General features: G+C 44.5%; 5 protein-coding genes across 6 annotated transcripts; 2 read left to right on the plus strand and 3 right to left on the minus strand.

The window, feature by feature from the left end:
- Positions 1-20,588: 20,588 nt before the first annotated feature.
- LOC136511923 (uncharacterized) lies at positions 20,589-25,982 on the minus strand. Its single transcript, XM_066505947.1, has 15 exons — positions 25,586-25,982; positions 24,468-24,610; positions 24,263-24,371; positions 24,037-24,180; positions 23,750-23,854; positions 23,304-23,387; positions 23,049-23,164; positions 22,850-22,951; positions 22,654-22,767; positions 22,509-22,565; positions 22,325-22,391; positions 22,193-22,246; positions 22,030-22,104; positions 21,074-21,109; positions 20,589-20,945 (listed from the first exon to the last, which is right to left on the minus strand). Exons 2-15 carry the CDS (start codon positions 24,494-24,496, stop codon positions 20,832-20,834), a joined length of 1,206 nt encoding a protein of 401 aa, XP_066362044.1. The 5' UTR covers positions 24,497-24,610; positions 25,586-25,982; the 3' UTR covers positions 20,589-20,831.
- Positions 25,983-29,365: 3,383 nt separating this feature from the next.
- Positions 29,366-40,146, plus strand: LOC136512383 (uncharacterized). 2 transcript variants are annotated; one of them, XM_066506348.1, is made up of 7 exons: positions 29,366-29,976; positions 37,582-37,670; positions 37,767-37,827; positions 37,920-38,022; positions 38,135-38,178; positions 38,262-38,363; positions 38,485-40,146. In XM_066506348.1, the coding sequence occupies exons 1-7, from the start codon at positions 29,379-29,381 to the stop codon at positions 38,748-38,750; spliced, it is 1,263 nt and encodes a 420-aa protein (XP_066362445.1). In that variant the 5' UTR covers positions 29,366-29,378; the 3' UTR covers positions 38,751-40,146. The 2 variants fall into 2 exon arrangements, with proteins under 2 accessions (XP_066362445.1, XP_066362446.1); XM_066506349.1 differs by having other exon boundaries at positions 38,262-38,342.
- On the minus strand, positions 33,139-35,873 carry LOC136512385 (uncharacterized). The gene is made up of 2 exons (XM_066506350.1): positions 33,285-35,873; positions 33,139-33,163 (listed from the first exon to the last, which is right to left on the minus strand). Exon 1 carries the CDS (start codon positions 35,840-35,842, stop codon positions 34,814-34,816), a length of 1,029 nt encoding a protein of 342 aa, XP_066362447.1. The 5' UTR covers positions 35,843-35,873; the 3' UTR covers positions 33,139-33,163; positions 33,285-34,813.
- A 948-nt stretch (positions 40,147-41,094) lies between the features above and the next one.
- LOC136512668 (uncharacterized) lies at positions 41,095-45,987 on the minus strand. The gene is made up of 10 exons (XM_066506649.1): positions 45,064-45,987; positions 44,631-44,686; positions 44,461-44,543; positions 44,145-44,223; positions 43,418-43,528; positions 42,861-42,970; positions 42,653-42,736; positions 41,974-42,011; positions 41,806-41,866; positions 41,095-41,239 (listed from the first exon to the last, which is right to left on the minus strand). Exons 1-10 carry the CDS (start codon positions 45,932-45,934, stop codon positions 41,182-41,184), a joined length of 1,551 nt encoding a protein of 516 aa, XP_066362746.1. The 5' UTR covers positions 45,935-45,987; the 3' UTR covers positions 41,095-41,181.
- Positions 45,988-61,569: 15,582 nt separating this feature from the next.
- On the plus strand, positions 61,570-62,933 carry LOC136510217 (uncharacterized). The gene is made up of 2 exons (XM_066504753.1): positions 61,570-61,889; positions 61,991-62,933. Exons 1-2 carry the CDS (start codon positions 61,570-61,572, stop codon positions 62,931-62,933), a joined length of 1,263 nt encoding a protein of 420 aa, XP_066360850.1.
- Positions 62,934-71,159: the final 8,226 nt, after the last annotated feature.

Below are 71,159 nucleotides of genomic sequence, written 5' to 3' on the forward strand. Positions count from 1 at the left end.
TCAAAATTGTGGTAGAAAAGTTCATACCACATTTCGAGGGGGAGAAATGTAAGATTAATTAAGAAAGACAAATAAGAAAGATACTTCCCCATACTTTAGATAATGCAATGCTTACTATGTATTGAAGGTAAAAGTGATCTATAAAAGATGACTGTGGTCGTTGAGGGAGTAAGACGGTCATAATAATGATACCCCTAAAGTAAAGAAATAGCTAAATTCCTAGACCTTTTACAGTTCTAATAGGAAGATAGCATAGTCGGCTAGTATTCGTACTGGACGAGTTCAGAGTTATCAAGGTAGTGTTAAACGCGTCATATGAGTTTTTAGCAGATTAAACCCAAAATAAGAAATTTGAAGATACACCATCTTTACAGAAGATAGAGTAATCTGGGGGAGCATGGTATGTAGATACCTAAGGCTTGAATAGAAGTGGGATTACATATCCACTACAGTGTTTTAGAGCAACAAATTGCTTAATACATGTTGATGTTGTATGACATATACAACATCTGATGTTACCTCTTAAAGAAGATGAATAAGTAAATAAGGATCTTGCGATACAGGAGGCTATAGAACAATTGCCTTTTGGCAATGAAGAGTAACAATAGCCCCATATGAAAGAAGTGTCACGAGGCCCCAGAAGGTCTCAAAGAATAAGAAAATTAGATATTTCTGGTGACTACGAAGTCAATGTTAAGAAAGAAATTCAAATAGAGAGTGATTCCACCTCATTTGAAGAAGCCATGAGAGGCGTTCACTCGTCTAAATGGCAAGAAGCAAAGGAAGATGAAATGAAATCGATAAATACCAATGATGTTTGGGACTTAGAAGAAATTCTCAATAGAGCCAAAACAGTAGGCTGTAATGGGTCTGCAAGACAAATATGACTCCAAAGGGAATATGGAAAGCTATAAAGCGCCACTTGTGGCGAAATGATTTACACAAAGAGAAGGAATAGATTATAATGAGAATGCAACGATTCTTTAAGAATCATAATGGTGTTAATAGCACACTACAATTTACAGTTACATCAGAAAGATGTAAAGACACATTCCTCAACGGGGAGTTGTATGGAAAAGTTTACATGGCATAACTTAAAAGGTTTTGTCGTGGAAGGAAAAGAACGTAAGGGATGTTGCCTGAAGAAATCCATTTATGGATTAAAGTAAGCTTTAAGACATTGGTACTTGAAGTTTGACAGTACAATAAGAAAGTTTGGGTTTAAAGAGAATGTAGAGGACAATTGTATTTATGCAAAGTTTAAACATGGGAAATTTATTTTCCTAATCCTGCATGTGGGTAGCACCTTACTCGCTAGTAGTGATGTTAATCTACTGTTGGAGAAGAAACAGTTCTTGTCCTCAAGTTTTAATGAGAATGATCTTGGTAAAGTGTCATTCGTTCCAGAAATTGGAACTTACCAAGACAAAAGAAAAATGGGTATTAGAACTATCTCAAGTGTATACTTAGAGAAGATTCCAAAGAAATAAAGTATATATGTGAGTAAACCTGCGCCTGTTTCTATAGTAAAGGGTAATAGTTTTGGGAACTTCCAGTGTTCCAAGAACCAATGTAAGATCGATAAAAAGGACGTCCTATATGCTTCAGCTGTTGGAAGCTTAATGAATGCTTATAAGTAAGAACTTACCCTGACATAGTTTATGTATCCGGGATGTTTTGGCAGAAGTCCAGTCCAGATATAGATCACTGGAATAGAGTTAAGAATGTTTTGCAATTGTGCAAAGATTTATAGGCCTCATGGTGAGTAAGAAAGAATAAGTACTCTCAAATAGTTGTGGGTACAAATGTTAAATTTTGGCGAGATGTTTAGTGAAACCCACATAGTAGCTAACACTCACAGTTGGAGTTTTATTGTGGAAAAGCTCCAAAGAAATAGTTGTGGTGTCATCAAAGATGCATACCCACAGTATAGCTTGTTATGAGGCTTAAGGACTGGCGAAATGGTTAAAAGAAATTACACCCGGAATTGATAATGGTATTCAACAGCAATAACCATTTAAGTAGTTCGCTCCTATAACAACGGGTCAAGTGTGCTGCCAAACACATTGACGTTAAAGTTATACGTTGTGAAGGAGAAAGTCCGGAATCATACTAAAAGTATTGAACATATAAGTAACAAGCAAGTGCTTGCGGATCTGCGTATAAAAGGCTTATCACTCAGTGTGTTCAGAGAACACACAATCGACATGGGTTTAAGATAAAACCTATGATTTTCGGACAATAAAGGGCCCAAAGTTTAAGAATCTGTTTCAGAACAGAGACGTGTATTGTAGCTGTTAAATCTATCGGCGATTGACCGTGACGATGAAGCATGCTCTACGCACTAATCTGTGATGGAACAAATAAAAGTGAAAGGGATTAAAATTAAAGTTTAAAGTTAAAGTATGAGTTGAGATCAAAAGGGAGAATGTTGGTTTGATCTCCCAACCACGGTCGCCCAACGACCACTTGGACCTTGACCTCGCGCCCTGATCGGGGGCGCCCAGTCCATCTATGGCTGGCGGGGCCCCGTCACACTGCGCATTAAATATATGTGGGGGCCGGCGGCTCTAAGTACGAGGTTGGCCTGAGCCGTACGCCCCACCGAAAAACCCTACTCCGATCTAACAGAGGGGCGCAGCCAGTGACGGGAAGCACCGCCGCCGCCACGGCACTACGCGACCACGGTCTTCACCCCGGTCTCCACTGCGGTGCCCTTCTTCTCCGACCGCCGCTGCCTAGCGCAGATCTTCACCGGCGAACCTGTGATGGCCGGATCCGCCTCCTCAATGCCTACCGATGGTCAGTGCCTAACCCTAACTCTCCCTCTCCCTCTCTGTCCTTCTCCGTACACACCATTTCTATGAGAAACCCAATGAAACACCACTGATCTACACCACGGATGGTCCTAAAGAAAATTAACACCCAGACCTCCAAGTTCAATTGGTCTCGCAACAAGTGGCCACGCCACCTTGCACTTGCCGCCAGATATCTCGCCGTCGCCCGCCCAAAGGAAACGGCGACGTGCTTTATCAATGTCTTCATTGAGCTGCTTTGGAACCTTGAGAGCAGACAGGAGATAGACTGGGATGGCGCTAAGCACCGAACGTACCAGTTCGCGCCGTCCAGCTACATTCAGAAGTCGACCTTACCATCCTGCTAGCTTCCCCCTTGTTTTGTCTAGAATATGTTGGACGTGCACTAGCTTCAGCCGGCCCAAAGTGAGGGGCAGTAAAAGATACTTGATTGGGAAGGGTACCCGTTGGCCTGCGAACGATCCCATAATTTGGTCCAAGTCCAACCCCGAGCATCTGATCGGGGCGACCAAACATTTTGCAAGGTTGAGCTTTAGTCCACTTGCATTTCCGAATTGTTCCAGAATACCAAATAGTGCGCTGACCTCTCCTTGCACCGGGTTCAGGAAAATGACAGCATCATCAGCATAGGAGAGAGCCGGAGTTTCGCAAATCTCCCGCGCAGTGGACTGAGCACACTATCTCCTGTAGCAATGTCCAAAATTCTTTGCAAGGTGTCTATGGCAAGAATAAACAGGTACGGTGACAATGGGTCGCCCTGTCGAAGGCCCCTTGCATGATCGATCCTTTCCCCCGGGACACCGTTTAGTAATACTGAGGAGAGGGAGCTCCTGAAGAGAAGGCTTAGCCAATCTCTCCACCTGTGGCTGAAACCTCTGCGCTCTAGGAGCTCCAAAATGTATTCCCAGGATACCGTATCAACGGCCTTGGAGATATCCAATTTGAATAGAAGAGCCGGCGTCTTGGTTCTGTTGTAAGCGCGGGCTAGATTCCGCACATACTCGTACATAAAATTCTCTTGGATGCAGCGACGACCCTTAATGAATGCACTTTGCGAGTTGGAAATGAGACGGTCGATGTGCTCTGACAGCCGGATGGCCAAAGTCTTGGTGATGAGCTTCCCAAAAGAGCCGATTAGTAGGCCGGCTGATCGGCCTGTAGTCACTAGCATGCTCAGCCACCTCACTCTTAGGGATGAGGACGATATGCGCCCCATTCAGATGTCCCAGCGGACCAGCGCGCAGCTGGCCGGTGAAAGCTTTGGATGTGAGCTATATATATTGATGGTCTCCTATAACTCCAGAGCTAGCTAGCTAGCTAAATAGATGATCGAGGGAATCAATAAATGGTCGTATGATTATGTAAATGACAATTCACCAAATGTGTTTCAAATAAAGTTAAAGTAACCACTTCTTAGTCAAAATTATAGACTTTAACAATAAATGAACCTTTCCTAGAAGGTCTAAACTTTAGTTAGTTCACTGGTAGAGAACAGAGCTTTACTCCTGGTGGGGAACCCTCTCTAGTCTCGGTTTCCCACCCGGGAGTAAGCATCCGGGACTAAAGGGGGGTCCTTTAGCCCCGGGTCAGGAACCGGGACTAAAGGAGGACCTTTAGTCCCGGTGGGTAACACCAACCGGGACTAAAGGTGCCTCCTGACATGCCACGATGGCCGGCACCTTTAGTCCCGGTTGGTAATACGAACCGGGACTAAAGGTTTTTTTCTTTTTTCTTTTCTTTTCATTTTTTTGTTTTCTTTTCAAAATAGGTTTTCGAAGTCGTATTGTACGCTGCTAATTATACATTTATACGCGCATATAGTATGTTTTGGTTCAAGCACAATGAACGTATTAAATCACACAATACAAGCATAGAAATATATATATTTACATGCATGCATGCATATATGTATTTTACATTATATTATTTCATGTGCATATATTACAAAAAGATTGCATTACAGTTGTTGTGATATAACAAGTTTTCTCTCATTCTCTAGCTTGGCTTCCATGGCAGTATTGGGTCGAAATAGAACTCGCCCTTGGAATCGATGACCCGCTCATTAAAAAATCTGGCTATAGACTCTTAGAATTGCTTTGATTTGGTCTTGCCGTATGATCTTTTCCTCCAACCATCGAGTCTACAGGTTTGAATTAAAGGAAAATAAATTAATATATGTACATATATATATATATATATATATAAAGACATAGTAACACAATTAATAATAATAATTAAATGAATATATAGTATATTTTTAACGTACTTTTAGTCTCTCTGTAGGAGTTCTTTGGGAGACCACCTTGATGAACTTATAAACATAGTAACCACAGTAGTTGTTCCCCTGTTCCTGCCTCAGACACCACTTTACGAGAAAAAGATTTGTCATCCAATCTGATGATCTGGTGAAAGCTATATGTTTAATTAATAAAGATAATGCGATTTAGGGGACTTATTTTCAAAGGGATTACATTCAGTGGCGCTTTACATTTTCCCATGTGTTGCTTCTCAATAAAGATTTTCCAAACACTACCCAATAAAAAAATTTGCCACGTCATCAGATATAGTTAATCATCATGTTTGTGTGTATATATAGTTGCTAGAGATACCAAAATTACCTCTGAATAATATCTATCATATCTTGGTAGTCTTGTTGTGATTTTCTCATCGAGTCATAGATTATCAAGTGACTTTTCACCAGATCGATGTCCATCAATATCCAGTGATTGCTGCATGTGTTTATAGGATATAACACATAACACTTATTAATTAACTAGAATCAACATATGAGCCATTAAGAATGATCGACATTATTAACACTCACTTGAAGTTGTAGGGAAAGAGTATATCCTTCTTGTGGCGTTGGTTCACTAAGAAGTTCATGAGGTTACTCTCTGACTCAGATTTCCAATTAGTCTTTGGAGTAACTGGGTCTTTGAATACTATATGGGGATCAACAAAACCAATTTCATTGCAGCCTTCCTTTCTGAGTTCTGTCATTGTAAATATGCATATATATAGTACTTGTTAGGATAATTTATATGCATATACACACATATGATGAGTTTAATAATAGATTGAAAGAATTATTACTTACAGGCAATAGCAGCTAATGATAACTTTGTCCAGAAAGGTCAGGTGGCATAGTTGATGAAATTCTGCAAAGTCAACATACATAACATCATCGCCACGGAACCAATGTTCGTCTCTAATTCTGACACCAATGCAGAAGTCTCCACCGGTAGACGCCTGCATGTACCACTTGTTTAGCAGGTACATTTGCGTCCCCAGATCAGATAAGGCTTGAGGGTTGTATAGACTCTGGCCTAATACAATTTTTTTCTTCCAAATATCAACCTCCGTCGCACTCTCAATGTTTCCATCACCAAACATCTGGTAAAGGTCGAGACCAGTCTCATCAATAAATTCACCAAGGTGATCCAAATCGACATCCGGAGGTATGTTTGCCTGATGCATTAATCCTAAATTCGTACCATATTTATTACCAACAACTAGCGGGGGGACTGATTGGTGCGCTTGTTGTCCGAGTTGGGTAACTCCTTTCCCTGCCCGCTTCTTTTTCTATGCCACCTCAATTGACTTGGTGAGAGTGCGGCCATAGTCTGATAACGTTGATTTGGACGGCTTACGAGATTCCCGCTGTTGTTGCTGGTAAGAAGCCACCCTTTTTCTTAGAATATCTGGAGCTATGAAGAAGTACGGTTTCTCCGGGTTTCTCCTTGCTTCTTGATTCTTTTTAAGTTTGTCATAGAATCTAGACATATCTTTTTTATATGCATCAGTTCCTTCTTCCTTCTCTTTAGATATTATTTTGGGAATAGCCCTTGGTTTCACGGTGGCTTTCTTTGCCGGCGGGGACTGGTTCTTCGTTTGCGGGGGCTGGCCTCTTGCTAGGCTTCTTGGTAGGTGGGGGTGGGGGAGGCGTTGGAGACCTCCTTGGAGGTGGCGGCTGCGGCGTTGGAGACCTCCTTGGAGATGGTGTGGATGCAGCCTCGCCTTCCAACACAATGTCATCGTACAAAGCACTATGATGATCTGGCGATTGAACAATTGGATTTAGGTTGGGGGAGGATCTGCTACAAAAAAAGGAATGACATATTATTATGAGCAGATTGTTAATTATTTAAGCCAATACAAATTAATGATGTAGTGTTTTCATCCGCACGTACCTATGGTGAGGTAGTTCAGGAGGAGGTGGAGCCGACATCCTAGGAATGATGATGTAGCGCTTGCGCCATAGAATGAATGTCTTCTCCGCTTCTCCTAGAGTCTTCTCGCCATCACCTCCAGGAATGTCAAGAGGCAAATCACTAAAACCTTTTTCAGCTTTATCTACCGAGATGGTAGCATATCATTCTTGGATTATATTCCCATGAATCCTTGGTGTCTTAGTTCGGTCGATAGGATTAACAAGACCGATAGCCACCTTGATTGTGGAATTCCCCTTCAGAATGTGTAGCTCACACGATGTACAAGGTTCAGTGACGTCATCCACAGGGAAGCGCAGTCCTATGTCCCCTTGATTTAGTATCTCCGTAGAAGCGCAGCTGCTTTTCAACTGAACAGATTGGCTAATGTTGATTCCTGGCTCTGATGCCTGCTTGCTTGTACTCACTGCTATTTGCACTTGTCTTCTGATTTCCTCCTGCATTCTCGCTTCAAGGTTTTTTTTCCGCTCCTGTGCTTCACGCACCGCTTCCTCCAACCTCTGGAGCCGCTGTGCCTCTTCTTCCTTCTTTCTCTGGTAGCTTCTGTAGGAAGGTCTGTCCTGAGGGAATCCATGCTCCCACGAGATACTTCCTTTGCCTCTAGTTCGGCCACCATGTTCAATAGTCCTAATGGCGTATGTCAGCTCATCCTTCTCTCTGTTGGGCCTGAACGCACCACTAGCAGTAGCTCTCTAAGCATAAAACAATCTTTCTGCTGCTTCTTGCAGTCTTGCGCCATAAACGCACTTCCCTGTCTCCTGGTCCAGTGTTGCCCCATGAGCGAAAAACCAATTCTTTGCATGTTCTCCCCACTCGAGTGATTCTGGTGTGATACCCTTAGCAAGAAGGTCTGCTTCCATTTTGTTTCACTTCTTAATGGCAGTCGGGTAGCCACCTAATCCCAAGTTATGGTGGTATGTCTTCTGTTGGGCATTATGTTGGTTCTTTATCATCCGACTCACACCCTCTTCCGAAGTCTTGTACTATACAAACTCATCCCAATAGGGCCTCTGCTTTGAGATCGGGCCTGGGACAGTAAAATCTGGTGCTATGTTCTTCTTGACATACGTCGTGTATAGGTGTTTCTTCCAAGTCTGAAATTGGGTGGCCATCTTCTTCATTGCCCAATCCCAAACTCGCTCCTTCAATTCATCACCATCTATTATATCATCATAACCATCTGTTTGGAGCATGAAATGTACCAAGACATCTTTCCAAATTAACGTCTTATCACGATCGGAGACAAAACTGATATGAGGAGCATTGGTCTTCTTCTTCCATTCGCGGGTACTGATCGGGAGCTGGTCCCGTACAAGGTAACCACAGTGGTGCACGAATTTCATTTTATTCACCCCCCCCGGTTCTCCTGTATCCACATTGAACTCCGAGATGATGAAGCGGCCCTCCAATGGCTTTTTGGGACCTCGAACATTTTTACTCTTCGTTGTAGTTGTTGATGTCGATCCAGAGGGCTACAAAACATAAACATTATTTTTAATGTCATGAGCACACATAAGACATGATAATATATATAGCTAATAATAAAAAAATATATACTTGACCAATATGTTGTTGCTCATTTTGTTCAAGAGCTAAGTACTGACTCCCGTCATCTACATCCTCTTGCACGTTATTTTTAGCACCATCATCGCCGGCAACTTGAGTGCCAGTGTTGATCAAATTCATCATCAACTCCTCCTCATCCATGTTTCTCGGGTCGGCCATCTAGCTTCAAAACACAAAACCAATATATAGTACGTCAAATCTTTGCTTACATGCGTAAAATCTTCCACCGTATAAACCCTAAACCCTAAACGAGTAGGTTTTGACGGGTGAAGGTTGGTTTGTATGATAAGAAGAATCAGGAAGCGAGTAGGTTTTGGTGGCGATCCCGCCTGAAACAAAAGGGGGCGTCGCTACGCATTAGGTTTTATTAAACAGAAAATAGCGAGCCTTGCCTGAAAGAAAGGGGGCATCGTTGCGCGTCAAGTTTCTAAGAACAATAAACGATGAGCCTCGCCTAAAAGAAAAGGGGGGCGTTGCTGCAAACCAAAATGATAACAAAATCGCCTAAATGATTGGAACCCTCGAAGAGGTTCACAACAACATGCCAAATTTACAACAAATACAACAACACACGTTACATCGAACAAGGCGAACGAGGGCGGCGGTGCTCCGCCGTATAAACCCTAAACCCTAGGGTGAACGAGGGCGGCGGTGCTCCACCGTATAAACCCTAAACCCTAGGGCGAACGAGGGCGGCGGTGCTCCGCCGTATAAACCCTAGGGCGAACGAGGGTGGCGGTGCTCCGCCGTATACATAGAAACGCATGGCGCTTATACATAGAAACGCATGGCACTTATAGATGGCACGTATACACTGGAATTTTTTTTGATCTGTTCCTTTGGCACATTCTTTCTTATAATAGTTAGCGCGACAGAGAATAATGCCCGTCTGAACACCGTGTGCGACGTGCCATGAAAATTAGCTAAGTATACGTTTGGGTTTGTGATCGATACACACATTTGTTGACGTACGTACGTATGCAAGTGACAACCAACAAAGTTTTGCTACTGTATCAAAGCATGCACGTAGGAATAAAAGAAAACATGAACAACATGTACGTACGGTTACCATGATCGTTGCCTAAAACATATGTATGTAGTGTTTCATGCCCTTGGTGATGCTTCCTTCTGGGCGAGCACGGTTGTGAACATATTTCTTCAGGACTCCCATGAATCTCTCTAAGGGGAACATGTTGTGTAGGAACACAGGACCAAGAATGAAAATCTCCTTGACTAGGTGAACTAGGAGGTGTGTCATGATATCAAAGAAGGAAGGAGGGAACACCAACTCAAAGCTGACGAGACATTGAACAACATTATTCTGTAGTTTAGCTAGATCAGTTGGATCAATTGCCTTCTGAGAAATTGCATTGAGGAATGCACATAGCTTCACGGTGGCTAGACGTACATTTGGAGGTAGAATTCCTCTTAATGCAACTGGAAGTAATTACGTCATGAGAACGTGATAGTCATGGGACTTTAAGTTACAGAATTTCTTCTCTAGCACATTTATAATACCCTTTATATTCGAGGAAAATCCAGATGGTACCTTGATGTTGTTTAAGCATTCAAACATGATTTCCTTCTCCTCTTTGCTTAGAGTGTAGCTGGCAGGACATAAGTAATGACGTCCATCATCTGTCTTCTCTGGATGCAGGTTGTCTCTTTCTCTCAAACAATGCAGGTCCTGTTGTGCTTCAAATGTGTCCTTAGGCTTTCCATACACACCCATGAAGCCTAGCAGGTTCACACAAAGATTCTTCGTCAGGTGCATCACGTTGATCGAGCTACGGACCTCTAGGACTTGCCAATAGGGTAGGTCCCAAAATATGGATTTTTTCTTCCACATGGGTGCGTGACCATTAGCGTCGTTCGGAATAGGTTGGCTGCCATGTCCTTTTCCAAAGACGACTTTCACATCATTAACCATATCGAGTACATCCTCACCGGTTCGGTTGCGAGGCTTGGTCAGGTGGTCTGCCTTTCCTTTAAAATGCTTGCCTTTCTTTCTTACGGGGTGATTTGCAGGAAGAAATCAACGATGGCCAAGGTACACGACCTTTCGACATTTTTTCAAGAATACACCTCTAATATCACCAAAGCAGTGTGTGCATGCATTATATCCCTTGTTTGACTGTCCTGAAAGATTACTTAGAGCAGGCCAATCATTGATTGTTACGAACAACAATGCTCATAGATCAAAGTGTTCCTGTTTGTACTCATCCCACACACGTACACCTTCTTTATTCCACAAAATGAGAAGTTCATCAATAAGTGGTCTTAGGTACACATCGATGTCATTGCCAGGTTGCTTCGGGCCTTAGATGAGCACAGGCATCATAATGAACTTCCGCTTCATGCATAACCAAGGAGGAATGTTGTAGATACTTAGAGTAACAGGCCAAGTGCTATGACTACTGTTCTGCTCTCCAAAAGGATTGATACCATCTGTACTTAAAGCAAACCTTAAGTTTCTTGCGTCATTTGCGAACTCCGGGAATTTTCTATCGATTGCTCTCCACTGGGACCCATCAGCAGGGTGTCTCAACATATTGTCTACCTTACGGTCTTCTTTGTGCCATCATAACAATTTTGCATGTTCTTTGTTTCTGAACAGACGTTTCAAGCGTGGTATTATAGGAGCATACCATATAACCTTGGCAGGGATTTTCTTACGCGGATGTTCGCCCTCAACATCACTAGGGTCATCTCGCCTGATCTTATACTGCGATGCATGGCATACTGGGCATGCATCTAATTTCTCATACTCTTTGCCACGGTACAGGATGCAGTCATTAGAACATGTATGTATCTTCTCGATTTCTAGCCCCATAGGACAGACAACTTGTTTTGCTTCGTAGGTAGTGGCGGGCAATTCAATGTACTTCGGAAGCATCTTCTTTTGGATTTTTAGTAACTCTCTAAATCCCTTGTCAGATACACCATTCTTTGCCTTCCATTGCAGCAATTCTAGTGTGGTTCCCAACTTTTTCTGTCCTACATCACAAGTTGGGTACAACAATTTCTTGTGATCTTCTAGCATCCGCTCGAACTTGATCTTCTCATTTTCACTTTCATATTCTCTTTGTGCGTCACGAATGACTTGACAAAGATCATCAGTCGGATCATCTTCTGCGGCTACCTCTTCTTCAGCTTCTCCCATTGCAGTATCATTGAAGCACGCACCATCGAGAATAATATCATTGTCGTCCCATTGTTCTTCTTCACCTTCTTCTATTACAACATCGGTTTCTCCGTGCTTCATCCAACAAATATAGTTTGACATGAAACCCGACTTGAACAAGTGTGAATGAAGAGTCTTTAAGCAAGGATATTCCACCATATTCTTACATATGGCACATGGGCAGCACATAAAACCATCGCGTTTGTTTGCCTCGGCCGCACGTAACAAAGAATGCACGTCGTCAATGAACTCTTGGGAGCAGCGATCAGCATTGTACATCCAATACCGGCTCATCTGCATTATATGACATAAATACCATATTAAAACCTAGATCATAATTAATTATTTATACAATATGCGTGCCACCACAAAAGGTACAAATTTATGAAAACATCGCTACAATGTAGACAATCCCAACTACCACTAAAAGAACTAAAGCTAAAATACATTTCAGGAGCACAAGGATTTCGCGACCAATCTCAACTAAAACAGACAGATCCCTCGATTGTACAACATCTTTGGGCTTCTTCGGCTGAATCACTGCCTCATTAGCCGCCGTATCTGCCTGTTGTGCAAGATATTTTTGCACGAGTTCAACATACTCTTCCTCCCAGTAGAAGCCTGAACATCGTCCACTGCCATCCCATTGAAATTAAAACAAAAAATTAGAACTTTAATCACAACCATCATGAAAATAGGTATAAACTAACCATAATCATTAAATATGATAAAATAACTCACATTGCGATCCGGACACTTGTAGAAGATACGATCCTTGTTGGGACCCTCCTTCTTCACTCGGTACTCCATCACAATCTTCGTCTCATCACGACACTTGCCGCATGGAATGAGAGGGAGGCCCGGCCTAAGTCGCTTTGGAAACCCATGAGAGGCCGAGGACCCGGAAGCAGTTGCCATCTACTCTCTAAACTCATTTTTTAATACACTATAAATTTCTCATTTTATAAACAAATAAAATTATGAAACTATAAAATTATCTATATCTCTAAACAATGATATTTTTAATGGTCATTGTGTTCTCGTCTTTTACTGCGGCAGGTAAGTAATTCACATGATATTTCCGCAAATTAACAGAAGAATGGGAGTGTACACACATAACAATCGATTATCGTTTATATTTATATATATACTACGTTTGGGTATGGTTATTGACAGACTACTGCGACGATATCGGGACATGTGAATAAATAACCATCCGTACTAGTTGACCTTGCTTACGTGATCATCTCGGCGAGCATTTCTCCACCGGATGGCACCGTACTTGGCCACGAAAGAGCTCCAATTCTACGAGGAAGGGAACATGGTCTTCCACGACCGTTGCCGCTCTCCCTCGTAGAATCAAAGCTCCTCCTTGACGTCCGTTACCGCTCGGCAGAGAACATGCTCGCCGAAATGAACACGGTCCGCTGGTTCAACTAGTACGGATTTTCTATAATTTTCTAACTACTTTCTAAGTTTTTCATTTCATAAAAAGTTAAAATAAAAAGTACGGTGATTGACAGACTACTGCGACGATATTGGGACATGTGAATAAATAACCATCCGTACTAGTTGAACTTGCTTACGTGATCATCTCGGCGAGCATTTCTCCACCGGACGGTACCGTACTTGGTCAAGGAAGAGCTTCGATTCTACGAGGAAGGGAACACGGTCTTCCACGACCGTTGTCGCTCTCCCTCGTAGAATCAAAGCTCCTCCTTGACATCCGTTACCGTTCGGCAGAGAACATGCTCGCCGAAATGAACACGGTCCGCTAGTTCAACTAGTACGGATTTTCTATAATTTTCTAACTATTTTCTAAGTTTTTCATTTCATAAAAAGTTAAAATAAAAAGTACGGTGATTGACAGACTACTGCGACGATATCGGGACATGTGAATAAATAACCATCCATACTAGTTGAACTTGCTTACGTGATCATCTCGGCGAGCATTTCTCTACCGGACGGCACCGTACTTGGTCAAGGAAGAGCTCCGATTCTACGAGGAAGGGAACATGGTCTTCCACGACCGTTGTCGCTCTCCCTCGTAGAATCAAAGCTCCTCCTTGATGTCCATTACCGCTCGACAGAGAACATGCTCGCCAAGCTGAACACGGTCCGCAAGTTCAACTAGTATGGATTTTCAATAATTTTTTAACTATTTTCTAAGTTTTTTATTTCATAAAAAGTTAAAATAAAAAGTACGGTGATTGACAGACTACTGCGACGATATCGGGACATGTGAATAAATAACCATCCGTACTAGTTGAACTTGCTTACGTGATCATCTCGGTGAGCATTTCTCCACCGGACGGCACCGTACTTGCCACGGAAGAGCTCCGATTCTACGAGGAAGGGAACACGGTCTTCCACGACCGTTGCCACTCTCCCTCGTAGAATCAAAGCTCCTCCTTGACGTCCGTTACCGCTCGGCAGAGAACATGGTCGCCGAGATGAACACGATCCGTAAGTTCAACTAGCTACTTTAACCTTCTTTCATGTAAATATATAAGCTTGAAGTGATTTTGAGCTCAAATTGCTTACAAATGAAAAAAACCACAATAAAGAACCATATATATATAGTGAACAAAATGAGATAAGACAATGGTGAAAAATGAGAGTATGAGATTGGTAACCTTTACAACTGAAGAATCGACGGAGAAATCGAAGAAATCGACGGAGGAATCGAAGAATGGATGGAAGAACAATGGAGAGAGGGAGGAAGCAAGAACACTACTGCAGTGAGCTTCAAAATGTGCTGAGCTCGTGCTCGGGGAGGAAGGAGACGGCCGGGATATAAAGGGGGACCTTTAGTCCCGGTTGGTGGCTCCAACCGGGACTAAAGGTAACTTTCCAACCCCGGGCGTAGCCACGTCCCGGGAGTAGACCTTTATTCCCGGTTGGAGCCACCAACTGGGAGTAAAAGTATACCTTTAGTCTCGGTTGGTGGCTCCAACCGGGACTAAAGGTCCCTGCCACCTCTGTCTGGTGCAGTAGCCGTTGGGCAGGGACCTTTAGTCCCGGTTAGAGCCACCAACCGGGACTAAAGGTATCTCTAGTCCTGGGTGCAAAAAAATTCCGGGACTAGAGCCTATTTTAGTCGAGGGTCAAAGGTCTGTTCTCTACTGGGTGGTTAGATTGCAGTGTAATATTCACAAGTACGCGTACATTGGTTTGGATGACTAGGTGGCACGTTTTGAATTGAGTTAACCAGAAATTTATGTTGTTCTAAGAACATGTCACCGTTTACTCCGGCCGGAGGGGAGTACTATGTACTGTTATCAACGGCTCCTCTTGTTCCGGCCGGAGGGGAGGTAGGGCGTGGGCACGTCCGCGCCGTCCGGCAGCCACCTAAACACACGCTTAATTAGAGAGCGTTCTATGTATCCGCATGCAGCACATAAATTATTTCATGGAACAAATTAAGTGACAAAAGATCTAGAACAGAGAGGTTGAAAATTACTAATGAGGCCGGTCAGGGTTAGAGCAAGCAACAATCACAGATGCTAAAAGGGATGAGACCGATGGAGATGTGATTAATTAAAAACGAATTATATTGAATGGCTGATTTGAAAGTGTATGAGGTCAGAGCAAGCAAATCAAAGCAAGAAGCAAGGTTGCGCATGCATCTTCGCTACTGAACTGTACCTTGGGAGGATGAATGAGAGGGACTCCTATTGGGAACAACGATCTCTGCGAGAGGTGGTCGATCCGAGAGCAGCAACAGCTGGGCAGGGAGGCAACTCGATCAGTGCGGAGTGATCGAGGCGCGTAGACCGAGTTTTTTACAATTTGACTCTTTTTTTTTTTAAGTTTCTCCCAAATAGACACTTGACGGAAATAATTTAGGAAATGGACCCTTAGCTCGGCGTCATTGATGCTGGCGCCGAGCTAGGCGCCAGCGTCTCTGGCGCCGAGCACCTGGGCACGGTCGATGACCTGCCAGGGGGCTCGGCGCCGTAGATCTTAGCGTCGAGCCCGGAAATATCTAACAGGTCCGCGCCTTTCCTCTCTTCTTCTCCCTCTTGCCCTAGCCGCGCACTGCCGCCGACGCCGCCGCCCTTGCCCGCGCCACCGCCGCCGCGCCGCTCCCACGAGCAAAAGTGATTTCACCAAAGAGGCACCACTGAGAGGATACGATAAAAGGAAATAAGAGTGGCCAAAATGCATGCATGGTGAGGACTGCCTAGTGCAGATGTTCACCGAGGGAATAGATGGAGGTCGTCGTTTATTCAAATGCCCGCGAGCATGGGTAATTGGTATTAGTATTTGTTTCTTCAATATGTTTGTCTTGTATATAACTTACACGACATACTTATTGTAGTCTTTCTTGGCCGAAGAAAACGGTGGATTCAGTAGGTGGGTCGATCCTCGACCTATTTATCCGCATGCGGAGTACATCTACTACCTACAGGACCGTATCTTCGATCTAGGAAGGAAAGTTAGCAGCGGTTACAAGGACGACGGACAGGATGACAAGAACAATGGTGTCGATTCACAGAAGGCACTCTGCAATGATCCATATTGCACCTGCCCTAAACCACAAGAACAAGGGGCCTCCCCCGTCACCCCCGCCGCCACCACCATCAGCAACAACGGGAGGCTACTATGGAGAAGGTGCAACATAATTTGTTATGTGGCCACACTACTAGGATGACTTTATCTTTTTCACATGTATCTAGTTTTAATTACCTAAGGCATGTTAGGTTTAATTACCTAAGGCATGGTTTAATTACCTAAGGCATGTTAGGTTTAGTCGAAGGAAACTCTGTACCCAGGTTCGGTATATGTAGTCACATGCCATTTGATGTGTTTCGTGTGTTGATTTATATAATGCCGTACGTCGTTAGTTTTTTTTGCAGCACGTGTTCATATTTCAATACATTCATATCATTAAGCGGAATATTAAGACCATAGATAATGAAAACAACCACATAATGAAAAGTTCAATACTATGCCATATTATACAACATATTAATACTACAACTACGTGCCGACAGTAGACATAGGGACAAATACACTTCCAAATCCTCAGTCTGAAACATACTAAGTAAGCAACTCATCATCCGAGTACCAGTCCTCTACTATAACCCTATTGTTGTGGCTAGGCTCAACTGCGTTGCTCTGACCTGCCTGTCGCTTGTAGTAAGCGGCCTCCACTTTATCTGCGGCCGTCGCGGCCTGAGTGAAGAATGCGTCGTCATCCTCCTCCGCCTGTAAGCCCGCCTCTGATAGAGCGATGAGCTCGCTCAGTCTGCCAGTGTCGTCCTCAGCCTCCTGCGCCTGCATGCCCGCCTCTGCTAGAGCGATGAGCTCGCTAAGTCTGGCAGTGTCGTCCTCATCCTCATCTCCCTCATCAGACAACACAATAGGTGATTGAACGGTGTGACCAGCTCGTGATCTATGGTCATCTAACTTTTTCTCCTCATACCTTGCACGAGCCACCTTTACGGCATGTTCCCCGCTGCAACCAATCCCTTCATGTATAAAATGCAATCAGTTAGCAATGCGGTTATATTACATTTAAAACTAGGAAACGAAAAAAAGGTTTTCAAGCACTCACTGGCACATAACGTAGCAACATGCTCGTTCAAGACCTGCATCTGTACTCTTGTCTCCTCCCTTGCCTCATTCCTTGCCCTCTCCTCCTCTAACGTCATCCGCCTCTCCAATCCCCATTTGTTAAGCCCAACATCGATCGTGTTATAAATACCGCGTTGTCTAGCAAACTCACGCATCTTTTCTTTGTGATGTTTAACGAATATATTGGCGTAGTCAGGTCCATATCCCCTCTTCCGTACAATTAGTTGCCTCTTCTTCAGTTCATCCAAGAACTTAGCTTGACTATCATAACATTCCCAACTGTATTTCCTAGTGCTCTGCACTACTACACAAACTTTACTGGAGGCGGGCGTTTTTGGTTTCCCGCGGCGGGCAAAGCCGTCCACCGCGGCCTAGAGGCCACGGTAAATCGTGGCTTAACCGCGGCGGACGGCTTTGCCCGCCGCGGTTAATGTTTTTAAAAAAACAAAAAAAAACCCAGGAGCCCGCCAGTGAGCCCATTCTCAGCCCACCAGCGAGCCCGTTTCCAACCCAATAGTCCAAAACCCTACCGAAACCCTAGCGCCGCCGGGATCCGATGCGAGCTCGCCTTGAGCTCCACCTCGCCGGATCTGCCGTCGACAGGCCCACCAGCCACCGGGAGAGGGGCGCCAGATGTGGATTCACGTCGTGGAGCCACCGGTGGCCGGATCGACGCTATGGAGCCGCTGGTGGCCGGATCGACGCCGTGGAGCCACCGGGTCCGGATCCACCCTCACCGGGGCTGGATACGCCCTCGTCGGGGCAGATCCGCCGCCGTGGCCGTCGCTGGAGGCGGATCGAGACGACGCCGCGCCGCTGTAGCATGGTGGAGGACGGGCCGCCGCGATAACCTCCACCCGCGCGAGCCGCCTCAACGCGCCGTCCTCCCTCCGTGCGAGCCACGCCACGGCGCCGCCCTCCACCCACGCGAGCAGCGCCACCGTGCCGCCCTCCCTCCGCGCGAGCCGCGCCACGGCACCGCCCTTTGCCCGCGCGAGCAGCGCCACCGCGCCGTCCTCCGCCCACGCGAGCCGTGCCACCACGGCCGAGAAGAGCGCCGCCGCCGTCGGGAGAGATAGAGGATGGGGAGTGTAGGGGGGGGTCGAGGGAGAGGGGCTCGTCTCTCAGGATGCAGCGCGTGGGAAGGGAGTGCGGCCGCGTCTGAGAAGAGTGAGAGGGGGTGAGAGGAGTGAAAGGGAACCCTAAGTGCTGGCTTATATATGAAGACAATTATCGGGCCGGCGCTGGGCCATTTGGGCCTTGCCTTTTTCCGTGGCGGGCCTTTTAGTGTGCCCGCCACGGTAAATCGATTTACCGTGGCGGACGCGTTAAGATGTCCGTTGCGGTAAATGGGGATTTACCGCAGCGGGCAAATAAGGTTGCCCGCTGCAGTAAATCATTTACCGCAGCGGGCGTCTCAGTGGCCGGCCGGCCACCGAATTACCGTGGCGGGCAAAAACAGTGCCCGCCACGAAGGCCAATTATGCAACGCTGCACAAGTTCATTTCTGTAGTAGTGCTGTTCAAAAAAAATATTATATCATATATGTCTTAGCAAAACAAACAAAATACGATTTCATGTTTACCAGAAAAATAACGAACCTCATCATACTCAATCATATGGCCGCAATAATGGCCTATTCCAAGCTCCGAAGGGACTAGGCCATAGTTGGATTTTACAGCACATTCACACATGACAGGAGGTGCTTTGTAGATTACCCTTTCTTTCTTCTTATCCTTAACCCTCCGCGGTTCTTCCGGCCATTGGTTCTTAGGACCAGACAACCACTCCTTGAAACGACACTTCGCCATTGAAAACACCTAAATAATGAGACATTAGTACATGAACACATATAGCTTAAGATTTCAACACATACACTTTGCACTTACTTCATGCTTGTTTGGACACACAAACTCCAACGTATTTTTAGGGTTTATCACAGCTCGATCTCCGCAATCGCACAGAGGAGGTTCCTCGAGTCGTCTAACAACGGCTAGGTGCTTCTCCTTAGCCATCATTGGCAGAGGGTTAGAGGGGGTGGAACCCACCGCTTGAAGTGCTCACGTGGATGTCTTCCTCTAAACCAATCATCGAAAAAGAGGTACCTATGATCAAACTTGTCTGCACCATCGATCCACTGAAAGAAAAAGCACCTCTCATGGTCCTACACAACGAGATTCCAACAAAATATTAGTAGCATACTTACACAAATAAAGAAAAAGGATAATGCAAACAATTTCTTACATTAAACCGACTACATGTGTAGAAGCAACGCGCTGCTGTGTCCGGATGTTTTGATTGAAAAACATGGGCCGGGAAACCACAGTCACAGTTAGGGATAGGGAGGTCAGGAGGGACGGGGGCATCTTTGCTAGACGTGTCGGGGTATAATTCTCGAGGACGACCCCGTTTTCGCCAAAACTCCTCCCGAAACATTTCTTGCATCTAACAAAACGGATGTAATTTAACAAACATAAATCAAAACATCACAAATAAATATCAATGAGAACCATAACTACAATACAACCAATTTCGTTCTAAGAACCAAAAGCAGTTAACATTAAACCATAAACCTAGGGTTTCCCATTTGATGCACAACAATGAATACATAACATAACTATATGCGTCTAGGTTTGCTAACTTTTTCCACGCCTTGGAATCAACCTACGGTTCTATAATACATATATTGAGGGATACAGTGAAACCCTAAGTGATGACGATTCTTAGGTTCAAAAATCCAACTAATATCACTTCCAATCGAAACACTTTGTGAATGAGGTTTGATCCACATGATTTTTGGGCCATCCCTGAGCTACCTAGTGCTAAGTTTGACAAGTGTGTACCACACATAATACATTAGCCTTATATAGGTCAAGCTACTAGCTCATACCCCCCTTTATAGTACGTCCAAAGGAAAAACTAAATCCTAATCTACTCTAAGTATCTCTCAATACCATTTGACACTTAGAACTAGACCGTCCTTAACCTTGTCGTCCATCCTTTAAAAACCGAAACGAATTCCATCGATAGAGGCATGAAAACCATTGATTGCCCAATCAATCACCATTATCATGACCTAACTCAATTTGCCTCTGTAAAACACACGTTTGTCACAATAATCTTGCGTTGTCATTAATCACCGAAACCCACTAGGAGCCTAGATGCTTTCAATCAGCAATCAAAATGGGTTTCAGATCAAGCTACAAAGCGCAGAACAATCGCATCGCTCGGTATGCATATTTTCTATAGACCATCAGGTAACATCCTCGTGTACATGCTTTTTCATCACAGTTTCACCTCGCAATTACTTACAGAAGGTCCTCTCACTCATCATAAGCAGCTACACGCACCCACCATCTCTAACTCCCTATAATCCAGTACTGCTAGTATCATCAGCTCACCCACCATCACAAAGGTCAGGGGGCGGGGATGGAAAACAAAGAAAAGATGCGGCTAGACAAGCGTGGAGTTTGGCGGGGTGATGCCCATCATCTTGTAATATGCCTTCTCTGCCTCCGCCATCCTCGTCTGGAACATGCCCCATTCCTTCCTGCACCGCGCCCTCACCTAAACGACAGATAAATAAACCGTCAGTCATAAGCTACCATGGACAACAAGATGACAACTGCTCACAAACAAAAGCAACTTCCTTCCTGAAAAGCACTCTACGGCAAGTTTTCAGGCAATAAACATACCCCTTCCCATGGCGCTCTTCCGTTTTCTGACTGCCCCTGCAAGGTTTTTGTATACGAATTATGATGGTAGGAAAATGGTCAAAAACTCAAAGTTCACAGTCAAATTAAACAACAACAACAACAACAACAATATAGCATTTTGTCCTAAGCAAGTTGGGGTAGGCTAGAGATGAAACCCAAAAGAGAGAAGGAACAGAGAGACACATAAAGGGCACAAGATAGATAGAGGTCACAGTTTAGGCATGTTGATTGCTAATCTCCAAGCGCTCCTATCCATAGCTAAATCATTGGAGATATTCCACTCCTTAAGGTCTCTCTTAACCGACTCGTCCCAAGTCAGTTTAGGTCGACCTCTACCGCTCTTTACATTATCGGCCCGCTTTAGAACCCCATTACGCACCGGCGCCTCAGGAGGCCTCCGTTGGACATGTCCAAACCATCTCAACCGATGTTGAATCAATTTCTCCTCAATTGGTGCCACCCCAACCCTATCCCAAATATTGTCGTTCCGGACTCTATCCCTCCTTGTGTGCCCACAAAACCAACGCAACATACGCATCTCTGTCACACTCAGTTGCTGGACATGTCGCCTTTTAGTAGACCAACACTCAGCACCATATAACATCGCCGGGCGAATCACCGTCCTATAAAACTTACCTTTTAGCTTCTGAGGCACCCTTTTGTCATAGAGGACGCCAGAAGCTAAACGCCATTTCAACCAACCGGCTGAAATTCTATGCCTAACATCTTCATCAATGTTGCCATCCTTTTGTAGCATCGATCCTAGATACCGAAAAGTATCCTTCTTGGCCACCACTTGTCCATCAAGGCTAACGTCTCCCTCCTCATGCCTAGTCGTGCTGAAATCGCACCTCATGTACTCGGTCTTGGTCCTACCAAGTCTAAACCCTTTCGTCAAATTAAAGAAAGAAAAAAAACATAATATTTCTCCTTACCTGGTTCCCCAGAGAAGGAACCACTTGGTGAACGATCCACTGTGAATCAACAACTCCAATCTTTTCATGAGCAGGCTGTGAGCAACGTTACCAGCATTCAGTGCACACATTCAGAAATAGCAGTTCACTAGAATGGTATAAAAGTCTCTCAAACAATACATACCTGCACACATTTCCTGAGAGCAAAATCCAAGCCCCAACCATGAACCAAGTCATTCTGCAACCAAAGCAATATTGAATAATTATGTAAAGGAAGGATCGAAAGTAGACACAAGGGAAGGTATGACAGACAAACCTGAATCATATGCCACACACATCTCCATGCATCCCTTGAGAAGACTGGAGCCATTATTTCAACAAAACTGCAGTAAAACATAGATTAACTCTATATGTAAATCATGGGAGGCTGATAATATAATGGGAATTGGTAAGTATTCTGGGAGGAGAAAAAACACAGTAAGAGGGCAATAACCACGTACGCGGCACAAGGTGGAAGATGAGGGTCAGAGCACCAGCCCGGCCTCTCCTCTGTATCCCTATAACCAAAATGATGCAAAATTAAAACACGAGAACTCAGCAGAAAAATAAAAGAAGTATTCTTTTTCAGATAAGAATTCCACTCACTTGTGAACCTCACTGTCACCTCTTCTCTTGGTCATCTGCCATGTTAAACCCCGATCAGGCTCTAATCCAGGTTGAGAGATGTCCAAATTATGCTTCTTAACAAGTTTGATGTACCTGTAACCCCAGCATTATCACAATATGTAAGAGGGTCAATGTTGAATAGCACTAAAAGGAAGTGGGGAGAATGAAAGCATACTCCTCTGCATTAAAATGCTCAACCCCAAGGTCCTCATCCCAGATGAATATGTACTCATAAGCTGCCACAATATCAGGATGCAGGAATCTCTTGGCATACCACCTAGAGTTGTGTGCACAAACAAAACTTTCAGCACAAGATCATTTCAAATTAAGCAATTGAACTATGAACAGTACACTAGAGCACAAATGAAACTCACCATTTAGTTTGTTTCCTGACACTAATATGGATAGCTCGCTGGGACCACTCAAATTCATCCCACTCACTCACCCGACCATCATAATGGAATAACAGAATAGCAAAGTTGTCAGAAAACTGCAGCACCAACAACAAAACAGTCAGGAAGCTGAGTTAAACAAAATGCCATAAATGGATCTGAAAGTTCATTATCATCAAAACTAGGGAAAGGCATTATTTTCATTTTTCAGCTCATTGATGTTGTTGTCAAAAATACCTTCTTCACAGCTCTGTTTATATTTTCTTTCTGCTCAACTCCAACAGTAAAGGTAACAAGGTACTTTGGTTTGAAAGGTAGGTCCTGTATATTCAAGATCAAATATCAGCATAGAACATTGCAAGCAACAAAATGCAGAAAAAGTGCAAAGCTTTGATTTTTCAGTTTCAATAATTTGTGAATCCTACCAAGAAATAGAGAACTTCAGCTCAGTATATGCTTGTAGCACATGTCAAAAGAAGCACAAGACACAAATTCAGAAATGTGAAGAAAACAAAGAAAGAACAAGCATGAGAAGGAGCATATGCTTAAAGCATGTGTCAAGAGAAGTATCAAAGAGTTAGAAATTAGGTTTCCAGTATAGTTCTCAACATGTCCAGCTATAATAAATATATCAAATGCACTTGGAGAAGATTGATGAGATGATGGTGCACAAGAAAATATACCTCACTTGGGTCTCCCCATAACCTGCGCAAATGGAGGTCAGACTCTGAAACAACGATACCTGGTGCTAGCCCCTCTGCACCCTTGGGGTTCGTTGGGACATAAATCTACAGATCATCGAAGAAAAACTAATCAGACAAACTAAAATATATCAGGAATAGCAAACGGTTTATTTATTATTTATAAGTATCTGGTATTCAAGGAGAAGATCACGTTAAATGGATATCATTCAAATAGCCATAGTACTCCACAACTAAGCTAAGTAGTGTAACAGAGTAATACAACTAACCTTGAACGTACTGTTTGAAGTTGGTTCGGTACCGTTTCCCCTTGCGTTTCTGGCAGAAGTCCAAGCATGATTGAGTATAGCTTGGGTTGTGAGTCCAGAGTTTTTGTCTTCAATGTACGAAACAAAGCTAGCTGGAAAGTGAAGCTGGCATATTTGAAACAGACATAATTAATTACTCAATTAGTTGAGATATTGCAGTTATGGTGGACATTATTATCATTAATACCTTTGTTATGCTGACCGAAGGGAATGAAATTCCAATGAAAAAGCCAAGGACTGCTCCAATAATTGTTACCATAACAAGCCTCATGCTTCCATTTGGGAATCTAAGCACACTGCGAGCGTCAACAAGGGCAGAACGTATTAGCAGGCAACGTTAGCCGTCCAGAAGTCAATGGCTCAAGTGGAGACAAGCATGTAGGTATACGAACCTGCGACCAAGAGTTGCGAGCTTTGCCATGCTCTAGTACAAGGGTGCAGCTAGAGGAGCAATACAGTTGCAAGCAACAAATGCTACGCATCATATGGGGAGATCATAATGGCAGCGGCTTTATTATGCAAACAGAAAGGGAGCCTGGAGAAAACACAGACAGTGGCAATCCATAGTCAGAAGAGTCCAATCCAAATATGTTTTTTTGAATTTGCATAGCATTACAAGCAACTAACAAGCAACCACAATGGTTGGACTGCATCTAAAAATATGAGCAATGCCCAAGTATGCACTTTCTACTCGGTTTGCTAAGAAGTGGGCGGCACAAATAGTATAGAATTACAAGGTTTTGTGCGCGTCGAACGAACTGCTGCAGGCCAATTTCAGTTTTCCTTACGGTCAAATGCAGATAACAGCTAATTAATTTCCTCCACGGAATTACAGTTACTCCCACAAGCCACAAGTACAGAGCAGGCACAGGTAGGAGCAGCTGAATTAACTAGCTCTGTTTACAGGACGCAAAATAGCAGCAACAAATTCGAAACCAAAAACACCCCATGCATCTAAAAGTATGAGCAATGCCCAAGTATGCACTTTCTACTCGGTTTGCTAAGTGCGCCGCACAAATAGTACAGCATTTCAAGATTTTGTGTGTGTAGAACGAACTGCTGCAGGCCAATTTCAGTTTGCGTTGCGGTCAAATGCAAACAGCTAATTACTCCCACAAGTACAGAGCAGGCACAGGTAGGAGCAGCTGAATTAACTAGCTCTGTTTACAGGTCGCAAAATAGCAGCGTCAAATTCGAAACCGAAAGCCCCGCATGCATCTGGAATCTCAATTCCATGAACCCCTTTCTGCGGCTGAAATCCCAATTCCATGAACCCCTTTCTGCGGCTGAAATCCCAATCCAAGACCAACCAAATCACCTAACCGGCGCTTAAAAAAACAATTTTTTTTATTTTTTTCTTGTATGCGAAGTAAAAAAAACTCGGAAAGTTTGGACTTCGGCCGGCGGCACGATTATATTATACTACAAGTGGAGTATCTAGTACGGCGAATCGGATGAAATCAACACCGCGGGCGGAAGGAAAGGCGGAGGCTTTGGCAGGGAAGCGAACCCGGCCTCCGTCCGCGCCGGCCGGCCGACGGAGCTGAATCCCGTGGCGCCGGTGCTTGTATGTTCCGATTCCCACTGAGGGGAAGCGGGGCGGGCGATGAGCCACCAACCGTGCCCCTGCCCGTGGGTACGGAGGCGGCGTAGGAGGGGGGCGAGGAGCGGAGCGCGTGGGCAGGCAGGCAGGCAGGTGCAGGGGCAGGGGAGGCAGGCGCGCGCGTATATATGCGTGAGGCGGGGAGTAGGGAGGGCGGAAGTCGTGCGCGGCGCGGCAATGTCAGTTGGAAACTTGGAAGGGATGGGTAGATCGATCAAGCCGGAGAGGGGAGGTGGCCAGGCCAGGAGGGGAGGCAGCAGCCAAGCCAAGGGAAAGTTGGAGACGACAGCGAGAGAGGAGAGGAGGGAGAGGGACGCCACCCAACCAACCAACCGCGGGCGGCAACTGGTCGGGCCGTCCGATGCCGATGCCGATGCCGGCCTTCCGCCGTCGGATCCTGGACCACACGTACTCTTCTGGGCCTTAGACAGCTCGGTCCATCCCTGGACTTCGGGAACAAAGAGCGTGATGATCCATGTGTTTGTGTTGCCAACGTTCCAAACGTTTTTATTAGTTTTTTTATACGTATAATAATTACATTATTGATCCACCAGCTAACAGCAGCTGTTATTCTGTTTTAGCTGTTATGTTGTTGTTGTTATTTTTATTTTTATTAAGGAAAGCCGAAATACCATTGCAGAGGAGCTGTTAAGCTGAGCAAGCATGGCAGGGCTTGCAAAAAGTTGGAATGGCAAAGGTAGGTATATCCTTTCTCTTGACTGTTTCTTCTCAGAAACCAAAATTAGGACATGTTGACAGCAAAAATCGATTCGGCGTCAACAGGTTGTATGATACGGACAACGTGAAAATAGTCGCCCTGTTCGCTGGGTCGTAAACGATCGTAAATTTCAGTCAGAAACAGTATTTTTCTCTCACACCAAACCAGCCAGCAGTAAATAATCCACGATCCAATACGATCTCCCAAACAGGTTGAGTGTTTGTACTCGACGACTTTAGTCAACGCTCAATACAGGGCACATGCAAAGCTTAGGCCTACCATTGCTCCAAAAACTCCACGCTGTGCTACAGATACTGACGAGGAATAAATCATCTATTTTATTTATATATAAACTAGCAAATGTTCGCATGTTTCAACGTGATAAAAATTTATTTTTTAAATCCATTATTGTATAAACTACTTTAGTCAAAATACAATCATAAATTATTGAATTGATTTTAATGTAAAAGGGACTATAGTTCCTAATCAAAATTCATCGGATCGATGGCCGATTGGTGTGAAAAAAAAAGAGCGACAACCCGCGACAGCGCCTTCCCTATCCTCAGCCCGCGGTGGCTCGCTCCAAGTTGGCAGCGGGCTCGGCTCCTTGTCCGTCGTCGGCGGAGCTTAGACGGGAGGTCTGGCAGACACAAAACATTGGGGATTCGTCAGGACAAGGATGTCCAGCAACGATTGGAGCTCCGTGTAGAGTTCAGGTGACGACTTCTCCTCAATCCGCGGCGGCGGAGTCCAAGGGCTCGCTGGCGGTGGTGGACTCGGTGGCGGAGTTTCGTCATGACTGGCGCGCACAAATCATCGGTGAGTCATCTCCTCGCCTACATTCGGATTTGGGGGAATCAACTGTAGGGGATTTTGGGATTCCGAATTGTCGCCTTCCTGATTCTCGGCTGAAGGACGATGATGTTGCGTTCTCAGAGGAGGCATGGCCATCGATTGAGCAGGGGATTCGTCAGGGCAAGGGAGCCCAAAGACGATTAACTCTGGCTCCGAATCAACACAGAGATTGGATTGTGGATAATTCTGGTTATCACCCATCGACCCACGTTCGATCGCAGATTGCAGCCGACATTAAGCGTCATTTGTTTTGCGACGGGGATTCGGATTCCCAGTTGGGAGAACTAGCTGATGCTTGTGACAGATTAGAAGCGTCGATGGGAAGGATGTTAGCGCTGGGAAGGTCAGGGGATCATGGAGATCTTCAAAAATCCAAGGCTAGATGTGGCACAGGATCAACAATGGCGGATTCCTTTCGGATGACTTCCATGGATCGGAATCTTCCAGAAAATTTGGCGCTGCAGGTTGGGGATGAAGGTGCTAGGATCCGCGCTATGACCACTCTTGGGCTGCTGGTGGGCCGGGTCCGGGATGGTTTTGGATACCAAAAGGAAGGCTTACCCTGCCCGCCCCACAGACCGTCATCGTTATGCTTCTCGTAAAGTCAGAGCTCTGCCTCCATTCCAAACCCTAACCAAATCATTTGCTCAAGCCACCAAGATGGCGACCCGTCCTACGAGCAAACGCCGGCAAGAGGAGTGGATGGAGGAAGACAACCTTCTTGGGGAGGAACAAGATCTGCGTCGCCAACTTCAGAGGGGCGGTGGCAGAGGTCCGGGACCCGCTGATGGAGGTGGCAGAGGAAGGCGCCTGGATCAATACGGTGGTAGGGATCAATTCCAAGAGGGGCATGAGCGTTTTGGGGCCAACAGGGCGTACAATCCTGGGAGGAATGACTTCGGGAGAAATTATCCCCAGCAAGGAGGCTGGAATGATACTCATCAGGGGGCTCGGAACCACAACAACCAGGGCAATTGGGCTCCAAATCAGCAGGCGGGCGGGAATCGCCCTGATCATCGGCTCAATGATCCCTGGAGGGATGGACACCGCGAGAAAGGTGGAGCAGGCCCATCGACAGGTATGAAATCTTTCAACCCTGCTGAGGTCAAATGCTTCTGTTGCCTAGACATAGGACATCAACAGTCTGATTGTACTAAGGAACCTGTATGCTCTAAATGCAAAGCAAAAGGCCATATGGCGGTTGATTGCAAATCTATGAATATGAAGAAGTTACAGATGTTTGGTTTTGGGATACCGGGTCAAGGTTTTTATTCTTTTAACACCCCAGAAGCTAAAGCCAAGGAGGCTGCAGCAACTGGTTTTATCACTATTCTGGAAGGTGAAGCCACTGAGGAAAAAGTTGACAAAGAGTTGAAGCATTTGGCGAAAGCAGATTGGGATTTTAAAGTTAGAAGGATGGACCATCAAGAGTACCTAACTGTTTTCCCAGACAAGAACTCTTTAGATACCTTTACAAAGCTAAATGGATTTGAGATGTCCTTATTTGGGTTGAAAGGGGAGATCATTAAATCTTTCATGGATCCTGAACCCTCATCTGTTCTGCATACAGTCTAGATCAAAATTCATAAAATCCCTGATATTGCTAGAGACATTGAATCAGTGAAAGAGATAACTAATCTGGTGGCTGAACCTCTAGTGGTGGATGAATTGAGCCTTATCAAAGCTGAACCTGTTAGGGTGAAAGTGAGATGCAGAGATCCATCAGCTATAAAAGGTGTGATTGAAGTTTTCTTTAATGGTGTTGGAGTTTTTCTGAGGTTTGAGGTGGAAGAGCATATGGGTGGGTTCAAAAAAGGGGAAGGAGGTCCCCCACCAGGTCCTGGAAAACCTGATGATCCACACAGTAGAGACCCTGACAATAACTATAAAGGAGACAAAAGTAAGAAGAGTCTGAACAAATTTGACAGGATGGGCAGATTGGATAGGGAGATGGACTCCATTCATGATGAATCCATGGAGGACTGTCTGGAGCCAGTGAGTACCAAGGGCAATCCAGGGCAAATGGTACCAACTATATCTCTTGGCTGCTTTTCATCCTGAGATAGGTCTGATGGACATAAAATCAAGTTTCCGGGGGAGTTAATTGTTGATGAATGTAAGGCCCTTATGGACCTACAAGCAAGTCAGAATAGCCTGGATGAGGAATCAATCCTAATTCCTTCTGATACTCAGTTATTAGTGCATGGAGCTGATGGGGATTATTTGATGGAAAAGGATAAGTGGCCTAAATTGTTGTTGGCTTCTGAAGTTCAAGACTCTGAACCTATAGAATCCCTTACTCAGGAGGGGGTTTTATTCTCTGAAAATCAGATTGGGTTTACTACTGAAACGCTGACCACAGTACCGGGTTCTGAGGAAATGATTAGCCAAACTGCTCCCAAAGAAGTAACCATTGTTGAGGAGGATATGGCAGTCTGTTCGGTTGGCTGGTTCGTGAAGAAGTACTGCTGGCTGGTTTGTGTGAGAGAAAAATACTGTTCCGGCTGGAAGTTTACGATCGTTTACGACAAGCCACAGCCAAACGAACAGGCTTACATTGATGAAGTGGGCCAGGGGTGGCAAGCTTCCAAGGGCAGGAAGACAAAAAGACTCAAGAAGACTCAAATTGTGATGGCTTCAAGGACCTGCAGTAGGATTCCCAGGGATGGCATCCCTATTGCTGAAAAAGCCTCGATGAGAGCTACTGCAAGAGATAATATCTCAGGTATGACCACACATAATTCTTTCACTGTTTTGAATAATACACCTGATGATGTGCTTCAGTCTGTTATATCTGATTTAGACATTGAAATTGTTAATCCTGCTGCTCAATTAGATGTTTTTAAACTAGAAGAACTAGCTAGGGCTGCTATAGCTGAAGCTAATTATAAGAAATATCTTGAGGCCCAGAATGATAAATATGCTCCTCGAAATGATGATGAACTGATGGAGCTAACCATGGAGGTTATCTCTAATCAGAATAGAGATTGTCATGATACTCTGGTCATGGAGACAGGAAATTGGCAATACTGAACATGACACTACTCTGTGCTCTACTTCTGATTCATCATGAAAGTTCTATTCTGGAATGCTAGGGGGTGGGCATTTCTCATAGAAGAAATCTGATTGCAAAACATGCTTTTCAGGAAGATTTAGATATAATTGCCATCCAGGAGACCATAAAACAGGATTTTAGTGACAAGGATTTGAAAGAAATGAATGGAAATAAAATCTTTACTTGGCACTGGATTCCTGCCAGGGGGCATTCTGGTGGTCTGGCTACAAGTGTTAATTCTGAGTTGCTGGAGATAGAACAAACAAAATTTTTACAGTTTAGTCTGTGGATTCTTATAAGAAATAGATTGACTAATTTCAGATACCGTCAATGTCTATGGCCCTGCACAGCATGATCTTTCTGCTGATTTTATCTTGGAGTTATCTGAATCTTGCTCACAGGAAGACATTCCTTTGTTGATTGGTGGGGATTTCAATCTGATTAGGAGTAATACAGACAGAAATAGAGGTCAAGGAGACCAAAATTTGATTGATCTATTTAACAACTTTATAGGGCAGTTTCATCTGAGAGACATTTTCATTAGTGGACCTAGATTCACCTGGTCCAACAAACAAAAAGATCCCACACTAATCAAGCTTGAAGTTTGCCGCCGATTTGGTAGTATTATCAATAGCCCTCAAACGGCCTCGATGACTTTGTCGATAATCACACATTTTAGCGAACTTCCTCCTTGTCGTTAGGCAATTCAACATAATTGCATCTACTCCACTGATTTTTACTTTCACGTTGTTCAGTGGGTTTTCGATCTAAATTTTTAATATCTGCATACCATATAACATGTATAGAAGTATTATTAATAAAATTATGCATGTTTTGGCAGAATCGCGCCGCCTGGTTCCATTTGTGACCCGTGCGATTGATCTAGCACTTGTGGTGTGTGACCAATCTCTGCGTCAACGATATGAAATATTTCATACATCTCAACTAAAATCTAAATATGATCCATCTTCACTCACAAGAAGTCTAGTCAAATTTGGGTTGAAAATATAGAAGGCTAAGAAGTACCTAAGGATTAGTACTGATAGCAATACAATCATCATATGTTTTGTTCTCTGTGCCCTTCGTGCTACATGAAGCACTGACCTAGCTTTGTGCTATTTATGTGACATAATCAATTGACTTATGCTACAAATTTATGTGACATAATCAATTGACCTCCTAAATTGCTACAACTAACAACGAGGTGACGACGCCCATTGCCATTAGAAAAGGACGTTGTACGTCCTTGCCGCCCGCGAGATCTAGCGGGAGGAAGAAGAGCCGATCAACTTGCATGCAGTTGCAGTTGCAGTGCGCTGGCTGGCTGTCGTCGCATCGCAATCGCAATTGCAATAGCACCCGTACGTCAGCGAAGCTGCCATGCATGCATGCCGCCCCGATTGAGCGCCGTCGCTGATCCGCACGCACGCACAGTCCGGCCGCTCGATCGATCCGATCCGAGGGGCACGGCGACGCCTCCTCACCTGCGGCCGGTCTCAATGGAGAGTTTCACCTCCCAGTTTTCAACACGTGAAACTTTGATATGAAACGGGTCTCTCCCACAATGCAAAGTTTCATGGCACGGTTTCGTCCCTTATTTTACTATTCACAGGTCCCACCTATCCCTATCATCCCTCTCTTCCCCGCATCCTTCTCGTCACCGCCTGGAGGCCGAGCATGGAGTGGAGGCCGAGCATGGCGGCGGGCGGACGGAGCCCTCGCGCTCGCGGCGCCCGCGACCGGTGGCGACTGCGACCGGTGGAGGACGTGTGGCGGGCGGAGTCGCGACGGGGCAGCTCGCGACGGACGGCTCACGACGAACGGCGCCGGCGGATCTCCCACGACTGGCGGACGAGCGCCCGCGGCCGGCGACCTCGCCCGCGGCGGTCCGGCGGCCGCGCCCTGCGGAGCTCCCACCTACGCCGGCGGATCTCCCGCGACCGGCGGACGAGCGAGCGCGTCGGGCGGCCTCGCCCTGCGGAGTCGCGATGAAGAACGCACGGTCCCGGAGAAGAAAAATCGCGATGAAACGAAGGAAGGGTCTCAGTGCAGGTTTCACGGCGTTTCCGAAGTTTTGGAAACAATGCGGATAAGTTTCGTGACCATGAAACGAATCCCTTCTCTCTCCTCCCAGTTTCATGCAAAAAAAACTGACGTGGCACCTTATTAATTGTGCATGAAACCCCATTGAGACTGGCCTTACACCAAGTCACTCACTCTAGCCGCAGCCAGCCAGGCCCATCGTCTAAGCCCATATATAACCATGTGTCGTGTGATCCACAGTCCGCTCGATCCTCGTTGCGCGCGCACCATCAAAATCAAAACAAAAACAAAAACAAAAGTTGCCTCTCTCTCACACTCCCGCCCGCCTTTAAATATGACCGTCTGCTGCTTTCACGAACCACCTCCCCTCCACACCACTCGGAATAACACTCCTCACCTGTGATCTGCCCGGCCCCTCCAGTGTCCGGGTCCGACACCGGCCTGTCATCGATCGCTATCGCCGCCCAACCAATCCGCGGCACTACTCGTACGTCATGGATTTCGACGGCGGCGCCATTGATGATCAAGGGTGAGTTGCTCCGCCTCCGCGCGGGATTCCTCCGCCGTACGTACCGCGCCGCGCGCGCGGCGGGCCTTTATTTGGTGGCAGCTAGCAGCCGGGCCGGCCGGCCGACTGATCTGTTTCGATCTGTTTAATTTCTCGCGCGCTTCAATTCGGTTCCGTCGTCGTCCCTCCGATCCAGTTCCAGTTCTAATTCTAATTGAGCTCGTCGTTGTGGAATTTCTTACAGTATTGCGATATGGGAATGGCAAAGCCAGGACTACTATGGTCTGCAGAAAGATGATTTGTTACCTGGTTTGCTTGCACCATGCCATTGCATCACTCATTCTGCCCTAGATATATATGTAGCCATGCAAATTAAAGACGATGCTATGAATCTCTTGTGTATTTCTGGTTTGGCGGATCCATGTACCAGCTTGTGTGCTGAAGCAAGCAACAACAATGCCAATGTGGGTGATGATTTTTTTAGCATGTTTCATGAACAAACGCCTATTAAACATTGTGCAGACTTGGAATATCAGTTCTGTGATATAGCAGGTAAAGTCTTGTTCTCTCTCTCTCTCATAAGAAAGGAAGCTTTTAATTAGGGGCTTGCTACGGTACTCTCAAATAACTGTGAGCCGTTGATCTAAATTAATGCTGATTACTACATATTACCTCCTGCTAGAAGGTAATACAATAAATATGTACTTAAGTATTTTTTATTTTAGAAAGTAGACAAAGTACTTCCTCCATTTCAAATTATAAGTCATTCTAAGAATCTTGAAGAGTCAAAGATTCTTAAGTTTAACCAAAATTATAGAGAGAATTACAAAGAGTTATGGCATCAAATAGATATACTATGAAAATATAATTAATGAAGAATCTAATGATACTTAGTTGGCATTATATAAATGTTATTGTCTTATCATATAAATTTAGTCAAACTTGATATGGTTTGACTCTCCAAGATTCTTGGAATGACTTATAATTTGGGACGGAGGTAGTATTAGGCAAAATATCTTGTAGTTGGCTCTATTATACCTACTAATGTGATAGACAACGATCAATCACATACATAATTGGATCTATTAATTAGATGTAAGGTCGTCCATATGTGATTGTTTCAACATGTATTTTTATTGGATTCAACGTGACATAATAATGAACTTTTTATAGTTTTCTATTATTTAAATGCACTTTTAATTTGTATTACAAAAGTCTACCTTGTATGTTCCGAATAAACAAAATATACAATGTCTTTTCATGATTGAATGACTTTCAAAAATCATTCTTCTTTTGGTAAAGACGTACAATTTTTTTTTTAACTGAAACCGTGGGGCAAAAACCCCCGGCGGCTTTGATTAAAAGAAGAGAGTACAAAGAAAAGCAAACTTACAACAGAGAGCAAGTGCCTAACCAGCAGTTAGACATGAGCAACAACAGGAGAAAAACTAAAAAATAGAAACTACAAAACTACAATTACAGGGCATCAAGCCACAAGCAAACAGACTGGTGAAGACTTTGCTTGATCTTAAAAAGATGTGCAGTTATCTCCTTCTTGAATGCAGCCTTCCAGGAATTAAAATTTGGAGCCCTTCTATCAAAGATGAATGCATTCCTCTCATTCCAGATGCACCAAGCCCCGATCATGAAAACCTCCATGAAAAAAGGATAAGGAAAATCTCTCTTGGCTACAATCAACTTTTCATTAAGATTCCCTTCTTCTTCCCAAACAATGCCCAGAGCAAACCATCTAGAGAAGACAGATGGGCATTCAAAGAACAGTTGCTCACTGGTTTCCTCAATGTTATCCTGAGAAAGCACACAACAGTAACCTTCTTCTAGAAATTTGTTCCTCCTTCTTAACATATTTCTAAGTATTTAGCCAGTCATTAAGCAGAAGCCAGGTGAAAAACTTGATCTTTGGGACGCATTTGGCCTTCCAAATCCAGGTGATGGTCAGGGGGGATTCAATGAAGCATACTGATAGCGATAATATTTGCTAGAAGAGTAGTTCTGATTTCCCCAAATAAACTGCCAACAATCATTTACATCTGAATTTGCTGGATGCATTTGCAGCAACTCTGTCTGCAGCTCAAGGAATTCATTATATGCTTGCCGTGTCATTGGGATCCTAAAGCTGCTAAGCAGAGGTTCAGCATCTCTCATCTTTTGAAATGAAATTCTTGGTTCCTTCGCAAAATTCAGCAGATGAGGGTATTTTTGGGAGTGCACACTACCATTTAAAAGATCATCCCAAAAACTGACTGTGTCCCCTTTACCTGGAATGCAGTAAGCAACTCCCCTATATTGGATATGAAGTCTCAAAATGTCCTTCCACCAGAATGAACCTCTTTCTCTTCTAATATGAGGGACTCCATCTGGATAATGTTTCTGCCAGATAAGCTTAACCCACTGAATATTTTCTTTCCTATAGAGTTTATCCAATTGCTTCAACAGAAGAGCATCATTTTGAACGCTCAAGTTGATGACCCCCAGTCCCCCTTTTTCTTTGGGTCTCCTGACAAGTTCCCAGGCTGCTAGAGTGTAACCTTTTTTCCTAAAATCACTCCCTCTCCAGAGACATTTCTTTCTGTGCTTATCAATAATTTCCACCACTGTGACTGGCAATTTTAAAGAGCACATATAGTAAGTTGGGAGTGATGAGAGAACTGAGTTTACCAACTGCAATCTTCCAGCATAAGAGAGGAATTGAGAGCTTGCAGAAAGCCTTCTCTCAATTCTGCTGATAAGAGGGGCATAATCTTTCACTTGTGGTTTAGTGAGACCCATGGGCAGACCCAGATAAGTGAAAGGGAAGGATCCCACCAGACATCCAAAAACATTTGCTAGTGTATTAGCCTTTCCTTGGTAAACATTAATAGGAACAAGACAAGATTTGTGGTAGTTAACTCTCAGTCCACTTGAAATAGTAAAATTCTGTAGGATCTCCTTGAGATGTTGCAGCTGTGTTTCACAGGCTTGCATGATCAGGATAGTATCATCTGCATACTGCACAATTGGGAAAGGGGTACCTTGATTCTGTGGAAAGGGGGGGGGGGGGGGAAGAGGTTTCCATGTTCATACTCCTTATTTATGACACACTGTAACAGATCAGCTGCAATAGCAAAGAGAAGAGGAGACAGGGGGTCACCCTGCCTAACCCCCCTTTTACATTTGAAATCCTTGCCAGCTACCCCGTTGAGTAAAACTGATGAAGTTGCAGATGAAAGAATTTCTTTCATCCATTCCAGCCATCTTGAGGGGATACCCTTTGCTCTGAGAATGTCTATGATGGCTAAGTGCTCCACCAAATCGAAAGCCTTTTCAAAATCTAGCTTAAGTATAACGATCTCTCTCCTGGAATGATGACATTGGTGAAGATATTCAAAAGCCCACCCTAGACAGTCCTGAATAGTCCTTCCTCATATAAAGCCATATTGATTCTCATGCGCCACTGTCAGAGCTTTCGTTTGAAGTCTATTGGCTAATATCTTAGTGATGACTTTCATAGAAGAATTGAGGAGGGAAATAGGCCTGAAATCATTGATATTTTCAAGGTTGTCCTTTGGAACCAGAGAAATATAAGAGGAGTTGATACTTTTGATGTCTGCCTGGTGGTGGAAGAAATCCTTGCATAATCTGTAGATATCCTACTTAATGATGTGCCAGAATTTTTTGAAAAATAATCCATTAAAACCATCAGGGCCAGGAGCCTTGTCACTGGGAAGTTCAAGGATAATTGAGTCAATTTCTTCATTGGTGAAAGGAGAACAGAGGTCTTCAAGTTCATTGCTTGGCTGAATGATTTCTTGAAGATTAAACTGCATAGAGGTATTCACTGATGTACCAAATCTTCTTTTGAATTCTTGATAAAACAATGCACTTTTCTCTTGATGATCAGAAATCATACGGCCACTTTCATCCATTATCTGACAGATAACATTTCTTATACCTCTCTGTAGCCATTGCATGAAAGAATTTGGTATTTTCATCTCCAAATTGCACTAGGCGCTAAGTAAATCTCTGTTTCCAATATGTTTTCTGCATGTGCAATAGGTTATTAATATGGCTTTTAATGATAGCTCTGAAAGCTCTTTCCTGGTAATGCAGGTCCCTGATTTCTTCAAGCTTATCAAAGAATTCAATAGTGGTAAAGACGTACAATTGTAATGCAGTTTTTATCTTAACAAAAGAAAAAGTAAGATTCTTTTATAATTCATTCTATAACTATTTTTCTTTTTTTCTTAACTTGTTTGGCCTCAAAAATGTTTTTCAAATTCATGGTTCGGGAAGTGGTATTTTGTCATGTAATTTTAGCATACATGCTCGAGTAAAATTCAAATTTCCTTAGCAAAACACATGCTATCGTTTTGGGTAAAAAAATGCGTATAGGTGATATATGTAGTTTTTTTTAAGGAGACCTTACAACACTATCGTGCGTAGGGATAAGATATGCTACTTTAAAAAATCCATTTAGTTGTAGCATTTTTTTATAAGAATGTATTGCTACCAAAACTTATATGAAGATTAACGAGTCGGATAGACCGGTAGGATTGGTACGTCCGATGTTTCTGGTTTGCCTAGCTTCCATGCGAGAGAGAAACACTTAAGGGTTACCCACTTGGTATTTCCTAATTTTATCCCATCTGACCTTTTCAGCAAACACTTAAGAAGGTGCTTCAATATCAATTGCATTTTCTGACTAGTAAAAATGCAATGTATAGATATCATCATCAAGGACTTCGAAGAATGGAATGAAACTTTACAAGCAAAATGCAGACGCACGCTGCAGTTCTCTCCAGAAAATGTTGAGGTACATGCATGCTGATCTATCAAAGTATCCTTAGAGACGAAGTGAACTATGAATATTGTTTATTTGTGGGACCTGTGTCAATTTATATATGTCTAGATGACACGTCCTATGACTGAAGGGGGCTTTCTCAAAGTCTTTCAAGTGATGGATTCTTCAGGTATACTATACCTTCCATCATTACTGCTAGACTTTTGGTGTTTAGGCAGGGTGTGTGTCATTTTCAATTCTTAATTATAATGGTAACTCCAGGTACCAACAGTTTACTGAAGTCTGATGGGACTGATGAACTGCCAGAAGAATGGCTAGTTAATTGCTTACAAGTTGTTGAGGCTTGTTTCCCAGCAGAAGAAATGTATGCATGTCATTCAACATAGATAAGCCCTTGGATTTATCAGTCGTTGAGTTCAATGTCATTCAAGATATGCACTATTGCTACTTATGGTATCTCTCAACCTTCTTAATAGGAATACCCATGTTGCTGCCATGGAAAAAGCTGTCGATATCTCAGGTTGGTACAAACCTCTAATGCGATTTTCAGATTGCCGTTTATAACAGATTCTAAGTTGCATCAGCGCTGTGCTTCAATTTCAGCGCATCAGAATACTTTGCCTTGTCAACAATCTATCGTTGTCCATAAAGAACCTGCACAAGCTAGACCTGCACTGCTGAAAGGTGTGCCCAACACTTGTCCACGTACGTTTGCTGAACGCTTGTCTCCCTTTCAAGATTAGTATATAATATAATATAATATAATATTGGCTATGTAATGTATCCTGTCAATTGAACTCAAAGCACACTTTTCTCTGTTCCACAGCTGGCAAAACTATTGTCACAAGAAAGGAGCCGAGAACATATGTGGCCTACCCTTTCGATTTTGTACTGCCATCCAGTATCCGTCGTGGGGTCACCATTAAAGACATAAATGAGATGATCAAGGCCAAACCGCCACTCAAGATCAAGCACAAGAACGACGAGGAGCCCAACTCGTTCCAAGCCTTAGCTATCTTCGGGAAACCTGTGGTCCACAAGAGGAGGATCCATGCCCTGCCGCCGCACAAGATCAAGCACGGGAATGACTAGGAGCCCAACTCGTTCCAAGCATCAGGTATCTCCGGGAAACCTGTTGTCCACAAGAAGAGGATCCACACCAAGGGGAAGGGGGGCAACGGAACCATCACGATCACCAGAACCATAGGTTAAGCTGACCATTTTGTTGGCGAAGCTGTGCCAACCAAAACAGAGCAAAATCTCCATTGTTGGGACGAGAGTATTCAGCAGAAGCTATAGAGCAGTGAACAACAAATCTGATGTGTATAGTTATGGAATGGTGGTCCTTGAGATGGTCGATCGGAGCAAGGAAACAAATCGATGATAGCACAGACGACAGTAGCAGCAAGTATTTTCCCCAATGGTTGTATGACAACTTGGATCAGTTTAGTAGCTCTACAACCTGTGAGATCAGCATCGACACCACGAAAGTTGTGAGGAGCGATGATCCTCGTTGGCTTGTGGTGCATACAGTTCAGGCCTACTGACCGGCCATCCATGAGCGAAATCCTTGAGATGTTGAAGAACGACACTATGGACTTGCAGTTGCCACAGGCTACCAACCCATCCTAATGCGAGGCTCCCTCGACTCGCCCTCGCCCTAGCGCCGCCGCCGCCTTCCACCACCGCTGGTCCCCCTCCAATCCCTTCCCCCTCCGATATCTCGCCGGAGGCTGGAGGGAGTAGGGATCCATTATTTTTAATAAGTTTCTTTTAGTAGATCGAGTTCTTAGGGTTATGATTTCTCTATGCCAAGTTTCTTGGTATTAGGGATTTATCTCCTCCTCTTCTCCGGCGACGGCGAGGGAGTAGGGTGGAACGTTTTCTCCATGACGGCTCTGTTGAAAATGAGGACGACAACTACGGCGTCAGCATCTTCATCGGCATGACAACATGAAGATTCTTTCCGGACGGCGCATCAAGGCAGAGATGATGTCGCTGCCATGGAATAATTTTCTCCGGTCTCTTCTCTGTTTTGTTGTTTAGATCTGGCCACGATGAAGGACTTAGGAGAATATATTTCAGATCAGTCTTCCTCATTCTTCGGTGGCAGAAGAAAGAAAAAGGAAGATACAAGAAATAAGAAGTTTCTCAACTCCGCATGCAGGAATGTTGGTCGTCATTTGTTGGACATCTGTTCTCAGGGCTTTTGCCGAGTGTTTGCCTGTGTGGTCATCCATACGAAGCGTCATACAGGTTTGGATCTGAGATTTTGAGCTATTAACAGCGTGGGTACAATATAGATGAAAATCAGTTTTTGGATATATGTAATGTATTCCAGAATGCTGGTAACGTGATGATATGCCCAGCTATTATCTAATATAATTCTTCTTTCATTAAAAAAAAAACTTGCAGTTGCCACCGAATGCGTTCTGGATTGGTTGAACATAGCCACCCAGCTTGTAAACTTCACTCTCCTTTTTATGATTGCATATATACTTTTAGTATATTGTAAATATGTCCATTATTTAATATGCACTAAACAGTTGCATAGACTTGTGACTTGTATTAGAGGATCTCTAATAGATTACTTCGTAGAAAATGGGAGCTGCAACATTAGTGCACAATAAGACCTACTGTTGTAACTTGTAAATGATTCCTAATTATAACCGCTCTGTACTTGTGACGGTGAGGTTAATCGTCATGCATAGGAATAGTTATATATACTTTGTTAAAATTTAGTGACTGTTTGCTTTGTGCATGCATGTTTTTGACGAATACCTTCGTGATGATGAATTTGGTGGTTCTGTTAAAAAAAATGTTGTAAGCGAAGTTCTGAGGCGAATATCAATAATAAGATTATGGCGAATACATTTAGCTTAGAAGGAAAAACAAGATAATAATGTCCAAGAGGTCAAGAGTCAATACAGAGTTTTCTTGAAGGTATCAAATAGAGCTTCTTGCTCGCTTATGATATCTTCCTCTGCCTACTTCCATCGACTTAATTAAGGTTCTTTCCGAAAGATGCCAAATATGGGGAAACAATCTTAATTGTATTGTTCTAGTGCTTCATTTTGAACATTTCAACATTTCCACTTATAAAGTCGAACTAGTTTATCTGACATATTGACCTCGCGTTCATAAATTGTTGGATCAAAAGTTTAAGAAAAATGTTGACTTAGGGTTTCAGCACGGACGCAACCTGACAAGCTGGTCGTGAAGTTGGCGTGGGGCACGGCAACACCAACACGCGGGTTACCATTGCGCTGACGACAGGTGATGGTTGCCAACGAGTCAACCACAGCCAACTTTCAAAAAAAAACTCACTTTATGAGAAATAAAAAATTTAAACTAACATTTATGATACCAAATAAATATCATTACACTAGTTATGAAATATATTTTCATAGTAAACCTATTTGGATACATAAATGTTGATGCTGTTTTCCACAAACTTGATTAAATTAAAAAAAAATTGACTCATTTCAAATCTCTAATTACATTCTTTTTGAGACAGTCAAATCTATAATTGCATGCCTTTTTTAGACGGAAGGAGTACGCAGCTGCGGGTGTGACCTAACCTGGTAACACAGGGTGCAGACATAGGGTTCAGATAAATGCAAAGTAGCTTTTGTATCTGACTATTTTTTCCAAGCAACAACCGAAAAGGACAGGTAGTTCCTGTAATTCACTATAGGTAGAAAAAGAAATTAACCCAATTTATAAGAAAAAAAACAGACATGAAAACTTTTTAGTGACATGGTTAATTATTAAAGGAAAACCGTCAAAAAACTAAACACGGCAACCCAAACGACTAACCCCCGAGCAACCCACTTAGGTACAACACACAAGTGAGGGAGCCCAACGTCATCATTGTCAAGCTCATCACAACAAGACAAGCTTCGTGTTCCTCTATGAAAAATTGAGGACGCACTGAATTGGATTTGCATCTGTTCAGTTCGGCCCAGCCCGCGTTGACAGCCCTGGGTCTGATATGAATGGATGCCTATTTCTGGATGCCTACTCAAGTGGCATAATTTCTATATAATTGGTGACAAATGACATGGCCACTGGTTGCAAGCCGCATGTAACCTAGCTCGCATCCCCCAAAGTCCAGAAGGCAGGTTTAATTAATGATCATAAATACCCCTTGGTGATTTGTTGCTCAAGCTCATCGAAGTTCCAAGCATCATTGACCGAGTATTCACCTGCAAAATAAGCCTTAGAAACCTTCACAAGCAACAAATCTTCACTGGACTAGAACTACAGCTGAACCATGTAGACAGTAGCCAAGAGGCACAGCACAGAAAATTACCTATTGAGTCTCTCCGCAAGGCAGTTAAATGAGCACAGCTGCAGGAAAATGTATATACTGAATTTGGTCACCGAAATATATTAGCATAAAAAACATGTCGATGGATAAGAACAGTAACTGAAATGAAAATGGGGGGAAAAGGATCATGTGGTTATTCTACAATTAAACGACAAGAGTATATATTAAACATCCAGAAAAAAGGGAGGAACAAGTATTTGGGTTCAGTACAACAAATACATGGAACTAGCCAACTTCAGTAAAATAGCTAAGTTATTTAAAAAAAAAACTTCCAGCCCAAAGACATAATACTTGTGAAATATGAAATATCAAACTTGGTTGAATCTTTGACAGAGCAGGTACAAGCAGGGTGCATAAGCATAGGACCAAAACACATAGGGGCTAGGCTCTATGCAGACTTTTAGCCTTATGGTGTTCAAAGATATGTAGAACTCCATTGGACACATAAAGTAACTTGCTACCATAAAAGGATGACAATAGTGAAAGGATATTGCACAATCATAACAACTGAAACATTTATAGAAACCTGAAAAGGAAATATAAATGTAATCCTGACACCGATCACTTAGAGCACATTATACATGCTGATGTTCATTAATGCAGACTGCACACACAGAAAGTAAACAGAAAATAAGGCTAACACAGGAATAATTGTGCCAACCTTCCAAGTGCTTTACCCAAGTCCGCACATAGGGACCGAACATATGTTCCTTTTGAGCAAGTAACTCGAAATATCAAATTCTGTCTGTAGAATGCAAACCAAAAAAAAAAGAACAATCATCAAGAGTACAGGTAATCATATGAACACTGACCAGATATTTATTATCCGCTATGAATTCAAAGGTAGGAAAAGAGGAATGTAAGAATACCTGTCTTCCAAACTGCGCTCAATATCAAATTGGTATATTGATATTCTTCTTGGTGAAAGCTCTACTGTTTCACCCCTCCTTGCTTTGTCATACATCTTTTCACCACCAACCTGATTTCATGGTCAATTAACATTGTGAGCTTGTGAATTTGTCATACACGTTTTGGAAATAACACAACTTGTGAACTTGTGGTTTCATGGTTGATTAACTTTTGAGTAGTAGGCAGTGTGACAGCAGATGGAAGATTAGTAATATCAAACTGTATCATGATCAAAACCAACTATCCTTATGTCAGAAAGCGCAGTACACAGACAAGTCCTGAGATAGTATGACAAAGTTAACCTATATGCATGTTATCTTTCTATTTCCCTTTTTGCTCTTCATAAGTGAACAATATACTTCTAGTGGTTTAGTAGCTTATTATCCAAAAGTGTAAAACTGCTGAGCAGATTGTCATACATGCATAACAGAAAGTCAGCACCACCCACGAACAACTCTAGCAACATTCTTTTAAAGAAATTGTAGAAAAAATAGCTTTAGGTACAAGAATAGGGTACCTTAATGGCAGAAAACATTGGAGGAACTTGCCATATCTCACCCTTGAATGATGCTGCTGCCTTTCTAATATCTTCATCTTTGATGTGTTCCCATGGTTCCCTCTGGATAATCTGATCATAGAAGGATGTAAGGCATTACTGTCATCTAAGAAGAATTGTGAATACAAATAATTAAAATCAAAGCTAATATAAAAAAATAACTATACAGGATCAGATTTAGGAAAACACAAGTGGTTTAACTAATTATTTCAAGAAAAGGTTAAGATTGCACACAATCAACTATTGAGATCTGAAAATAGAGTTTGTAATTTCTGACATTTGTAAAGATAGGATCAACAAATGCTTGCAGAATTTACAGTCACCTACTATACTATATATAGACTATATATGCTAATAAGGTGATCAGCCTCTTTTTAGGATATAATCTTTCAATACGACTTCCCAGCAACATTGTACAAAAGCATAATTAACTGTGAAAATAGAGTTAACAGTCACCAACTAAAAGATATGTGGACAATATATGCTGATAAGTGATGAACCTCTTTTCAGGGTAGAATCTTTCAATAAGATTTCCCAGCAACATAGAAAAGAAGCATAACTAACTGCGAACCAAATAGGTTGTTATTTGGTGATGCTTCCCCAAATCCCTTCAATAATGCAGATCCATTTGCAACCCCTGAATAAAAGAATGTTCAGCAGACCATTGTAGAGATGCTAGGATACATACTGGTGAATCTGCATCCCAGGTTGATGTGGCTTCTCCAAGTCGGAAAACACCGCTATAGCCTTTAACCATTCCTTGGTAGCTTCAGAAGCATGAGATCATTCAGAAAAACAATGTACAGCAAGTGCTAGAGATGGAGGGATGATAAGTAGACATAGTATGTAAAACAATTCTTTCAGAGTCCATCATATTTTATTTTTCCCCCAAAGCCTACAATACAGTCTATACTAGGGCAAATTTGAAGATAAGCGTGAACCAGAGGACAATTGTCCCAGCAACCACAAGAATAAGCTTTCCCCGAAAGTTAAGACGATGTTACCTATCAACTATTTTGGTTGCTTTTCCTACACAAACAATCAACAATCCAGTTGCCATGGGGTCCAGAGTTCCAGCATGTCCAACCTGAGACCACACAAATATTGCAAAACATATACTTAATGCTAAGGGCTAATGCTACATTCAGATACAGTGAAAAAGCCCTGATATCACCTTTTGTACTTTCACCAAGCGCCGCAACTTGCCACAAACAGTAAATGAAGTCCATCCTGAGATTAGAGGAAAGACGAGTTCAGATGAATTGTTCAGGATGGAAGGCAACAGAGCAAATTAATAAAACACCACTCGAACCTAATCCTGTCCGCACATTAACTAATTATTATCTGCCCTGAAAGGAAACACAACACAGAACCCTGTCTTGAGGCAAAGCTGCAGAAGTGCCACACTAACTGATTGCCATGTAATTGTTGCTCTAATCGCTCACATTTCACAAAAGGAATTTTCCAGTGGTGCATCATATAAAAGTATCTAAAATACTACTGTTGTCTTAATCTCACAGACGGCAACCTAGTAGTACTGCCGATGATACATTTTGGTGAGAATCCCAGAACCTGCAATGCACCAAAGGGGAGGCGAAAGGCATCACCTTTGGGCTTGTCGATGAGCACGATGGTCCCGGCCGGGCCGTCCCACCTGGGCGGCAGCTCCGTGGTCCTGGTGACGAGGTACGGCTGCGGCCGCTCCTCCTGCTTTAGCACCTCCCGCTTCACCTGCTGCGGCTCTTTTCCCGGTCTCTTGGTCTTGGTGTCGGCTTGGCCGGGGCCCTTCTTCAGAGACCTGAAGAAGTCCTCCACCTTCCTCTCCAGCACCTCCCCTTTGTCGTCGCTGTCGCCGCCCTTCTTACTGACCACCCGCTCCTCTCCCTTATCTTCCTTCTTCTGGTCGTCGAAGAAGACGAGGCTCCTATCGGCGTCGGAGGCCGGGGCAGCGTCAGCAGAGACGAATGCATTGTCGAGCGACTGGTGGGGGAAGTACTTCTTCTCCAGGCGGTAGAGCATACGGTAGTGCTTGTCCTTCTCCCACGGCATAGCGAAGGTGTCGTGGAAGTAGAGCGCTTCCTCGCGCGCGTGCAGGCGCGGGAAGTCCACCACCTCCGGCCGGAGCTCGACGAATTCCGACGACGAGGAGGAGGGCCTGGTGGTGGTGGTGGCGTCAGGGTCGGGGAGGAGGCGGCTGCGGCGCTTGCGGAGGTACCGGCGCTTGGCGCGGTCGAGCGGCTGCTCGTCGGATGCTGGCTGCGGCTGGCGGCCGGCCCCGGCGGCGTCGGAGGCGGAGGATTTGGGGGGATTGGGTTCCGCGGGGCGGTGCACGATGAGGTCGTAGTAGAGAGGGTAGGGAGTCGCGGTGAGCGAGAGGAAGCGGTGCGGGAGGCGGAGCAGCGGAGACGGGGAGGAGGAGGAGGAGGGCAGCAGCGCCGCCCTCGCCGCCGCCGCCATGGCTCCCGCACGAGGAGGCATTCGTGTCCCCGCGGTGCGCGGGCCGCTTGCTATCGGTAGGGCCGTAGGGGAAGGGAGAACCGAGTCATGCGGCAGCCCAGCCGTTTGACCTGCAGCAGACGGTGCAGATGGAGAGCATTGCATCATCGATGTCCATGAGGACTTGCAGGTAAGAAAATGGATGACGACAATTAAAAATGCAACGAACTGTCATGTTTTATAACATAATAAAAATAAAGTTGATTTTTAAGAGCAATGTTTAAATCAAAAATCAGAGAATAAATAAAATTACGGTAATGTTACTATTAAGACATCCGAAAGGTTGGACGTCGCTCCACTCACTGACGCATGCGCCTTCTCGCCTGAAAAAGCAAAATCAACTCCCGCACACCTCGCTCTGCTCCCGTCCTTACCCTTTCCGTGCTCGTCATCCCCTGCCGTAGCGCACCAACGCCCGACGTCCTCCCCCACCGAGAGCCTCCAACGATCACAGATCCGACGGCCCTCTCCCTACCTCGGCGAGATCTATGGAGCAGGAGCAAGATCCACTCGCCTCTGGCGAGATCCATGGAGGTGAGATGATGGTGTTGCAGGGAAGTGGACGCCCTCTCATCCACCAGGCGTGGCGGCCTCTCCACCCCTGACGGTGCCCTCTCTCACCCTAGCGATCGCTCCCCCGACCTCGGCGGCCATGGTGATCCTCGCCCCCCATCCCTCACTATCTCCCACCGAGCCAAGCCCGGTACTGGTGGCGGTGGTGCTCGTGCGCCGCCACTCGTCGCCAGCTCCAACCCCAACGGCTAGAATCGACCAGCCCAGGCTTCCCCTTCCATATGTTGCAAATGTATGTTTCTGGTGTTTCAGTCATTTCAAAGGTATGTTGCAGTTGTGTTTTTATGGTTGTTGGAAAAGTAGATTAGAGGATGTTGTATATGTTGCAAGTGTTTCAGAAGTATGTTGTAAGCATTTGTTCAAAATATTTCATCTGTTTCCACACGTATGTTGCAACCGTATTTATCTGGATGTTGCATATTTTTTCACACATATGTTGCAACAGTATGTTCCAAATGTTTCAGTTGTTTCAGTCTTATGTTGCAGTAAGTGTTTTTTTCATGTTGCACTTGTTTTATCTGGATGTTGCATATGTTTCATACACATGTTGCAAGCGTATGTCCCAAATGTTTCATCTGTTTCAAATGTACGTTGCATTCGAGTGTTTCTTTTTGCAAGCGTAGGGCCAAGCCGCGGCCACCGACACGTGGAGGAGGTGCGGGCCGCCGTCAGCAGTGTGGGGAGGAGGCACATGTCGCACGGTGCTGTTGTGGAAGAGACGGGTGCGAGTCTTTTAGGCAGTCTAGAAGAGACGGGCGCCGCGCCAGTGTGAAAGAGGCGGGGGCGAGTCATCCAAGCAATGTGAACAACGGATCTGAAACAGGCGATTTGGATGCGAGCGCTGGAAACGGAGCTGGTGCGACGCATGCATCCGGACCACCATGTGCAAGTGCCGCCGATAAAATTATGCTATTGGAGCCACTATGTTTTTTTCTTTATCGGCCTTCGATGAGATGAGATCATCCATGCATGATTTTAAAGCCCAACACGGCCCGAAACAACCCACCAGGCATTCAACCTGACACGCAGGCCACCCAAATAGGTCCATGAGCCAGCAGCCCATCGCCGCATTGCGCTCTCCTGGTCCCTCCTGGCTCTCGGACAGCCAGAGAGAAAGGCACGATAGGGCGGCTGTGGCTTCATCACGAGTACATACAAAGCACAAGTATTTGGGTGATTATGCAAGCGGTAGATCGATGTGCTTTTTTTTAATAAACAACCTTATGTTGATGTTTTTTTTTTGTCACCAACTAATAAATTTAGTGCCACGTGTTGGTTCGGATCACTAGCTCTAGGAAATTCAAAAGTACATTTAGGCCCATTTGGCATAGCTCAAGTGAAGTTGTTTTTTAAAGTTTCGCCTCAACCAACATCTTTATTAACGAAGCTAAAGCTGTTTTCCAACTTGTTTTGCAAAATAGCTCATGATGGAAGACAAAATGAATGAAATGACAACAATAGCCCCCATTTTTCCCTTTCCACTTTTTTTCCTATTTTTTCTCCTACCCATCGGTTTCCTCCATGAGTCATGGCTGCGCCAACACCTGCAAGCCCCGGCGTGACATGCGGGCCCCAGCGGCCGCGAACGCCTCGCGAGCCCAGCCTCGCTCGAAGGTCGCGCGTGCCTCGCGAGCTCCGGCGGCCGCAAGCGCTCCGCGAGCCCCAGGAGCACGTGCCTCGCGAGCTCCGACATCCACATGTGCCTCGGCGACAACGGCTGCGCCGCTTGCACCTTGTCCCGGCTGCCGTGGTGCTCGCGCCCGCTCATGCCCCAGCGACAACAGTCGTGCTGCTCACCTGTGGTCCGAGGCCGCGGCGTGCTCCTAGCTCCGGTGGCCTCTGCCGTCTTCTTCTGATGTGACATGTCTCTCCTTCATTCGTCCGCACAGGGCTCCTGGCAGCCGTGTCCCGCCGCCCCCGCCTACCATGCCCTAGTGGCCACACTCCGGCGGGCCACGCCCAGACGAGCCGCGCTCCGGCGACCGCGCTCCCGGCGGTTTGCGCTCCCGTGGACGTGCCCCGGGCAAGCCACGCCCCGGTGAGCAGCACCCCTGAAGGTCGCGCTCCGGCAGGCCATGCCCCATCGCCTACCTCTTGCGAGCTCATAGCTCTCTCTCTGCCTGGGCAAAAGGAGTCTTTTGTGCATGCTGGGCCCCACATGTGTTAGGTGAAACTGGGATAAGCTATTTTTTCAGCTCTCTTCCATCCCATCCTCTTGTGATAGGAGGGAAAAACAGCTTCATCCATGAAGCTGTTTTGAAAAGGGGTTTTTAGAAAGAAAAAAAAACAGCTCACAACATTTCATGAAGCTATTGGTGAAGCTATGCTAAATAGGTCCTTAATGGGTGTTACCCTCGCGTTCTCTTTCTTATTCGACTGATATGAGTCGAGCATAAGTTTAATCTCATGTGAAGTCATATATATCGTGTTAATGAGGGTGCCCGTTGTATGGATACACGTCAACTAAAATAATTAAACATTGTTGTTATTCCAAGAATCTGCGGTCATTGAGCAGAGATTAACAAATTGAATTCGAGTAAAATCTCTGAATCAGTATCCAACAGTGTTAGAAAAATTTTATTGTATTTCACTGAAAGCACGACGAACACTATCACTGGAAAATAATGGCAAAAAATTCCAAGAGCCTCCCTTAGTCGCAGTGGCTCTAGAGTTTGAAAGTCAAGTTGTGGATGTGTTGTAAGATTCACCGGACTCAGACATGAACCTTTTGCAAGAATGATAAATTGGAGCTGGCATCTTTGAATAACAAATGTACTCGACCCAAGCAAGAAACACAAATCTCACGGGGCAACAAAGCAATTATGCTCATAAAGAAGAGTGTTCCTAGGTAAACTTGTAATTACAGGCCACAGAGCCAATTTGCTTTGCATAGTCTCGCATTGTCGCATAAGCATATGTGCTAAGAGTTGTGGCTTGAATCTTGCAAGCACTAAAAACACCTGACCATCTTCATGACCTCTATCGTGCTCCTTATTGTTGTCAGGACGGGATATCGATATAATGTAGAGGTGCTAGCAAAATGGCAAGTGTGCATCATCTTACTTGATACCAGTCCTATTAGTGCTATGCTCCACCATGCATCCTCCTTTCGGCTCCGCCATCAGCGAACTCCCACTACATAGAGACCCTTATATATGAACCATGCCTGTCATCAAAATACAAGACATGTTCCTCATTCCAAGACCAGATGCTGTTGAAAAATAAGGCATTTTCATATTTATTTTAATCCATAAAAATAACGCAATAAAAAAGAGAGTGAAGTCATGAATAAAAAGACAGAAACAATTCATGACAAATGTTAACATGATGATAAGACAAATTATAGAGCCGAAACATATGTGAAACATTGTTTTACATAGCTGAAGCATCACAGACATGATCACAAATATAAAAGATGTGTTCTCAAATATCAAGATCATGATGATCACAAAATTAAAAGGAACCAGAAAACCAGTACTAGCATAATCATCCAAATCAACCAAACAGAGCATGTTGAATATGAAAGCAGTATTGCCTAGGAACATCATGATATTGATAATGAAACTCAGAAGAGGGTGAAGGAGATTATACCCTGCGGCGGAGCCGCTCGCACCAGGAAAAGCCATGGTGGTGCTTTGTTGTTGTAGTCGTCCCGCTCGATGCAGTGCAGAAAAAGGACGCCGTGAAGAGGCACCGCTACAGGTTCACCAGCGAGTAGTCGTGCCACCACCGACACTCCCCAAAAACGTAATCGCCCGTCTTCACCCGAGCAGGTGAAGCCCACGACGGAGATGCGTTCCAGAGGCCTACTCTTCCATCTCTGGTGCTCGCCGGAGGTGGAACGGGAAGAACTTGCGCTGCTAGAAAGTGGTGTACTTCGCCAAGAGAGCCTAACCGAGAGGGGAGGATTTGTTTTATAGGCAGAGGCCAGAAGACGAGAAGCCGACGGCACCGAGGGGTCACACCTCCCTTCTACGGTGGGAGAGACGGAGACGGAGAGCCAGAAGTCACGGGAGTTAACCTCCAATCAATTTGTCACAGGAAACGGAAACGGAGTTTCAAAAATAAAGGCCTTGCCCGCCCGTCCGCTCGTCGCCGCCCGCCCGCCCGCCTGCCTGCCTCGCCACGCCATGCCCACGGGCACGGGCTCGGGCCGGGCCGGGCGGTGGCGGCGGCGGCGTGCGCCGCGCGTGTGGCATCCAGGTGATTCACTTTTACTTCTCAAATAGATCGATCAATGATCAAGTATTTAAGTAGAGTCTCCTCTCGATTAAATTCCCATATGGTATAAAACCATTAATGTACATGTACGGACCATAGAGTTTAATAGAGATATTAAATAAATGGGCCAAGCCCATAATATCTAACAATCCCCACCAAACTCTAGGGTACGCAGTTTGAAGTTCTCAGAACCACATTCCTTTTATATACCAGTGTTTCGATGGAGACTGTTAAGTTGAACATCCATCTAGAAAGCTAGCTACACTCATCCACAACTGAACAATGGACAGAACCTTGAATTGACAGTTTTGTGCGAGATGAGTTTCACATAGCCTCTTAACTGATACTAGGCTGCCAAGTACCTTTCCTCTGTTTTGAAGCATATAAGTCACACTTCGAGGCCTTTTCATGAGCATCTAGAGATTACCCATATCTCATAGATTGTGACTAGCAATCGAGCTCATATAGGTGTGTTCCTTATAGGATGTTCTGTAGGACAACATCCCCGCTATACCAAGCCGCTCGGATCACATTAAGAACTTAATCATCCTGCCTAACAGTATTGGAGAGACGGTGCATCTCCAACGAACTGAGCTATAATCTAAGGGGTCTCTCCCTCAGTCAATCAACAGCTTGTTTCGCCATCCTAATTCACGGGATCTCCGATCACATAGGATAGGTTACCACTGTTGATGGCTCTATGTGGGTCTCAAACCCAGTTCCCTCGATGCACCTTCTATCACATTGCGTGATAGACCCTTAGTGAATTGATCTGCCAGATTATTTGATGTATGGACATAGTCCAATGCAATTACTCCGGAGTTTCTCAGTTTTCTGACAGTCTTCAAACGTCTCTTCACATGCTTTGTGGACTTCATGTTATCCTTAGAACTGTTTACCTTAGTGATCATAGTTTGATTATCACAGTTCATGGAAATTGCTGGGATTGGTTTCTCAACAATCGGCAAATCCATCAAGAGATCACGGAGCCACTCTGCCTCAGCACTAGCGGTATCCAATGCGGTCAGTTCTGCTTCCATTGTAGACTTCGTTAAGATAGTCTGCTTGTAAGACTTCTAAGAAACAGCACCACCTCCAAGTAGAAACACGTATCCACTCGTGGCATACAGCTGATCCGCATCAGAAATCCAATTAGCATCACAATAACCCTCTAGTACCCTCGGATACCCGGAAAAGTGAATGCTGTAACTCATTGTCCCTTTCAAATAGCGCAACACTCTCTCAAGAGCATTCCAGTGAGTATCTCCCGGATTTGACACAAACCGGCTCAGTTTGCTTACAGCGAATGAGATATCAGGCCTGGTTGCGCTAGCTAGGTACATAAGAGAACCAATTATCTGTGAATATCTCAATTGGTCTCTTGCAATTCTGTGATTCTTCCTCAAATGAACACTTGGATCGTGCGGAGTAGGAGCAGGCGTACACTCACTGTACCCAAATCGGTTCAAGACCTTTTCCACATAGTGAGACTGCATAAGAGTTACCCCACCACTTCCTTCCTCCCTTGAAAGCTTAATGTTGAGAATAACATCAGCCTCTCCTAAGTCTTTCATCTCAAAGTTACTCGACAAAAAATCTTTTACTTCTTTAATCACATTTAGATTGTTGCCAAATATTAATATATCATCCACATATAGGCATAATAACACACCATCACCACCACCAAACCGATAATATACACATTTATCAGCTTCATTCACAACAAAGCCGGTTGATGTTAGAGTTTTATCAAACTTCTCATGCCACTGCTTGGGGGCTTGCTTTAGGCCGTACAGGGACTTCAATAACTTACAAACTTTACCCTCTTGACCATTTGCAATAAACCCATCAGGCTGATCCATGTAGATCTCTTCCTCAAGCTCTCCATTTAGGAAGGCTGTCTTAACGTCCATCTGATGAATGAGAAGACCATGTGAGGCAGCTAGGGATAGCAACACACGAATGGTCGTCAATCGAGCAACAGGTGAGTAAGTATCAAAGTAATCTTCACCTTCCTTCTGTGTATAACCCTTAGCAACAAGCCTAGCCTTGTACTTCTCAATTGTACCATCAGGCCCCAGCTTCTTTTTAAACACCCATTTGCAGCCCACAGGTTTGCAACCAAATGGACGGTCAACCACTTCCCACGTCCCATTGGACATAATGGAGTCCATCTCACTTTGCACTGCCTCCTTCCACATGTCGGAATCAGGAGAGTAGTATGCCTTAGAAACAGTTGTGGGAGTGTCATCCACGAGATATATAATAAAGTCTTCTCCAAAGGATTTTGCAACTCTTTGCCTCTTACTCCTTCGAGTGACAGTATTATCATCCTCCTCAGGATTTTGCTCAAGCTCATGGGTGTTATCATCAGCGTGTATATTCGATTCATGAAGTTCAGGAACAGGATCATGACTAGACATGCTAGATGCACCTATTTTCATTGGAAATTCATTCTCAAAAAACGTGGCATCTCTAGACTCCATGACCGTTCCAACAGCCATATCAGGAGCACTAGAATTTATTATTAAAAAACGATAGCCCACACTATGAATGGCATAGCCTAGGAAAACACAATCTATAGTTTTTGGTCCAAGCTTTCGCTTTTTGTTTATTGGCACGTTCACTTTGGCCAAACAACCCCAAACGCGAAGATAAGAAATATTTAATCTCTTTTTCTCCCATTCCTCAAATGGAGTGATTTCTTTGTTCTTTGTGGGCACTCTATTTAGGACATGATTCGCAGTTAAAATTGCCTCACCCCACCATTCCTTAGATAAACCAGCTGTCTCCAACATGGCATTCACCAAGTCAGTTAGAGTGCGGTTCTTTCTCTCAGCAATCCCATTGGATTGTGGTGAGTATGGAGGTGTCCTCTCATGAATTATACCGTGCACCGTGCAAAACTCAGAAAATTCATTAGAGAAATATTCTCCCCCGCGATCGGACCGCAACCGTTTGATATGTTTTTCAAGTTGATTCTCAGCCTCAGCTTTAAAGGTTTTAAAATAATGTAATGCCTCATCTTTTGTTTTAATTAGGTACACATAGCAATATCGAGTGCAATCATCTATGAACGTTATGAAGTATCTCTTACCACCTTTTGTCAAAATTCCGTTCATTTCACAAATATCGGAATGGATGAGTTCAAGTGGTGCCAACTCTCTCGCCGCAACTGCCTTGTGAGGCTTGCGAGGTTGTTTTGCCTCAACGCATGTATGACATTTGGAGCTTTTGGCAACGTCAAATTTAGGAATTAAATTCAAACCAGCTAAGCGGGACATGCAACCAAAGTTAACATGACATAATCGAGAATGCCAAATATTCATCTCAACATTAACGTTATTAACGACATTATTCACTGCAAGAGGTAAAGTATCAACCAAAGACAAGCGGAACAAGCCTCCGCTCTCATAGCCTTTTCCAACAAAGGTTCCATACTTCGACATAACACATTTATTCGACTCAAACACAAGTTTAAAACCGTCTCGACATAGCAAAGAGCCACTAATAAGATTTTTCCTTATTGAGGGGACATGATGCACGTTCTTGAGTTGCACGGTCTTCCCCGAAGTAAGCTTCAGATCCACCGTACCAACACCATGAACACCAGCACGCGCGCCATTCCCTATCAGCAAGGCTCCACTCCTCCCGACCTGGTAAAAAGAAAACAATGACTTATCAGCACACACATGTATATTTGCACCTGTATCAACCCACCAATCAGGTGAGGAACAAACTGTAAATGCAAATAAATTACCATACCCAGCAGCGTCTGCATCAGTCTCAATGGTGTTGACTGTCTTCGCCTTTGGTGGAGGCTTCCACTTAGCCTCAGGACACTCTCTAGAAAAGTGCCCAGTGTTCCCACAAGTGAAGCAGTTTATCTTTGCCTTGTCTAATCCCATCTTCTTATTATTACCTTTCTTGAAGAAGGTAGTGGATTTCTGCTTAAGCTCCTGCTGGGGCTTCTTCTTTTGTGGCTTAGGACGAAACTTTTGCACCACATGTGCACTAGTAGTCGCCTCACCATTCCTGCCCTTGCTCTTTCCCTTAACATCCTTTGCTCTTGCCTTGTCCTCAACATCAAGAGTGCCAACAAGTTCAGCAATGCTAAACTGCTGCCTCTTGTGTTTCAAGGTAGTAGCAAAATCAGTCTAGGAAGGTGGCAGCTTAGCAATAATGCACCCTGCCACGAACCTGTCAGGGAGAGGACAGCCGTACAGCTCCAATTCCTTCACCAGTCCCTGTATCTCATGAGCCTGTTCGACTACAGGACGGTTATCAACCATCTTGTAGTCATGGAACTGCTCCATGATGTACAGCTCAGAGCTGGCATCGGAAAGATCGTACCGGGCCTCAAGGGCTTCCCACACAGCTCTGCCAGTCGGGAGTGGTATGTAGGCATCAACCAGAGAATCATTGATGATGCTCAACAGTGCAGCCTTGCACATGGTCTCAGCATGTCCCCAAGCCTGTTCATCCTCATCGGATCTCACAGTAGCAGGCTGCTCATTGAGCACATGACCACAACGCATGGCCGACAACCACAGAAGGGCTTTCTCACGCCACCTCTTGTAGTGAGTGCCCTCAAACGGCGTAGGCTTTAGCATGCCCGCAAAGCCAACAGATGAAAATGGCCTGAAATTACGTTTTTGGAATGTTGAAAAATAAGGCATTTTCATATTTATTTTAATCCATAAAAATAACGCAATAAAAAAGAGAGTGAAGTCATGAATAAAAAGACAGAAACAATTCATGACAAATGTTAACATGATGATAAGACAAATTATAGAGCCGAAACATATGTGAAACATTGTTTTACATAGCTGAAGCATCACAGACATGATCACAAATATAAAAGATGTGTTCTCAAATATCAAGATCATGATGATCACAAAATTAAAAGGAACCAGAAAACCAGTACTAGCATAATCATCCAAATCAACCAAACAGAGCATGTTGAATATGAAAGCAGTATTGCCTAGGAACATCATGATATTGATAATGAAACTCAGAAGAGGGTGAAGGAGATTATACCCTGCGGCGGAGCCGCTCGCACCAGGAAAAGCCATGGTGGTGCTTTGTTGTTGTAGTCGTCCCGCTCGATGCAGTGCAGAAAAAGGACGCCGTGAAGAGGCACCGCTACAGGTTCACCAGCGAGTAGTCGTGCCACCACCGACACTCCCCAAAAACGTAATCGCCCGTCTTCACCCGAGCAGGTGAAGCCCACGACGGAGATGCGGTCCAGAGGCCTACTCTTCCATCTCTGGTGCTCGCCGGAGGTGGAACGGGAAGAACTTGCGCTGCTAGAAAGTGGTGTACTTCGCCAAGAGAGCCTAACCGAGAGGGGAGGATTTGTTTTATAGGCAGAGGCCAGAAGACGAGAAGCCGACGGCACCGAGGGGTCACACCTCCCTTCTACGGTGGGAGAGACGGAGACGGAGAGCCAGAAGTCACGGGAGTTAACCTCCAATCAATTCGTCACAGGAAACGGAAACGGAGTTTCAAAAATAAAGGCCTTGCCCGCCCGTCCGCTCGCCACCGCCCGCCCGCCCGCCTGCCTGCCTCGCCACGCCATGCCCACGGGCACGGGCTCGGGCCGGGCCGGGCGGTGGCGGCGGCGGCGTGCGCCGCGCGTGTGGCATCCAGGTGATTCACTTTTACTTCTCAAATAGATCAATCAATGATCAAGTATTTAAGTAGAGTCTCCTCTCGATTAAATTCCCATATGGTATAAAACCATTAATGTACATGTACGGACCATAGAGTTTAATAGAGATATTAAATAAATGGGCCAAGCCCATAATATCTAACAATCCCCACCAAACTCTAGGGTACGCAGTTTGAAGTTCTCAGAACCACATTCCTTTTATATACCAGTGTTTCGATGGAGACTGTTAAGTTGAACATCCATCTAGAAAGCTAGCTACACTCATCCACAACTGAACAATGGACAGAACCTTGAATTGACAGTTTTGTGCGAGATGAGTTTCACATAGCCTCTTAACTGATACTAGGCTGCCAAGTACCTTTCCTCTGTTTTGAAGCATATAAGTCACACTTCGAGGCCTTTTCATGAGCATCTAGAGATTACCCATATCTCATAGATTGTGACTAGCAATCGAGCTCATATAGGTGTGTTCCTTATAGGATGTTCTGTAGGACAACATCCCCGCTATACCAAGCCGCTCGGATCACATTAAGAACTTAATCATCCTGCCTAACAGTATTGGAGAGACGGTGCATCTCCAACGAACTGAGCTATAATCTAAGGGGTCTCTCCCTCAGTCAATCAACAGCTTGTTTCGCCATCCTAATTCACGGGATCTCCGATCACATAGGATAGGTTACCACTGTTGATGGCTCTATGTGGGTCTCAAACCCAGTTCCCTCGATGCACCTTCTATCACATTGCGTGATAGACCCTTAGTGAATTGATCTGCTAGATTATTTGATGTATGGACATAGTCCAATGCAATTACTCCGGAGTTTCTCAGTTTTCTGACAGTCTTCAAACGTCTCTTCACATGCTTTGTGGACTTCATGTTATCCTTAGAACTGTTTACCTTAGTGATCATAGTTTGATTATCACAGTTCATGGAAATTGCTGGGATTGGTTTCTCAACAATCGGCAAATCCATCAAGAGATCACGGAGCCACTCTGCCTCAGCACTAGCGGTATCCAATGCGGTCAGTTCTGCTTCCATTGTAGACTTCGTTAAGATAGTCTGCTTGTAAGACTTCTAAGAAACAGCACCACCTCCAAGTAGAAACACGTATCCACTCGTGGCATACAGCTGATCCGCATCAGAAATCCAATTAGCATCACAATAACCCTCTAGTACCCTCGGATACCCGGAAAAGTGAATGCTGTAACTCATTGTCCCTTTCAAATAGCGCAACACTCTCTCAAGAGCATTCCAGTGAGTATCTCCCGGATTTGACACAAACCGGCTCAGTTTGCTTACAGCGAATGAGATATCAGGCCTGGTTGCGCTAGCTAGGTACATAAGAGAACCAATTATCTGTGAATATCTCAATTGGTCTCTTGCAATTCTGTGATTCTTCCTCAAATGAACACTTGGATCGTGCGGAGTAGGAGCAGGCGTACACTCACTGTACCCAAATCGGTTCAAGACCTTTTCCACATAGTGAGACTGCATAAGAGTTACCCCACCACTTCCTTCCTCCCTTGAAAGCTTAATGTTGAGAATAACATCAGCCTCTCCTAAGTCTTTCATCTCAAAGTTACTCGACAAAAAATCTTTTACTTCTTTAATCACATTTAGATTGTTGCCAAATATTAATATATCATCCACATATAGGCATAATAACACACCATCACCACCACCAAACCGATAATATACACATTTATCAGCTTCATTCACAACAAAGCCGGTTGATGTTAGAGTTTTATCAAACTTCTCATGCCACTGCTTGGGGGCTTGCTTTAGGCCGTACAGGGACTTCAATAACTTACAAACTTTACCCTCTTGACCATTTGCAATAAACCCATCAGGCTGATCCATGTAGATCTCTTCCTCAAGCTCTCCATTTAGGAAGGCTGTCTTAACGTCCATCTGATGAATGAGAAGACCATGTGAGGCAGCTAGGGATAGCAACACACGAATGGTCGTCAATCGAGCAACAGGTGAGTAAGTATCAAAGTAATCTTCACCTTCCTTCTGTACTTCGCCAAGAGAGCCTAACCGAGAGGGGAGGATTTGTTTTATAGGCAGAGGCCAGAAGACGAGAAGCCGGCGGCACCGAGGGGTCAGACCTCCCTTCTGCGGTGGGAGAGACGGAGACGGAGAGCCAGAAGTCACGGGAGTTAACCTCCAATCAATTCGTCACAGGAAACGGAAATGGAGTTTCAAAAATAAAGGCCTCGCCCGCCCGTCCGCTCGCTCACCGCCGCCCGCCTGCCTGCCTGCCTGCCTCGCCTCGCCTCGCCACGCCACGCCACGCCACGCCCACGCGCACGAGCACGGGCTCAGGCCGGGCCGGGCGGTGGCGGCGGCGGCGCGCGTGCGCACGTGTGGCATCCAGGTGATTCACTTTTACTTCTCAAATAGATCGATCAATGATCAAGTATTTAAGTAGAGTCTCCTCTCGATTAAATTCCCATATGGTATAAAACCATTAATGTACATGTACGGACCATAGAGTTTAATAGAGATATTAAATAAATGGGCCAAGCCCATAATATCTAACAGATGCTAACACAATGGACGGACGCGCACCGAAGTTGGCACCAGTCTTTCCTCCCTAGTATCCTAATCGACTGCGGCGAGCCACGCCTCGTTAGCTCTTACCGTGTTATGTTCCTGTTGGGACACAGATAGCTTGGTCGCGAAGGCTATCCTCCCCTCGCATCTCTTCATCACACATCTAGCGGACTAAGCCAGAATATGGGTTGTCATGTTTATTTTGACAGGAATTTTGAAGGGACCTTCGCCTACGACATCTGACCTTGCAAAGGTCCATGGCCAGTGGAGGCGTCTCGGCGAAGGCCCGGAGATTGCTTCAAGGCGACGCCCGGGAAGAGGACGCGAAGGTCACTAGGGGGAAGACGATGAATCAACTCGGCGACTGGAGAAGACCGGCAGAGGTTAGGCCTTCGCCTTTCATGGGCAGGGCTCCCAAAGGAGGCACGTGTTGCACAACCATTGGGCCTCTAGTGGGCTTAAAGCTAAGGCCCATAAGGCAAGGTGGTTGAGGGAGAGAAGAACTAACGTATGAAAGCCCTAAGTTTGGTTTTGGTTAATTGATGAAACCTAGTACTAACCTTTGCTCTAAGTGTAAGAGATAGGTTGGTACCCCAAGTGATGGAGCAAGCTTGGTGGCTAGGAGGAGATGCCACAAGATCATGGTGATCAAGTGCTCAAGCTTCGGAAAAGAAGAAAGAGAAAAAAAAGAGGCTCAAGGCAAAGGTATATGCATAGGAGCTCTTTTGATTTTAGTGGTTAAGACACTATAGAGAGTGTAACCACATTTAGGATTGATAGCCGTACTATCAAGAGGAGAGAACTCGCAAGTGAAATGCGGTTATCAAAGTGCCACTAGATGATCTAACTCATTCATATGCATTTAGATTCTAGTGAGTGACTGACACCCTTGAAAAAGCTTTGAAAATATGCTAACACACATGCACAAAGGTGTTACACATGGTGGTTAGCACTTGGGAGCAAGGGTGGAGAAGTTGGAGATGAGAAAAGGGTCACAGAAGTGACCGGATGCTCACACCGAACGCTGGCCCCCATGGCACCGGACGCGTTTGGTGGTAAACCCTAGCGTCAGTGTTGCTGTCCAGTGAGGATCGGACACTGAGGGAGTCCGGTCACCTCTGACCAGACGCGTCTGGTCGCTCTGGGATTTCTCTAGATCCTCTCTGTGTTCGATCAGACTTTGGTGAGTCGGTTGGACCGGACTCGCTTGTAGCGCGTCCGGTTGCACCATCGAGGCACGCAAGCTGAGCTGTGAAGTGAGCACCAGACTCTGGGCGCGTCCGGTCCGAGTGACCAGACACGTCCGATCGCTGAAAGATCGCTCGATGTTGTTTCTGTGATCGACCGGACTCTCTGAGGAGTGCGTCCGATGCAACATTAAGGGGCGCAAGCTCTATGCCGACTGTTGGGATCGAACGAACGATGTTGAACGCAGCTGACACGTGGACGGCTCTGGGCGACCGAACTCACCTGACCAGACTCGGTGCGTCCGGTCAGCGCGTCCGGTGCGCGCGTAGAAGCTGTGTGAAGGGGCCAACGGCTCTTTGAGCTTTGTCTCCTCTATATAAGTGGTTTGGCAGGTTGAGGCTCACTCTCTTGGACATTTTGATTGCCATACACACCTAGTGAGCCTTGCCAAACTTCTCTCACTCACATTGCTTGATAGTGTTCATCATTTGGTGAGATTGAGAGCATCTAAGTGCATTGAGTGAAGTGATTTTATCTAGAGGCACTTGGTGATTGTGTTTTGCTATGGATTCTCTTATTACTCTTGGAGTTTGCCGACTCCTAGATGGCTTGGAGTAGTGAGGATCATTGAGCGGAGGTTGGTGTTTGTTCTCTGACTCCGATTGGTGGATTGTGAGGGGTTCTTGAGCCTTCCCCGTGGAAGTTCACGAAAGGCATCTCTAGTGGATTGCTCATAGCTTGTGGATCCCCATCTTGTGTTGGTTGTGCGGCACCTAGTTGCGGGTTAGGCATTGAAAGCCTATTAGCATGTGAACCTTCAAGTGGGTGAATCGCTACAACGAGGAGTAGCTTGCCGACAAGCAAGTGAACCTCGGTAAAAAATCATTGTGTCATCTCTTTGTTGAGGATTCATCTTGTGTATATCGATTGATTGGTTCATTTATCACCATGTCGGTATAACCCCCTCAACTCTACCTTTGCACTTCAATTGTTTACTTTCTTGCAAAGTAGAGTAGCTAGTGTTCTCTCTAGTGTAGCTTGTGTAGCTCTAGACTTGTTTAGTAGCTTGGTCACTAGCTAGAATAGTCTTAGCCCTTTGTGTGCCATAGAACTTTTAGAAACTAGAATTGTTGGATAGGTGGCTTACAACCTTTTGGTAGTGCTAGCGCAAAACTTGCTATTAGCCTTTTGTTTTATTAACCACTTTGCTTAGTGTGTTTGCAGAATTTTTATTAGGCTATTCACCCCCCCTCTAGCCATTGTAGAACCTTTCAAGTGGTATCAGAGCCGTGATCACCGTTTCTTTGAGACTTAACATCCTACGGTGTCAAGATGGCTCAAATCAACAATACCAAAAGGCCACCCCAATTTGATGGCATAAACTATAGCTATTGGAAGGCTAAGATGACCACCCATATCAAATCAATCAACCGGAAGATATGGTTGGTGGTTGAGAAGAAGTTTGAGGTTGCCGATCCGGAGGCACCCACCACCGAAGAAGAAGAGAAGCTACAAAACAATGATATTGCTCTAAGTGCTATTCATGATGCAATCTCTCAAGATGTATTTGAGCAAATCAAGAATTTGGAAATGGCTCATGATGCTTGGAAGAAGCTAGAAGAATCATTTGAGGGCACTCAAGCGGTCAAGGGAGCCAAGGCATATATCTTGAAGGAGAAGTTTGCAAGTTTTAAGATGAAGGAAGATGAGACTATGCCAGAGATGTTCAATAGGCTACAAGTGCTAGTAATGATCTCAAGGCACTTGGTGAGAATGTGGAGGACATGGACTTCTCTCATAAGTTCTTGAGATGTCTTCCCTCAAGATTTGGCATGTTGGTCACCCTACTTGTGAGGAGTGGATTGGATACCATGACACCAAATCAAATACTTGGTGATGTGGTAACTGATGATACTTATAAGGATGACAAGGAAGAGATGGAGACGAAGGATGAGAAGAAGAAGAGTGTGGCATTCAAAGCCACATCATCATCTAAGAGAAAGGGCAAAGCTAAACAAGAGGAATCATGTGATGATGATAGCTCCAATGCTTGTGAAGATGAGGTTGAGGAGATGGCCCTCTTTGTGAAGAGATTTAGCAAATTCATGAAGAAGAAGGACTATCATGCTAGAAGGAAGAAGTCTTCATCCAAGGATGAACCAAGAAGATGCTTCAAGTGCAATAGCAAGGATCATCTCATTGCGGATTGTCCATATAATAGTGACAATGATGATGACAAGAAGGGCAAGAAGAAGAAAAAGGACAAGAATGAGTCCACTCACAAGAAGAAGAACTACTCTCACATTGTCACATGGGATAGTGATGCTTCCACAAGTGATGAAGATGATAGTGATGATGAAAGGAAGACATCAAGCAAGAAGAAGGCAATTGCAAGCATTGCTATTAATGACAAGCCTTCACTATTTGACACTCCATCGACATGCTTCATGGCTAAGGCCAATAAGGTACAATCCAATGATGAGAGTGATAGTGATAGTGATAATGATGATGAACCCACTAAAGATGAACTAATGGACATGCTTGATGATGCTCGTGATCATTTTGACATAAAGAGAAAGGAGTGCAAAGAATTGCGAAAGAAGCTTCAAGCTCTTGAGCAATCCTTTGATGAGCTCAATGCCACTCATGAGAGGCTAATGGAAGCCCATGAGAAGCTTGGCAAAGCTCACTCCAAGCTTGAGAAAGCTCACTCTTCTCTTATTGAGCAAAATGAAAAGGAGCAAATTAAAATATGTGACAAAGGCTAAACTTGTGATATAATTGATGAATCTTTCTATAAGCCTATTGTTGTTGCTCCCACTAACCCTTCTTGTAGCACATCCACTTCTACCTCATCTACTAGTTATGGTTTCACATGTGATTCCTCACTAATGGTTGAGAATGAAACCCTCAAGAAGGAGGTAAATGAGTTCACTCATGCCTTAGGCAAAGCCTATGGTTGTGAGGCCCGCTTGCTTAAGTGCTTGGGTAGCCAAAGGTTCTCCCTTTGCAAAGAGGGATTGGGCTATACCCCAAGAAAGGCAAGGCAACCTTTGCAACTCCAAAGTCTAGCTTTGTGAGGGGCAATGGTCGGTTTTGCACTAGTTGCAAGCAAGTTGGGCATGTAGAGCAACATTGCAAACTTAACAAGAGCAAGATCAAGTTCACTAATGTATCCTCCATTCGTTATGATTCTTGCTACATGCTTACCAAGGGTGTTGTTGGTGTGAAAGCTAAGTTCATAGGTTCACCCAATGAGAGCTCAAAGAAGAAAGCTATATGGGTACCTAAGTCCTTAGTCACTAACTTTGGAGGACCCAAAAAGATTTGGGTACCTAAAAGGAATTGATCTTTTCTTGTAGGTCAATTACAAAGCCGGAGGAAGGCATTGGGTCCTTGATAGTGGGTGCACTCAACATATGACCGGGGATGCAAGAATGTTCAACTCAGTCAAAGATAATGGCAATGATGGCATTGATAGTATCACTTTTGGTGACAATGGAAAAGACAAGGTGAAAGGGCTGGGAAAGATTGCTATATCCAATGATCTAAGCATTTCCAATGTGCTTCTAGTTGAGAGCTTGAATTTCAATCTATTGTCGGTTGCCCAATTATGTGATCTCGGTTTCAAGTGCATCTTTGGTGTGGATGATGTGGAAATCATTAGTGTGGATGGTTCAAATTTGATCTTCAAAGGCTTTAGATATGAGAACCTCTACCTAGTTGATTTCAATGCTAGAGAGACTCAACTTTCAACATGTCTCTTCACCAAATCTAGTATGGGTTGGTTGTGGCATAGAAGACTTGGTCATGTTGGCATGAGACAATTGAACAAATTAGTGAAGCGTGACTTAGTTAGAGGCTTGAAGGATGTGATCTTTGAGAAGGACAAGCTATGTAGTTCATGTCAAGCTGGTAAACAAGTTGAAAACACCCATCCTAAGAAGAGTATGATGAGTACTAGCAAACCATTTGAACTCTTACATATGGACTTGTTTGGGCCAACTACATATACAAGCATTGGTGGCAATAAGTATGGATTTATGATTGTGGATGACTATACAAGATACACATGGGTATTCTTCCTTAGTGACAAGAGTGACACATTTGATATCTTCAAGTCATTTGTCAAGAGATGCCAAAATGAGTTTGAAATCACAATCAAGAAGGTTAGAAGTGATAATGGGAGTGAATTCAAGAACACAAGGATTGATGAGTTGTGTGATGACCTTAGAATCAAACATCAATTCTCACCCAAGTACACCCCACAATCTAATGGCATTGTTGAGAGGAAGAATAGAACCTTGATTGACATGGCAAGATCAATGCTAAGTGAGTACAATGTTAGTCATTCCTTTTGGGCCGAAGCTATCAACACGGCTTGCTATTGTAGCAACTGTCTTTATTGCCATGGGATGCTTGAGAAGACCTCATATGAGCTCTTGAATGGAAGAAAGCCAAATATTGCTTACTTTAGAGTGTTTGGATGCAAATGCTACATTCTCAAGAAAGGCACAAGATTAAGCAAGTTTGAGAAGAAATGTGATGAGGGATTTCTACTTGGATATTCCACAACTAGCAAGGCTTATAGAGTTTGGAATTTGGCTAGTGGTACACTTAAAGAAGTACATGATGTGGAATTTGATGAAACCAAGGGATCTCAAGAGGAGAATGAAAATCTAGATGATGTGAGAGGTGACAAATTGCTAATGCTATGAAGGACATGGACATTGGTGACATTAGGCCAAGACAAGTTGATGATGATGATGAAGTTCAAGTGATCCCCCAAGTGCAAGGACAAGCTAGTGGTTCTCATGATCAAGTGCAAATCCATGATGATGTACAAAATCAACAAGCTAGTTCACCATCTCAAGCAAATGATCAACTTCCAACACTTCAACCCATCAACATTGCAAGAGACCACCCACTAGATCATATCATTGGTGATATTCAAAGTGGTGCTCAAACTAGATCAAGATTGGCTTCATTTTGTGAGAATTACTCTTTTGTCTCATCAATTGAGCCAACCAAGATTGAAGATGCTTTGCAAGATGTTGATTGGATAAATGCCATGCATGATGAACTCAACACTTTCATAAGAAATCAAGTTTGAGAGTTAGTTGAGAGACCAAGAAATCACAATGTTATTGGCACTAGATGGGTCTTTCGCAACAAACAAGATCAAGATGGTATAGTTGTGAGGAACAAGGCAAGATTGGTTGCACAAGGTTATACACAAGTGGAAGGACTTGACTTTGGAGAAACCTATGCACCGGTTGCAAGATTAGAGGCAATAAGGATTCTATTGGCCTATGCATGTGCTCACAACATCAAGTTGTACCAAATGGATGTAAAGAGTGCATTCTTGAATGGGTACACCAATGAAGAGGTGTATGTTGAACAACCACCAGGATTTAAAGATGACAAGAAGCCTAACCATGTCTACAAGTTGAAGAAGGCGTTATATGGCTTGAAGCACCAAGGGCATGTTATGAGAGATTAAGGGATTTTCTTCTCTCAAAAGGTTTCAAAATGGGAAAGGTTGACACAACCCTATTCACAAAGAAGATTGTCAAGGATCTATTTGTATTGCAAATATATGTGGATGACATCATATTTGGATCAACCAATCAAGACTTTTGTGAAGAATTTAGAAAAATGATGGCAAAAGAATTTGAGATGTCCATGATTTGAGAACTTAGTTACTTCCTTGGATTACAAATCAAGCAAATGAAGAATGGCACCTTTGTGAGTCAAGGCAAGTATATAAGGGACATGATCAAGAAGTTTGGTTTGCAAGATTCTAAGGCTATGACTACACCAATGGGAACTAATGGTCACTTAGATCTTGACACTAGTGGCAACATGGTGGATCAAAAGGAATATAGATCAATGATCGGTAGCCTACTCTATGTCACCGCATCAAGGCTGGATGTCATGTTTAGTGTGCGCATGTGTGCTAGATTCCAAGCCTCTCCTAGAGAGAGTCATTTGAAAGCAACCAAGAGGATATTGAGATACTTGAAGAACACAGAAGATGTTGGTCTTTGGTATCCTAAGGGGTCACAATTTGAGCTTATTGGATATTCCGACTCTGACTATGCCGGTTGCAAAGTGGATAGAAAGAGCACATCGAGTACATGTCAATTGTTGGGAAGACCACTTATTTCATGGTCATCCAAGAAACAAAATAGGTTGCACTATCAACTGCCAAAGCCGAATACATTAGTGCGGGAAGTTGTTGTGCACAATTACTTTGGATGAAGGCCACCTTGCATGACTTTGGAATAAGATTCAAACAAGTGCCATTGCTATGTGATAATGAAAGTACCGTCAAGCTTACCAACAACCCAATTCAACACTCAAGAACAAAGCACATTGACATTCGCCACCATTTCATTAGAGATCATCAACAAAAGGGCGACATATCAATTGAGAGTGTGGGCACCGATGATCAGCTAGCCGACATATTCACCAAACCATTAGATGAGAAGAGGTTTTGCAAGCTAAGGAATGAGTTGAATATCCTTGATTTCTCCAACATGAGTTGATGCACCCCACTTATATGACATGCCTCTCCTTCGAGCAAAGCAAGGTAAAAGTTGTTTGGCATGCATACATCCTTTGATAAGGACTTGCTTAGTGCATCTAGTCATACCTCATGCCTATTAGTCTCATTCATGAAAATCAATAAATTTGATGTATATATGATGCCACTATTGCTTCTATGTTTTGACTTGATCTAGTGGTACCATATGACATGTTTATGAGCTTGCAATCCTAAGTGTTTAATCTAGAAAACAAGCTTTAAGTGTTTAACCGACATGGACAAGATAACCATTGAAAGATGTGTGAAGAAGCTTGTCCTTGGGTTAAACCGTGTTAAATATCTTGGGCAAGTAATCTAGATTGAACCACATAAAAGAAATGATCTCCCTCACCCTTCTCAAACTGGTGTACCTTTTGTGATAATAGATGACAAAGGGGGAGAAGTTGGTTACAAATATTAAAATAAAATATATAGGTAGATACAAAGGGGTATAGATATGACAAAGAAGGAGGATCAATTAAAAATTTTCAGCACCCAAGTAGGGGGAGCAAGCTCATGAACCAAGTTGTTGCATTTGAATGTGCATTTCATGATGTGCTTGCTTGCATTGTATAAATTTCAATTCATATACATGCTTGTGTGGTGTATGCTAGTAGTAACACTTGATTGATGATTGAAATACTAGCATGCATAGGTGATAGCAAGATACTTGTTGTTTTTCAAGTGGTACTTGTTCTTATCAAGTTGTACTAGAGCGTTGTTTCTAATGTTGATCTCATGAGGTATCTAGTTGTTTGTGATGTTTTCAAGTGATATCTAGCTAATCATGGTGCTAAGGATGGTGTAAATGGTGTACTTCGATTGGTATCACGCTTCAAAGGTCCATCTCTTACACCTTAGCATCATTGAGAAATTTTGATAGTATTCACCCCCACAATTCATATCCATACATATGTGTAGCGCTTTGTACCAAACTAAAGATAGCACATATGTAGGGGGAGCTAGTACTATCAAAACCAAATTTGAAGTGTTTGTCCACTTTTCTTCATGATCAAATGCTTGGACAAGCAATTCAAGTTCAAACTTGATTATATTTCATATCTTTGTAAAGGTTGTCATCAATTACCAAAAAGGGGGAGATTGAAAGCCCTAAGTTTGGTTTTGGTTAATTGATGAAACCTAGTACTAACCTTTTCTCTAAGTGTAAGAGATAGGTTGGTACCCCAAGTGATGGAGCAAGCTTGGTGGCTAGGAGGAGATGCCACAAGATCATGGTGATCAAGTGCTCAAGCTTGGGAAAAGAAGAAAGAGAAAAACAAAAAGAGGCTCAAGGCAAAGTTATATGCATAGGAGCTCTTTTGTTTTTAGTGGTTAAGACACTATAGAGAGTGTAACCACATTTAGGATTGATAGCCGTACTATCAAGAGGGGAGAACTCACAAGTGAAATGCGGTTATCAAAGTGTCACTAGATGATCTAACTCATTCATATGCATTTAGATTCTAGTGAGTGACTAACACCCTTGAAAATGCTTTGAAAATATGCTAACACACATGCACAAAGGTGTTACACATGGTGGTTAGCACTTGGGAGCAAGGGTGTAGAAGTTGGAGAGGAGAAAAGGGTCACAGAAGTGTCCGGACGCTCACACCGGACGATGGTCCCCGTGGCACCAGACGCGTCTAGTGGTAAACCCTAGCGTCAGTGTTGCTGTCCAGTGAGGACCAGACGCTGAGGGAGTCCAGTCACCTCTGACCGGACACGTCCAGTCGCTCTGGGACTTCTCTAGATCCTCTCTGTGTTCGACCGGACTCTGGGGAGTCGGTTGGACCAGACTCGCCTATAGCACGTCCGGTCGCACGGTCGAGGCATGCAAGCTGAGCTATGAAGTGAGCACCAGACTCTGGGTGTGTCTGGTCTGAGCGACCAGACGCGTCCGGTCGCTGAAAGATCGCTCAGTGTTGTTTCTGTGATCGACCGGACTCTCTGAGGAGCGCATCCGGTCAGTTCCTATAGCGCATCTAGTGCAACATTAAGGGGCGCGAGCACTGTGCCGACTATTGGGACCGAACAGAAGACGTTTAACGCAGCTGACACGTGGACGGTTCTAGGCGACCGGACTCGCCTGACCGGACTCGGTGCGTCCGGTCAGCGTGTCCGGTGCGCGCACAGAAGCTGTGTGAAGGGGCCAACGACTCTTTGAGCTGTGCCTCCCCTATATATGTGGTTTGGCCGGTTGAGGCTCACTCTCTTGGACATTTTGATTGCCATACACACCTAGTGAGCCTTGCCAAACTTCTCTCACTCACATTGCTTGATAGTGTTCATCATTTGGTGAGATTGAAAGCATCCAAGTGCATTGAGTGAAGTGATTTCATCTAGAGGCACTTGGTGATTGTGTTTTGCTATGGATTCTCTTGTTACTCTTGGAGTTTGCCGACTCCTAGATGGCTTGGAGCAGTGAGGATCGTTGAGCGAAGGTTGGTGTTTGTTCTCTGGCTCCGATCGATGGATTGTGAGGGATTCTTGAGCCTTCCCCATGGGAGTTCACGAAAGGCATCTCTAGTGGATTGCTCATAGCTTGTGGATCCCCATCTTGTGTTGGTTGTGCGACACCCGGTTGCGGGTAAGGCATTGAAAGCCTATTAGCACATGAACCTTCAAGTGGGTGAATTGCTACAATGAGGAGTAGCTTTTCGGCAAGCAAGTGAACCTCGGTAAAAAATCATTGTGTCATCTCTTTGCCGAGGATTCATCTTGTGTATATCGATTGATTGGTTCATTTATCACCGTGTCAGTACAACCCCCTCAACTCTACCTTTGCACTTCAATTGTTTACTTTCTTGCAAAGTAGAGTAGCTAGTGTTCTCTCTAGTGTAGCTTGTGTAGCTCTAGACGTGTTTAGTAGCTTGCTCACTAGCTAGAATAGTCTTAGCCCTTTGTGTGCCATAGAACTTTTAGAAACTAGAATTGTTGGATAGGTGGCTTGCAACCTTTTGGTAGTGCTAGCGCAAAACTTGCTATTAGCCTTTTGTTTTACTAACCACTTTGTTTAGTGTGTTTGTAGAATTTTTATTAGGCTATTCACCCCCCTCTAGCCATTCTAGGACCTTTCAATGTACCCCTAGGAGTTTGTAAGTGTATGGGCATATGGCCAGAATATACCCTGTCGATTGTGACTTGTGAGGGCATAGGTGTAAAAGAATTCTGCCCTGTACAGTGACCTATAAAAGGGGAAAGCAAACCCCATGTAAAGGGGAGAGACCAATGAATCACTAAAACCTAATTGAGTCATATGAATTGTTTTCTTACTTAAACAGACCTTTACCCCCTCCTTGGCGATGGCCCCGTAGTAGTCAGCTTGCTGGGAATAATTTTCCCAACAATTCTCGGGCTTCGCCACTTGGCTGACTGAGGCCAAGCTCGCCGCGCGCGTGACCAATGCAAGAAGGCAGGCTTCAATAGCATGGACGTGACTAGACAACGTTCCTTGCATTGGGAGACAACTTATATATTGTAATAATATTATTAGTATTATGATGATGGTGATAACAATGTAAGTTGATCTGGTGTCTGGTCCATATATAGTAAAAAAATAGGTTTGCTTGTTCGCACTCTCCTGCTGCGCTGCAAATCCGTTTAGCACCTGTCTCCTTCGCCCGATTCGCGTCTGCCCGATCCCTGGCCGTCCAATTCGCCCATGCCCGTGTCCACTGTAGATGGACAAGAAGAGGCTGCGGCGGCGACTACCAAAGACGGAAAAGAAGCAGCGGCTACCAGAGATGGAGAACAAACTTCGGCGGGTTTAGAAGAAGGGGCTCTAGGGGAGGTAGGCCGACCAGGCGAAGGGGATGGTGGTTGGGCGGTTAGAGGCCCTGGAGGCGGCCAGGCCAGGGAGGGCAGGGGCGTCGTGGCCGAGCTCGCTGGCGCACTTCCCTAGGGTTAGGATGGGTGGGGTTGAGGGGCGAGGACAGGTGGCGGGTGGCGCGGTGAGGCGGCTCACCGCCGGCCACCGGTGGCAGGGCACGGGGGTAGGGCCGAGACCGAGGAAGATGGCGGAGGTCTAATGAACTTTCTTCACTCTAGGGAGGGTGGGGGCGGCCAGTCAGCGGCAAGGTAGCCGAGGCCAGGGGTGACAGGGGAGGAGGTGGGGGTGTGGGTGGGGGAGGCAGGGCACCGGCGACGGAGAAAAAGGCATTACAGAGGAGGCATTGGGGATTAGTGCTGTAGGAAGACGACGACTGATGGTTTGCTAACGATTAGTCCACTATGCAGGAGACACACCAAAAAAACAATAATGATATGTTACGGGCATCCGTCCCGTGACTCCCGTCCGGACGCGGCTCATTTCTCATCCACTCATCCGCGTGCTTCTCACCTGCGTCGCTCGCCTGTTCTACGCTGCGCGTCCCCACTCGCACGGGATCATCTAGGACAGCCCAGA

Source organism: Miscanthus floridulus, chromosome 16 (assembly GCF_019320115.1).
Source record: "Miscanthus floridulus cultivar M001 chromosome 16, ASM1932011v1, whole genome shotgun sequence".
NCBI lineage: Eukaryota > Viridiplantae > Streptophyta > Magnoliopsida > Poales > Poaceae > Miscanthus > Miscanthus floridulus.

Coding starts and splice junctions, on each gene's coding strand:
- LOC136511923 (XM_066505947.1), bottom strand. CDS start 24,496: ATGGCAAAGCTCGCAACTCTTGGTCGCAG. Junction 22,566..22,653: donor GGTGACAGTGAGGTTCACAA/GTGAGTGGAATT, acceptor TTTTGGTTATAG/GGATACAGAGGAGAGGCCGG. Junction 22,392..22,508: donor CATCTTCCACCTTGTGCCGC/GTACGTGGTTAT, acceptor GTTTTACTGCAG/TTTTGTTGAAATAATGGCTC.
- LOC136512383 (XM_066506348.1), top strand. CDS start 29,379: ATGGACCTACAAGCAAGTCAGAATAGCCTGGATGAGGAATCAATCCTA. Junction 29,977..37,581: donor TGCAAGAGATAATATCTCAG/GTATGACCACAC, acceptor TGCAATGTATAG/ATATCATCATCAAGGACTTC. Junction 37,671..37,766: donor TCTCTCCAGAAAATGTTGAG/GTACATGCATGC, acceptor ATATATGTCTAG/ATGACACGTCCTATGACTGA.
- LOC136512385 (XM_066506350.1), bottom strand. CDS start 35,842: ATGCAAGCCTGTGAAACACAGCTGCAACATCTCAAGGAGATCCTACAG.
- LOC136512668 (XM_066506649.1), bottom strand. CDS start 45,934: ATGCCTCCTCGTGCGGGAGCCATGGCGGCGGCGGCGAGGGCGGCGCTG. Junction 44,544..44,630: donor GCTTGGTGAAAGTACAAAAG/GTGATATCAGGG, acceptor GTGTGGTCTCAG/GTTGGACATGCTGGAACTCT. Junction 41,867..41,973: donor CTTGCGGAGAGACTCAATAG/GTAATTTTCTGT, acceptor CTTATTTTGCAG/GTGAATACTCGGTCAATGAT.
- LOC136510217 (XM_066504753.1), top strand. CDS start 61,570: ATGACCACCCATATCAAATCAATCAACCGGAAGATATGGTTGGTGGTT. Junction 61,890..61,990: donor GATGAGACTATGCCAGAGAT/GTTCAATAGGCT, acceptor TCTTCCCTCAAG/ATTTGGCATGTTGGTCACCC.